The sequence below is a fragment of the Suncus etruscus genome, chromosome 11 (genome assembly GCF_024139225.1).
Source record: "Suncus etruscus isolate mSunEtr1 chromosome 11, mSunEtr1.pri.cur, whole genome shotgun sequence".
Classification (NCBI taxonomy): Eukaryota; Metazoa; Chordata; class Mammalia; order Eulipotyphla; family Soricidae; genus Suncus; species Suncus etruscus.
Window position 1 is genome coordinate 35,157,238 of NC_064858.1, and position 71,757 is coordinate 35,228,994.

Here is a 71,757-nt window from a genome sequence, read left to right on the forward strand (position 1 = left end):
GGCCTGTCTCTACATACCTGCCGCTAGGTATGTCCCTGCACCTGTCCCTACATCTGTCCCTGTTCCTGTCCCCACACCTGCCCCAGAAAGATACAACTTATGTGAACCAAAGTACCTGTCATGGGGAAGGGAGGAAAGACATCCCTAAGACTCTCCAGAGGCGCTTGAAGAAGACTCAGGGCACAGCTCCTGAGGACAGCCTTGTCCATTCATCCAGATAACTTCTAACAGACTCTTCTCTCAGTGCATGGGGGGAAGGGGTCTCCCATGGCCCATTGGGTAGACCTAGGTTCCTTCTCAGAGCCAACAGGCCCTCCAAGGTCCCAGGGGTCTCTCACAGCCCTTCAGGACACTTACCCCCAGCAGTTCCATTCCTGGCAGTGACAAAGGAGAGTAGCACATCCCGCAAGCCGTCTCCGTTCACGTCGGCAAGTTCTAGTGGAGATAGATCCCTTCCTGAGGGACAGACAGAGCCAATCAGCCCCAAGTGATACGTGCCCAGGGTACTCCCTGAGAAGCAGAGGTAGGGACCCTGTCTGCCTAGTCCTCTGCCCTTGGCCCCCACCCACAGCTAACCTGAAAGGCTCTGGTAAGTGCAGGGAAAAAAAGATAGAAGGTGACCAAGTCTCTGGAGAGTTCAAGGATCTGGAAAACACCAAGAGACAGACCCAGAAGTCCACAAAAGTGGCTCCCTCAGACTAAGGACTGAGACAGGCAAACAGACAGGAATCTTCTAGAGTGCAGTTGTTCCTTTCCAACCCAACAGCACCAAAAATCTGTGGCTTATTCCCAGAGCAAAAGCCATTTTAAAGAGGAGCCAGGACTGCACCCCTCCTCTCAGGCCTCTATACTGACTTAAGCTGATTTATCCCTGCAGAGCTGTAAAGGGGAGCTGATGGGTCAGTAACCCGAGCAAGGGAAGGCTGAAGGGGCTATTGAATATGAAGAGAACCATGCCAGGAGAGTAGAAAAGAGGTCAACACCTGCAGAAATGGGCCATGCACATAGCCTGGAACTCACTGCAAGGCTCAGCTCAGGGGAAACACAGAAAAGATTCTTCTTGGGAGACAAAGAGATGAGACCACAGGAATGTATTTGCCTTGCAAGCAGCCTACCTGGGTCTGTTTCGCTTTGATTTGTTTGGAGACCATGCCCAATGATACTCAGTAGTTATTCCTAGCTCTATGTTCAGCGGTCATTCCTTCTGGAGTTCAGGGAACTATATGGGGTGCTGGGATCAAACCTCAATTGGCTGCATGCAGGAAAATGCCCTACCCACCGTACCACCTCCAGGTCATAGCTAGGTTTGATCCCTGTCATCATATATGGTCCCCTGAGAAGAAACTCTCTATGAATGGACATCCTCCCAAAATGTTTTTTAAATAAATGAAAAGGCAAGCCATAGTAGATCAACTGATCACACTGAAACAAACTTGGAGAACAGGAGAGAGAGCTTAGAGAACAAGTGGTTTTAGGACCAAGCATCAACCCTATGTGGAATAAAAAAATGTAAAGAAAATGAAGTAACGATTGACAGAGTTGAGAATCAGGACAACAGGACCTATTGGGGGTAAGAAGAGGACTGGGCAGAGGGAACGGGGCTATCAGAGTCCTCTGTAACATCCTGTGCCTAATTTGGGTGCTAGGTATGCCCAGTCTGTCACCATCTTGACCCTGTGCATGCCGATTTTGGAGGGCTTGTCCAGGAGAATCAGAATGGAGGACAGGCAGGAAAGAGTCGATCTGGAAGAAGCATCTGCTACATCACAACCACCGGTTCTGCCTAAAGAGCGAGTAAAGTGAAAACACGGGACTCCTCAGAGGCTAAACTGGCAAGATTTGAGCAGGGCCAAGAGCTAACAGCACAAAAGCAAAGAACACTGGGATGGATATGTGGGTGAGAAGGTGGGTGGGTGTTGGGTGGGATCCTTCTGCAGTCTCCTAGGTCATATTCCAGGTTTGTGACTAGGATCTGCATGCACATGGGAAATGAACTAAAGAGGAAATGATCTAAAGTTCATGGCCAGAGAGATAGCATGGAGGTAAGGCAGACCTTCATGCAGAAGGTCATCGGTTCAAATCCCGGCATCCCATATGGTTCCCCGTGCTTGCCAGGAGTGATTTCTGGCATGGAGCCAGGAGTAACTCCTGAGCACTGCTGGGTGTGACCCAAAAAAACAAAAAAATAAAAAAATAAAAAACAATATAAAGTTCAGGGAAATGAACTAAAGAGTGGCCCAGACTCAGAGCTCAGGCAAAGGGGAGATGTGCTGCAGGCACCCCACTATCCCAGGAGTAAGTTACAGGGCATATTTGAGCAGTTGCCTCTTGGCCTCTGTCTCCTCCCACTGACATGACATTTCTTTACTCATGACGCAGGAGGGGTTCGTTTCACCCAAGAGTTCCAGGGAAGGCCTGAGAACACTCTTTGCCCCTGTGGGTATTCCAGTACCCAGTGTCTCAAGGTACACATTCACCAGGGGAAGGACTGCTCAACAAGAAACTTTGGATTCTGCCTGTGGATCCCAGGGCTGACACTTTTGAGATACCTGCTCCCAAATGACACAAAACTGCCAGCACTAACTAGGAGCAGTGCCTCTCACCACAACCAACCCTCAGGGATAAGAAATGACACTATATTAGGGGACAGATAGTACAGGAGGAAGGAAGGAAGGAAGGAAGGAAGGAAGGAAGGAAGGAAGGAAGGAAGGAAGGAAGGAAGGAAGGAAGGAAGGAAGGAAGGAAGGAAGGAAGGAAGGAAGGAAGGAAGGAAGGAAGGAAGGAAGGAAGGAAGGAAGGAAGGAAGGAAGGAAGGAATTATTTTAAAGTTCTGATCAGAAGGTCCAGGGATGTGGCTCAGGTAGACATCAAGCCCTGGATATAGCCCCTGTACTCCCACCCCCATGACCCAACTGATGAACTTTATTCCACTGAGATCAAACTCTTAGAATGAAGAAAAGCCTAGAGGGACTTCTGAGCTAACCAGTTGGTATCAACTGTTACCCTGAGTAACCCCTCTTACAGCTCCCCTAAACAAAGTGTCCAGCTTGGCAGGAATCCATTAAGCAAGACTGTCCTCTCCATCTGAATCAGACCAACACCAACAGAAATACAACAAAACCCTGGGGAAAAAGGGTTGCTAGATAAATCCATCTTTACCTTTTCTTTCCAATTTCAGACCAAAGCCTCCTTCCCAACACACATACACTCATTGGAGGAAACTTTCAGCCCCCAAAACTAACTCAGATTGTCCCAACTGGGGGCTGCATGCCACCCGGGACTCACCCTGCTGAGCGCCCAGCCGCCGGCTCCAAGTGCTGTGCAGGTCTCGAGGTGGGCAGGGGATGAGGAAGGCGCAGACCAACACCAGGACCATGGACACCAGCACGGTCAGCAGAAAGACGCACGTCCGCACATAAGCCACGAAGGACGAGGTGGCCTTCTGCTCCAACTCCCCCAGGTTCTCCGGAGGGTAGCCTTCTGGAACGGGCTCAGAAAGGTGGGGCTTGGCGGCGCCCGCAGCCTCAGCATCTGAGTCGGGCTCTGGAGCATCTCCCAGTGGGCTCTTTCCATTCTTGAGCCCGCCGTTCTTCTGCTGCACATTCAGCACTAGATCATCCTCACTCTCGTCACTGTCAGCCTGTGTGAGGGGGTCATACTCCCCGAGATCTGGGCTCTTCTTTCCTGGGGATCAGAAAACAGGATCAAGTGGGTGCAAGGCTCCTGGGCCCCCAGGGATCCAAGTAGGTCCTAGTGGCACCTGTAGGACCACAGCAATGTCCTGGGTATCCAGCATGCCAGGATACCAGAAAAGAAACCATCTTCAGGCACCTTTTCTAGTCTACAAAACTGCTGACCTGATCAGACTGTCCTTGAGAGGAACTTGCCACACACTCCAGGCACAGATGGCCTGAGATCTCTTAGACACTGACGCACACCCAACCCCAGAACCTCCCCAATTTCCCCAGCCATAATTCTACGGATGCTCATAGCTTCCCAGGGCCACTGAGGCTGTGTTGAATCTCGTGCAGAAATTAAGGCCTCTCCCATGACAAGATGCTATTATGAGGGCAGGCCACACACTCTCAGTCACCAGCAGCAAGAAGCAGGACAGTGACATGGAAAGGCTGCGTACACCCCTCTGCCAAGCCACCCCGGGCCTCTCTACCAACAACAAAGGGACCGTTTTTTGGGCAACTGCCTAACATTAAGAGAATTATAGCTGGGTTGGAGAGATAGCATGGAGGTAAGGCGTTTGCCTTGCATGCAGAAGGTCAGTGGTTCAAATCCCAGCGTCCCATATGGTCCCCTGAGCCTGCCAGGAGAGATTTCTGAACATAGAGCCAGGAGTAACCCCTGAGCGCTGCCGGGTATGACCCAAAAACAAAAAAAAAAACAAAACAAAAAAAAAAAAATTCTGGTTTCATAAAAGCGCCTGGTAAACTGTCACTAATATAAAGGCTATTTCAGAGGTCTTCATTTTGTCCCCATTAAAATTGGATTTTTTAACTCTTTCAATTAAGAAAAAAATGTTAATAGAGCCAGAGAGATAGTACTGTGAGTAAAGTGCTTGCCTTGCACACAACCAACCTTGGTTTGGTCTTATAGGTTCAAGCTAATTCCCTACAATTAAATTTACAAGGGATCAAACGATTTTATCCATTAGTACACAGCATTCCCAATGACTCCTTTTAATAATTTGCCAACAGAGTCACAGGCTGTTGTACTAATATTAATATTTTGGGGTGCACACTCTGTACTGATTGGGGACTATCCCCAACAGTGCTTGGACAACCATGCAGTGCTAGGCTCAAACTATGGCACCTACAGATAAAGCCCAAGCTCCATCCAGCTGTGCCATCATTCTAGCCTCTGAGCACTAGTACCTATCAAACAAACCTATCAACAACCTACCCTTGATATTGTTGTTGTTTTAAAACTAAAAGACTAGTTAACAGGTTACTTTCAAGATGGTATGTGCAGACATACATACAATGGGCTGTTATTCAGCTGTAGCAGGTATAGAAACTCCCACATGTGCTACAGCACGGATAGGCTAGAGAATCCAGTCATTCTAGTCCTACAGTCCAGCATCAGCCAGCCATAAAAGGGCTCTGCCCCTTTAAATAAGACACTATCCCTTTAAATTAGACCCTAATTGTGATTGGCTGCTGAATCTATCAAACTCTCCCCAGAGTTGGCTGTTGAAAGAGACAGTTGGAGGAAGAGGAAGAGAGTTGGTTGCCAGTTGGAAGAGACAGTTGGATAGTCCCAAACCCAGCACTCTCTCCCACTTTATCTCTCCTGGCCTAGGGGTTTGTCAGAGGTCCCTGGGCTTCTCAAATAAGACTGTATATTTGCCAGCAAGGCCCCATGGACTCCAGCAGCATGTATCCATCTCCAGCAACTCGGATCTGACAAGCCATCACAAGGGCATCTGCTCAAATGAAGTACAGGAGATTGTTGCCAGAGTCACAGACACAGAGAGCAAATGCTACTTTCCGGGAACTTAGAACAGGGGCTGAGGGGGTCTTACAAGTAATGGAAGCCAAGTATTGACTCTGCCAGACAGGAGTGTTCCAGAGACTGGTGCATGTCCACACTGGTCATTTGCACGCTGAAATGCAGGTTGAACAGTGACTCTGGGGCTAAGAAGATGGCTCTGCACTACAACACATGCCTCTTAATGTGCAAGGCCCTGGGTCTTGGCCAGACTTGGCACAAAATGTAAAATATTGTAAAAAAAAATTTTTTTTAAAGAAAATACATTTTGTTCTATTTTACCATCATTTAAAATGAAAATAAAATGACCCTTATAAAGAGGAAGTCACCAAAAATAGTTCCTGAGACTTCAGGTCTAGAGGGGAATGAGGAACACATCACCTACTCAGCCCCCTCTTTTTTTTTTCTTTTTTTTTTTTGGTTTTTGGGTCACACCCAGCAGCACTCGGGCTCTATGCACAGAAATCGCTCCTTGCAGGCTTGGGGACCATATGGGATGCCAGGATTTGAATTACTGTCCTTCAACATGCAAGGCAAATGCCCTACCTCCATGCTATCTCTCCAGCCCCTCAGCCCCCTCTTTCATATCAAACCTGCTGCCTCACCAAAACCCACAGCAGCCCCCGGCAAGTACCCGAACAGCAGCAGAGGGAACCATGGCCTCCCTCTGGTGCACAGATGCTTATGAGGGTCCCTGCTGCTACCTATGGGCAATCTGCCAGCTCTCTGCCCTTGTTTTGACTCTCTGCCACATGCAAGCCCTACAGAGCCTTAATGATACCAAGCCTAAGAATCATATGGTTCGGAATTTTGTAAGCAAACTCCAATCTAGACTTTGTGTTTTATTACCTCTTATTAACTTTTTTACTATGTGATCACAGGTAAATATCTTTAGTAAAAAAGCTTTCATTTCCATACCCAGAGAGATAGTACAGATGGTAGGGAAAGTGCCTTGCATTTGGATGACCTGGGTTCAACTTCCATCACTCCATAAGGTCCCCAAGCACCTCTAAGAGTGACCCTGAGCACAGAGCCAGGAGTAAGGCAAGATATGGATGTGACCCAGAAACAAACAAAAAGGTTCCATTTCCTTATACATAAAATGGATTCGCTATTATTGTTCCTGCGTCCTACGGCTATTAGTAGAACGAGATTAGACAACAGAGACAGAGTGTTCAGAGCCTCGAGCATAGTCACACTTGATCAATATTAGCTTTTATTATTATTGCCAGCATTTTTAGTTCCCTACTTCCCTCTCCCTGCCTTCTCTTCTTTACCTCTTACCACTCTGCCTCTTTCCCCCGACTTGAAAAAGTGCTGGCTCAGTTGTCATCATCATCCTGCTCATTCTCACAGAATACAGTGTGATAGACATGTCAGTGTTTGTTTGCTTTTTTTTTTTGTTTTTTTTTATTTGTTTTTGTTTTTGATTTTTGGGCCACACCCAGCGGTGCTCAGGGGTTACTCCTGGCTATTTGCTCAGAAATAGCTCCTGGCAGGCACGGGGGACCATATGGGACACTGGGATTCGAACCAACCACCTTTGGTCCTGGATCGGCTGCTTGCAAGGCAAATGCCGCTGTGTTATCTCTCCAGGCCCTTGTTTGCTTTTTTTAAAAGGATGGTTCCCAGATCTGAATACCATCCCAAGGCAGAACTGGGTCCTTCCTAGTTAGGTGGTCCACAACAACTCAGTTACTGTAACTTAAGATCTTGCCAGAGCCCCTGACAGTCAAATGGCACAAATTGACTCGCCTCCAGCATCTTCAACAACACTTGGCCCATCTCATAACTGTTCCACTGGATGGTTAGCACATCTTCAAAACTAGTTTCCACATTTACTGAACTCAGTCTTGATGATCAGTTTCCATTTTTCAGCACATAGATCAGCCTAAAATAGCACCTTTATCAACATGAATTTGTGACAGAAACACTGGAGGGCCAAACAGACTCCAGGAGATGCATTTCCCCTATAGCATGCAGCATTCCAGGCAGGAAGGAACAGAGCTGTACAGACTTCCAGAAACTGATAAAACCCTTCAAGCTATGAAAATATATGCAGGGTCCAGCATGATAGCATAGCAGGTAACACTCTTGCCTTGTACATGGTCAATCCAGGTTTGATCTCCAGCATCCCATATAGTCCCCCAGGAAAGATGCCTGAGTGCAGAGCTAGGAGTAAACCCTGAACACTGCCAGGTGTATCTCTACAAAATTAATAATAATGATGATAATAATAATGTTTAAACATTCTTTGAAAAATGAAGCTGCTGTGTCATGCATCCTTTTCAAATGATTTTTTTTTTTTGCAAAACAAAGTGCTGTAGGCTCTTCACTTCTTAAACTGTGGGTAGCAAGCCGATAAGAAGTTGCACAACTTTCTAAAACTTTGGTTGAAATAAAGTTCTTTATCATTGATTATCAGAAAATGTTTACTCTGTATACCTATTTTATATGCCCACATACCTAGGGTCACATAAATGTTATTGAGGCCAAAAGGGGTCAGAAATGGAAATTGTTTCAGAAGCCCTATTCCAGATTACAAAAGCAAAGAAAGCATTTCTCACCAGCTGTTCCCTAAAACAAGGTGAAAAGGGAGTAAGTAAAAACAGAAAAATATAGGCACCCACCATATTCAAACTCGCAAACTATGATTTACAATCACTGTGGCTTACTCAGTAAAAGCAGCATCACAGTAGGGACTCCTGTGTGAGTCAGTACAGCCATCCAGGCTCCAGCTGGGAACTCGAGTCACAGAGCCAGTGAGGAAGAAGTGACACTACCAAGCACAGTGTTACCTGCCTCGTTGCTTGGCTCCAGTCCCACCACTTGTATGGATGAATTCAAGTATCCTCTGAGTCACCATTGGAGGCAAGCCGTGCAATCATCATCCTATTTTATCCATACGAACAGAGACAACACAGAGACACAAGCTGCCTACAGTCACAGAAGAAGCACGAAGAGTCAGGATCCAAACAAGGGGGGAAAAATCACAGAGCTCACATTTCATCCATGAGCAGGCTCCCCGGGCACAGGTCTATGGTAGACCAGGCAGCACTTGCTAGAAAGATAGTCTGGTACCCAGAAGTACCAGTGAGCCCCAACTTATACCATAGTCTAAGATGACAAAAGACAGAAAGAGAAAAGATGTTGATGTCCACACTCATAACTATTCCTATGGCAGGTGAGAAAGAAGCCATGAGCAGTGTGTCTTAGAAAGCTGCAATTTCTGACAGGACCAACTGGGAGACAGAAACTTGACAATAATTCAAAAAGGCCAGATTTATGGGCAGGGCTGTGTAGTTCACTAGCAAAGCACTGGCCTATGTAAGACCCTGATTCCAATACTCTGCATGCAGGTGTGCTCATATTTACATGCCCCAGTTCACTTTTGAGTCCAAAGATGTGTGGGAGGAGGAAAGCCAGAATTTAGGGGCAGAGAGATAGTAAAGTAGGTCAGTGGCAAATAAGGCACTTGCCCTGAATGCAGCTGGCCTAGGTTCAATTTCTGGCACCAAATAGGATTCTTTGAGCACTTTCCAGAGAGAGCCCTGAGCACAGCCAGGCATAGTCCAAACTAAGGAGGGAGGGAGGGAGGGAGGGAGGGGGGAGGGAGGGAGGGAGGGAGGGAGGGAGGGGGGAGGGAGAGAGGGAGGGAGAAGAAAGAAGGAGGAAGAGAAGAAGGGGGAGGGAGAGAGGAGAGAGAGGAGAATTTAAAGCGACCTAAAGAAGACAAGTTTGATACCAAAAATTTTTTGAATAATCCTCTCTGAAATCAAAGGTCACAGGAAAACAATTAATAATCTTACAGTAAAATATGGGTCATCCATAAAAAAATAAAAACTAAACAAGCAAGTGGTTTAGAAAAATGACAGAAGGAAAAATTCAGACTTAAAAGTTTAGGATAAAGGACACAGAGAGCCCCAAGAAAATTAGATAGAATAATCAATACTGAAACCTAACCCAGTAGACAGAAATTCAAGGATTAAAAAAAAAACAACTGACAGTCAAGGTCAGGTAAAAGAATTAAGGGAACAAAAATCAGGCTGACTTCTTCCCAGCAACATGTATTTAAAAATAAATAAATAAAGGTTCCCAGAGCCCATCATACCACCTCTCAAGCTGAAAGGCAGTCAGGGGCCAAGTTTCCCTGAGGAGATCAGAAGGAGGAGACTGAGCTGTTCCTGATCAAATTTTGAGAAGAAAGAAATCTACATTTATACTAAGACAGACAAAGGTTCAGAGAGTTTAGATGACAAACCTGCTTGATTTTTTGTTTATTTGTTTTGTTTGGGGGCTATGCCCAGTTGTGCTCAGGGTCTTACTCTGGTTCTGTCCTCAAGGATCACTTTTGGCCATGCTTAGAGACCATATACACTGTCAGGAATTGAAGCAAGATTTTGCAATCAAAGCTGCCACTTTTAAGGCAAATACCCCCACCTCTTATACAATCTCTCCAGCCCAAACATCTATTTAATCATTACAAGGGACAAGTTTGGTTTAGTGAACTATAAATAAATATCCTTGTGGCTAGGCACAGAAAGACAATCAAGAGTGAGGTACAGAATAGGGCCCATCTGTCCAGAGTAAGTGGGGACAGGAGCTTCTACACTCAATGCTTAAGCAGGTTTTTCTGCTGAGTTCAGCAACCACCAACTTTTTAATCTATAAAAAAAATGCAAAAGACAAGCAAACAGGCATCGATGGCATAACACATTGAGATAAACTAGCTCTTTCTCTGATTCTCTGTTCCTTTAGAAACAACTGGGGATTCTAGCTAAACAGCATTCCCCAAATGGCACAGAGTGCATTACAATACAGAAGTGATGCGACTGTACCATCTTCACATGTCTGGGGAGATTCCATAATACAGTAATTCTTTGACAGACTCCAGGCTTAACTGCAAATAAAGGGGAATCATACACGCTAGGGACTGAGATCTACTGGGGTATGCCATCATTGCAAAATACAACAATAGAGTCACAGCTCAGGATGGGATATTCCCTGTACTTGACCTTCGAAGTATCAAATGAAATAAAGGGGAAAATACATATGTGTATAGCCAGGTATATAAACATATATATGCATGTATATATATTGAGACACTATGTCTGTATGCATATAGATATATAGATATAGATGCTGCTGGAAGTTAATCTCTCTGATTAACCATATTCTCTGCAGGGCAGCCAAACACCTATCCCTGTTGTGCATGTAAGGGCAGGCACCATGAAGACACTTTCAGACACTATTCTTTCTTCACAAAGTACATCTAGTACATCATACCATCCTTCAGGTTTCAAAAGGACATTAAAGATCACTGTGCTAATACTGACAATAGTAAGAGAGAAATACATATAGAATAACCAACATATGGCAAACCATAACAATGGGAATGAATTTACTATGCCCTCCGAGGCCAGTGAGTATAAGACAAATGTAAGAGATAACCACATGGTATTATAAATGACAGGTTTGAACTCCAGTCTGCTTGATGCTCTGAGTCCCTGTCTAAATATGTCCTTATACAGAAGGAGGAGAAGATCAACCCAGGGAACAGGACACAGCTGCCCAAAGAGAACGGTGGCCACACAGGTCCAAATTACAGGGTGTCCAAAAAGAGCAACAGGAAAGCAACTTCCACCTAATAGGAAACTCTGAAAACGCTATTTTGATTGGCAGGAGAGAAAAAGGCAAAGCGAGAAAGAACAGTGAAGGGAAAGAGAGGCCCACCTCACATCAAAGAAAATAGAACAGCTGTTTCTGGAATCAAATAGTCCTAAGGACAGACAACTGGCCCTTTCCTGTCAGCCGACCCAGGGGACCACCACCCATCACTCCAGGGACTAAATGTCACTGCTCCCAGATGCATAAGGGCTCAAGAGTCTCAAAAGTAAGAGCAGTGAAGCTTCTATATGTAAAGAGAAATTCAGGAAGCCTCTGTAAATAAAAAGAAATGCAGTATGAGAGCTATCATTAGTCACTAGGAATACTCAACACCACTTTCTTCAAGTTAAGTAATCCTACTGGTAAATGAACAAGTACCCCATTCCATTCCAGCATTATATAACCACGACCAGATAAGATATTATCAGTGTTCCTGCTAATGTTCTAAGGATCCCATGTGGAACAAACAAAATCCAAAGTTCCGCAGTGTCCTGGTTGAGAGGCACAGAAAGCCCTTTCCCATTCACATGCAAGGCTGGAGGTCTGGCCTGCTGCAGCTCTCTTCCTGGGAAGGCACTCACCCCTAATTTCCCGCCGCCGCCCTCCCCCGCCATGCCTCCTGCTAGCCCTTGTTCCAACACCAGTGAAAACAATTGCTTAGCTTTGCCTGGTATTACCTTGACTTCTCAGCATACAAACCTACAGAGTGAGGGAAGAGGTGGTAGAGTCTGAGCTTTTAAATTTTATTTTAGACAGAATAATAATATTGTTTTAAAAATAGCAAGTTTCTGGCAGTACAAACTCATTCAGGAAGCTTAAGAGGGCAAATAAACATTTTATTTTAAAACCCAGAAAACTTAAGAGCTGCTGCCCAACGTACTGAATTGGACCTAGAAGTTGTGGTCCCCAAGCCTACCTCCTCCTAGAAGATCCCAACTATAGGACACCTTCAGGGGGCCTAAATCATCTCCTTACTAAGGGTCTGGCCTGGGCCAGGACTCCCCCCTACCAAGGAAAACCAAAAAGTTCAAGATCTAGAATTAAAATTCAAATGCCAGTGTTGCCAACAGCTCTTGGGATCCCTTGCACCTATCAACCTACCAGGTAACTCCTCCTAAGGGGCTGTCAGCGGGCCCTGGAAGACTGGTCTGATCTCCTAACCTGCCCAAGGCCAGGTCTAGGCCAGAGCCAAGGCAAAGGCACTACCTGGGGGAGTCGGCGTCCCTGCACCCCATCCTGCCCAAAACCAAGGTGGCTGCTGGGGAGGTGAGGGAGGAAGATGCTCCCGCACCCGCATTCCAGTCGCCCCGCCACCCACCCCGCATGCCTCCAGCAGCTGTCCCTGAGCCCCGATCTCCACCAGATTGTCCCTTGGCTCCTTGGGGGGGCTCGTGGAACCCCAATGAGCAGGAGGGGGCTACCCGGGAGCCCAGGATTGGAATCAACACACGCACACTCACAAACACACACACACAGCTGTGCTCCCCAATGCATTTCCTCCCCCGCGTCTTGGGGTCCGGCGGGGGGACGCGGCGGGGTCCGGCGCTGCCTCCTTACCCGGGAGCTTGAGTGCCCTGGACAGCACGGTCGCCATGGCGGAGGCCCCGGTGCGCGTGCGCGCGCGCCGCCGTGCAGTGTAGACCAAGCGGCGCGGCCCTGCGCGGGGCAGGAACCGTACAGTGGGAGGTGCATTCGGCTCCCGGTGCACGCTCCACCCGGCCCTGCGGCCACCCACGCGGAGTGTCTCCCCGTCAAAGTCTCTCGGGGCATGCCGCAAGGATGGGACAGGTGACAGGTACTACACTGGACTGTGCATTGCTCCTGGGCCTGGCTGCCAGGCTCTAGGACCGTGGCCCTCCCTCCTTTCTGCAGCCTGAGCTCGCTGCACCCTCCTGGGCACCTCTCTTGGCAGGATTAAACTTCGCTAGAGATGCGGTCAGGGTTTAGAAATAAGATAGCTTGGCCGCTTTAGCAGGCTCTGCCATTTAAATGACATCACTGGTGGACTGCAAGCTCTCGGCCTCTTTAGGCCCCTAGTGAATGTGTTTCTTGCCTTATCCTGAGTTAAAGGCTAGCAGGTTTCCCCCAGTTCCAACTCAGGTCTTGTTATCACTTTGGTCCAGGTTTCTCCTAGGCTGGTTTCTCCTGGCCTGGCAGCTTCCTCCTTGAGAGTCTCCCTGAAGCCAGCATACTTGGTTCTTGCTCAGAGGTGCTGAGATAAAAGCACTTAGTTGCATGGTTACTGAAGATGTTCTTTGAGCTTAGGGGGGCATGCATCTTCCTGGGGCCATCTCAAGAACTACCCTGCTGATTTTATTCATGTTGTGTCTCTCACTGGGACAACACATCATTCCCCACCCCCAAAGACATGCCAGGCTATGCCTGTGAGTATAGTTCCAGAAATCTTAACAGCGTCTCCACACCCCAATCCCTGGGAGAATATGTCACTGACTTGGAGTCAGACCACCCGAATCCAAATCTCTAGCTGCCAGATCATTAACCCAGTGTTTGATGTCTCTCTGTCTTGCTTTCCTGAGCTGTAAAATGGAACTGAACTCACTGCTGTTCCATGGAATTACCTTAAGAACTGCATGAACAAGAGAAACATTCAGAACTGTGTGCCTGGCCCCTACTATATGTTTTGTAAGTGTTAATTAACTATTTTATTAATAATAGACCCATATATTTAATTTAATACTTTCATTTAAATAATAAGGTTAATGATTTGATATATTCATTTTTTTTTTTTTTTTTTTGGTTTTTGGGCCACACCCGGTAACGCTCAGGGGTTACTCCTGGCTATGCGTTCAGAAGTCGCTCCTGGCTTGGGGGACCATATGGGACGCCGGGGGATCGAACCGCGGTCCGTCTCCTAGGCTAGCGCAGGTAAGGCAGGCACCTTACCTCCAGCGCCACCGCCTGGCCCCTGATATATTCATTTTTATTAATTATTTTCGAGCTCTACAATCCTTAAAGTTCCCCTTCAATTCTTGAAACCACTTCTCAGGCAGCTTGATTAAGAGCCAAATGTTACAGCTGGGGAAATTGCTCTCAGTAGTTAGGGCAGTTCAGGTTGCAAAAGTTGAGACCTGAATTCCAACCTTGGCACCACATCACCCCCAAACACAGCTAGATGTAGCCCTGATGGTCCCCAGAACTGCAGGTTCTAAGAAGTTCTATGTCCTCATGCTCTAGCATTGAAATGCCTGGTTGGTATCACTGATAAAACACACACACACACACACACACACACACACACACACACACACACACACACACACCGCCCCATACCAGAGCACTGCTTGGGAGGTATCCCAAGTTTTTTAATAAAATGGAAATGTTATATCTGTGTAGGTCATCAGGAACAAGTCACAACATCTCAGTAGTCAGTTGCCTGATACCAGATTAGCTAATTGCAACACATTCTTGAAATGAGAAAACAAGAAAAATCATCTTTACTGATCTTTCTGTTTGGGAGCTGGACACTGAGGCTCCCAGGGGCTACTTATTTCTGGCTCTGTGCTGGGGATTGCTTCCAGCAGTTTTCAGGGATCAAACACAGGCTTCCCACATTGTTAAGGTCCTTGTCAAGACTCCCTTGGTTGGATGAGACTTGGACCTTGACTAGTAGAATAAACTCCCTTTTGTATCTTGCATTATCGGAGGTGGTCTCTGACTCTCAGTGCTGACTCAGGTGGTCAACTCAGACCCTAACAACATGCATTTAGAACAGTGCCTGGTACCTAGGATACATCTTATAATTGTTAGTGAGTTCTTTCATTAATAATGTATTTGTATATCTAGTAATTTCGCTAAATAGATCATAAGTTTAATTCCAAAGCACTCACAAAGGAACTAGGACCCTGTTTGTTCATACTTGCAGTGACCTGCAAGTCCTGCTCTAGTTGCTGTGGCAGATGAGTGTCTTGGCTGCCCAAAGCCTGCTGAGGTCACTCTGGGAAATGCACCTGCCTGGGGCTTCTTACCTTGAACTTGGCTCACTGCACCCCAGAAATAAAGTCGAAGGTGCCTGCCTGATGCATGCCTGCTCCAATTGGAAGAAAAAGAGACTAGAAAAGTCCCTTTGTCCCCCCACACAATAATCTGAGTGGAGCTTCTTCCCTCCCTCCTGCTCATACCAATCACAAGGAAGCCATACTTGCTACTTCTAACAGCCTTTATGAAATTTCAGATGTTGATTAAAATCTCTGAGCATCTTGTATGGGCTCACAGTCACATCTGGCCATCCACTACTCACCTGAACCCTGTGGTCTCTTCAACTGAGCCACTTCCTGCCCCCAGCTTTCCTGCTTCCTCCTGCTATACTTGCAACTTCTGAGCATCCAGTCCCCACAGCCATTTCTGCCACTTGGTCTTTTTCCAGGGCTGAGACTTGAACATCAGGGCTTCACCCTGGCGAGAAGGCAACTAGTCTACCACTGGGCCACATTCCCACATCTCCATATAGGCCTTTCTTTCCTATGTAGTATATACTCACTGTGGAACACCACTATGCTACAGGAAACAATTTCTTGCCTTCTGCAATGACAGAGATGGAACTGTAGATAGTTGTGGTAAGAAAAAGAAGCCAGGGGCCAGAGAGATAGCATGGTAGTAAGGTGTTTGCCTTTCATGCAGAAGGTCATCTGTTCGAATCCCGGCGCCCCATATGGTCCCCTGTGCCTGCCAGGAGCAATTTCTGAGCCTGGAGCCAGAAATAACCTCTGAGCACTGCCTGGTGTGACCCCCCCCCAAAAAAAAAAAAAGAAAGAAAAGAAGCCAGGGGCCGGAGAGATAGCATGGAAGTAAGGCATTTGTCTTTCATGCAGAAGGTCATCTGTTCGAATCCCGGCGTCCCATATGGTCCCCTGAGCCTGCCAGGAGTGATTTCTGAGCGTGGAGTCAGGAGTAACCCCTGAGCACTGCTGGGTGAGACCCAAAAACCAAAAAAAAGAAAGAAAGAAAAAGAAGCCAGCAGGCAAAAATGCCAAATGATCTCACAATGTGGTATATAAAGAAACAAAGCAAGAGACAGAGGAACCTGAACAAATCCTTAGGCCCTGCAGAACTGAGATTATGTAGGGTGGGAGATTGAGATCAATGTGGGGAAGGACCCAGTTGATATTGGGGGAGGGGGGTACAGGACTCTAATGGTGGGTATGGCCAGGTACTATGCATCTGAGAGATGTGAAACTGGCCCAGATATACTTTCTTTTAAGCTAGTGTTGCCTCATTTTCTGAAAAGTTGACTTCAATAGTCACATCTACTTCAGGTTTTAATGTTGGTAAAATGTCAAAGCTGGGGCCGGAGAGATAACATGGAGGTAAGGCGTTTGCCTTTCATGCAGGAGGTCATCGGTTTGAATCCCGGCATCCCATATGGTCCCCTGTGCCTGCCAGGAGCAATTTCTGAGCCTGGAGCCAGGAATAACCCCTGAGCACTGCCGGGTGTGACCCAAAAACCACACACACACAAGAATAAATAAATAAATAAATAAATAAATAAATAAATAAATAAATAAATAAAATAAAAAATCAAACAAAAAAAAAGTCAAAGCTAGCATTTATATATACATATATATATGGCCCTGGGGTCAATCCTTGGCACCCCAAATCCCCACCCACGCATTGGTGAGTGTGGCCCCCACACAATGAAAAAGGAATCAAAAATGGGACTGGAGAGATAGAGCAGGGGTTATAGTTGCTTTTTACCCAGCTGACCCTGGTTCATTACCCAACTTCATAAGGTCCCCAACCACCTTCAGGAGAGATCTCTGAGCAGAAAGCCCAAAAATGAAAGAATAGAAAAATAAGCCAAAATATTTTAGATGGCAGAGCTGTTGGATGCATCAGCAGCTAGGAAGGCTGCCACTGGTATTCTTTGATCTGTCATGTTGTTAGAAAAATGCCAGAGTTGCTCTGTCTATCCTGCAGGGCCAAATGCAGTATCACCAATAAACAGAACCTTTTATGTTCACTAACATGTCAGTCAGGGCCAGGTTATTGCTAGAACAGCAAACTTGAACTTACTTTCAGTGACTTTGGAATATAAGTGTATTTACTTTTTGCTCACAGCCCAGTCAGGAGGGAGCAGAAGCAGGCAGCCAGGGTCCTCTATGTCATTTGAGGCCTCAAACTCTTTATTTTCCAATTAATAAATTTCTTAATTGAATCATCATGAGATACACAGTTACAGAGTTGTTCATGGTTGAGTTTCAGTCTACAATCTCCAACACTCATTCCTTCATCAGTGCACATTTCCTGCTACCAGTACCCCAGTTTCCCACCCACCCACACCTGTCAAATGTAGACACTTTTCCTCTCTCTCTGTCTCTCTTTCTCTCTTCCTTTTTTCCTTTTAGACACACTGTTGTCTGCAATATTGTTATTGAAGGACTATCATGCATATCACTTTATCTCCTTTTAGCACCAATTCTCAGAGTGATCATTTCCAACTGTCATTGTCCTGATTCCTTTTATCTGGTGCTTCTCTGTTCTTGGGCACCCCTGCATTCTCTCCCAGGTCTCTGGAATCTGTGGTATGTGGAAGTCTGGAAGTTAATAGTCTATCTCTGTAAAGTGGATGGAGATGGTATGGAGACTTCTGCCCACATGTCTTGCATCAGAGCTTAAACTCATGAGTGCCGGGAAGGTATAGGCCCAGGAAAAAAAGAAATAAATCAGGGAGTACCAGTTTTTGCTACATGAGTCACCCCATGTCTTGACAGCATGAAGACAGACAGGCTTTCTCTGTGGTGGGAAGGGATTCAAGAACAGTTTGACTCAGAACCACCCGTCTCCAAACTTTGGTTCCTGTCCTACACCTGGTGTGACTCTGGGCCTCCTAGTCTGTGTAAAATACTATTCCCCCATGGACTGTTCTTACACAAAGAAACTCTGGAAGCTGCTCTTTCACCATCAGTGGGATCCCAGGCCAGTCTGAATTTGCTGCAAGCCAATCTCTGACTCACTCTCTGCCCCCAGGGTACTCCAGATAGGCAATCAGGTAGCCAGGATAAAAGACAAGAAAATACTGGAGCCATCAGCACTGAGAGCAGTGGACTTGTGAAAAGTAGAGGTGATCAGCAAAGAACAATATGGGGTAAAATACAAAGGTCCTAGACAAGGCTGTGGAAGGAAGCTAGGCCAGGTTTTGAGAAGCCTGCCCCTCCAACTTGGAGAATATGCCCTGAAATTGAGCAACTTCTCCTGAAGACAAACAGGTTTATGTGCTCATTGTGTCCTATAATAATGTCCCAGGCCTCACCCAGCTCAGCATCACACAGACTTCTAATCTGTAGAACTTTTAGAAGCTCTGCTGCCAAATGTTTTTTTGCACCCTGAGTGTCCAACAAGGCTGGAAATAAGTTTAACAGTACTAGAACTATTCACCCACCACAACAGGCTCAAAATCCCTATCATGGCTGGTCCACTTGTGCACTACTTTCTGTGAAGAAGCTGACTCTGATAGTGACCAGCCACGCCTCTTATCACCACAGGAGACACTGTCAGGGAACCTTGCCAACCTGGCCCCACACAGCCTTTTCTGGGTTATGACCAACAGCAGAGCCGTACCATGTGACTCAGTGTGAAGGCTTCAACCCTGGCACCCCCCCCAGACTGACCCCTATTATGATCCCTGTACCACAGCAAAGTGCTGAATATCCACTGTAGCACAGACAAGTATATAACCTCAGGTCACCACCACCACAATAACAAAGAGTAGGTTAAATTATAAATTCAGGGTTTGGGTTGTTTAGGGGGTGGTTGTGGGTTGTTTGTTTGTTTGTTTGTTTGTTTGTTTTGGTGTCACACCCGGCAGTGCTCAAGGTTACTCAACTTGCTCTGTGCTCAGAAATTGCTACTGGCAGGCTCCAGGAACCATATAGGATGCCAGGATTCGAACCACCTTTGGTCCTGGGTTGGCTGCTTGCAAGGCAAATGCCCTACCGCTGTGCTATCTCTCCAGCCCCCAGGTTTTTTTTTAAGTTATCTAAAAATAAAAAGGTAAAACTTCAGAGACCAACTATACTGAAACTTGGGCTGTCTTCTTAAGATTCTTGAGAACAGGGGCCGGCGAGGTGGCGCTAGAGGTAAGGTCTGCCTTGCAAGTGTTAGCCAAGGAAAGGACCATGGTTCGATCCCCCGGCGACTCATATGGTCTCCCCAAGCCAGGGGCAATTTCTGAGCACGTAACCAGGAATGACCCCTGAGCATCAAACGGTGTGGCCCGAAAAAATAAAAAAAATAAAAAAATAAAAAAAAGATTCTTGAGATCAAAGGGAAGAAGTCAGAGGGCAGGGCATTTTACAAACCATCTACCAGACAGATCCCTTCTCCCAGGTCTCTAGAGGTTCCCCTGTTGATCTTACTCCTCAAAACAATAGAGACTGTGTATATTTAATCTGCAGTGTAATAGGTCAAACCTGGAATCTCGCACTCTGCTGAGTTATGTGCATAGCCCATGTCTTCCTCCTCAGAGTGCTCCTTAGTCTATCCTACGTGGAAGTTCTCTCCCCTTCTGGTCTGCCTCCTACACTGTACAGAACCTTTCCACAGGCCCTTACTAAATCCCATGATATCCTCACATAAGCTTGTTCAGTCCCTGGACAGCCCTACAAGGTAGCTAAGGTAACTGCTTCTCTTGCAATCTACTGTTACATGAACTAGGCTATCCAAGGCAGGACCATACCCATCCAAAGTCCTACACTTTCTAATTGCTTACAGGAAAGTTTGAATTATGCTTTGTTGTCTTTCTTTTTTTTTTTTTAATTAAATCCCATGAGCTAGAGAGTTAAAAAGTTGTTGATAGTTGAGTTTCAGTTATTCAATGTTCCAATGTCCAGCCCTTCACAATATTCATTTCCTGCCATGAATTTCCCTAGTTTCTATCCTGTTTCTCACCCTCCAGTCTGCCTCTATGAAAGATACCCTACTGCTCTCTCTGTTTCTCTCTCTGTCTCCCTCTCTCCCTCTTTATCTTTTTTCGTTTGAGGTACAGTGGTTTGCAACTGTTATTGAAGTGGTATCATGCATATCACTTTACTTCTTTTCAGCACCCAGTTCTTGCCCAGAGTGATCATTTTTAGCTATTATTGTTATAGTGTTCCCTTCTCTGTCCAAACTTGCCAACCCCATCATCATTTCTATTGTCTTTGGGTATTATTCTCATACTATTTTTAATATCCCATGGATAAGTAAAATCTTTCTATGGCTGTCAATCTTCCTCTGACTCATTTCACTCAGCTTGATACTCTCTATGTCTATCTATATATAAGCAAATTCCATCACTTCATTATTCCTAACAACTGCATAGTATTTCATGGTGTAGATGTACCAAAATTTTTTATCTATTCACCTGTTCTCAGGCAATTAGGTTGTTTCTAGACTCTAGATTTACTTTGTTGGCTTTGAATCACAAATGCAGTAAATGCCTGGACCAGATTACAGTTTGTCCCTTCCTCATTCTCCTGTGCCCACATAACCCACTGCCATGACTCCCAGAAAGGAAGTCTCAGACCAATCCAGGTAGTCCCTTAGATAAAAGATGAGCTCAGGCCAATCCTGAGAAGAAAGTAATCTCCAATAACCAGCACAACCCACTTGACTTTTGGATTTCCTGGCCTGCTGCTCACTTGTGCCTACAACAGCCTCCTCTTTCACACAGCACTTTAGAGTTTCTTTCTGTTCACTAGACAGGAGGATGCCTGACTGGGAATAATGATTTAAACAAAGCCAAGAAGCTCTTTAAGATGTACTCTTCAAAATCTGTTTTTGAAGAATGAGAGTGTACAAAAAGCAAAAAGTCTTTCCTCTAGAAGAGTCTGAGAAGAAGTGATTACCTTTCTCCCTTGCCTACAGTATGTAAAGGAGAAAACGATTTCTTCGGGAGACCCAGAGTAGATTTTTTGAAATAGAGGTTTTGGGAATTAGAACATTTCTTCACAAAATATCTTATGTTTTTCTAATAGTAGGCAATTCTTGTTTTCTCATACAAGACTTCTGTTTTCAGCTATGTTAAATCTATTTCCTTTCACTTTACTTGAATGGTTTCAATCTCTTTGGGATGTTTCCATCCAGTATTTGAGAGACATAAGCCATTTTCCCATCCAATATTCTCTTCTTAAATAAATAAATATTCCTTTCCCTTAGTTAATTTCCTAGGTTTAAAAATAAAATAGTTCTGGTTCCTGCATACATGGAAAATTGGCACTGACTTCTGGCAAGCTTCCTCCCAAATCAAACAAGGAAAAAGCTTCAAGGGAACTAGCAGTTCTAGGAACCAAAGACAAACAGTAGTAACCTCTGGGAAGGTGGAGGTAGAACACCTAGAGGATGGGGGTGGGGGTAAAAGGTTTGGCCAATGCCTGAGGCATAGAACTGTCATGAAGAAATCAGTTAGAGAGACAAATTTACACTTCCTTGTGCCTCCTCCCTGTTCTGGTTTGATACCAAGATCACTTTCCTGGTCTTGAATATCAGAGAAAATGAGATCTGAGGGTGTCAAATCAAGCCCCTAATTTTTAAATTTAAGCCAAGAGAAGATAATTGGCCAACCAAAGTATTTCCTTGTCTTTAACTTCTAAATTATACATCCGACCTAAGGTTCAGCCTTGAACTCCAGACTCTTGTGTCCCAAACTGTCTACTCTCCTTTGATATCTTAACAGGCATCTTAAACAAAACATGTCATCACCCAAATGCTTGGTCTTCCTCCCAAACCCTGTTTTTCACAGTTTTTCTATTGTAATAAAGAATCATCTTATCCTTTCTTCTTTTTCTTTTTTATAAAAAGCCAAATTTATTTTTTTAATTTCTTAATATCTTTATTTAAACACCTTGATTACAAATATGATTGTAGTTGGGTTTTAGTCATGTAAAGAACACCCCCCTTCACCGGTGCAACATTCCCACCACCAATGTCCCAAATCTCCCTCCTCCCCACCCCACCCCCACCTGTACTCTAGACAGGCTTTCCACTTCTCTCATTCATTCACACTGTTATGATAGTTCTCAGTGTAGTTATTTCTCTCTTATCCTTCCAATTACTGATTCAATTGCTGTTGTTCTTGATTTATTCCTGAAAAAAAATTCACCCAGTAAAGAACTATGCAACTGCAGAAAGGAATAAATTTGCTGTGGAGTAGGGGACTCAAAAAAACAGTATTGAAGTTAAGGCACTTGCCTTGCATTTGGCTGCAGATGCAACAATGGTTCAAATACCAGCCCCATATAGAGTCCCCTGACTCTGCGTTCAGGAGAGAACAGGTGTGGATTCTGAACACAGAGCCAGGGAGAAAAAAATAAAAAGAAAGAAAGTTATCTATGAATTTTTCTGGGTACCATGATTTATGGTTAAGTGAAGGGAAAAATAAAAACATTGTGAAGGAGTGTTCAGTATTCTTTTACCTAGAAAAGAGAAATTTAAAAAAGGCATGTACTTTTCAAAATGAAAAGAATGATCAAAAATTTTGGAGGAAGAAGCAGATCAGAGGAAAATGGGCTATAAGCTAAAGTAGCTCTTAATTTAGAAAATGTAAATTGTTGAGATTATCAAAAATAAATCAAGATGGAAAAGTATCAGTCCTGAAACTCAGAAACAAAACTTCAAATACCTAGGTTGATAATTATATAGAGAAGAATTATTTCAAAAACCTTAAATATAGTTACTAAGTCCCATCTCCTAGTGGGAAATAATCTAAAGGAAAAATTGAACTGCAAAGAAATCATAAATAGTATTCAGAGATCATAATAGTAATAACAAAATTACAAAACTAATATACATATATATTAAGGCAAAGAAAAGTAATGTGCTTGTGACATTTTAAATTATTCTACATATGCAGAAAATTTAAGGTAAAAATAAGCATCAAAATATATCTGGGAAAATTTCTGAAATAATATAACCTATTTTAGAAGGAAAAAGTGGGTATATGGGAAGTTAGAAATTCTTAACTACAATCCTGAAGTTTTGAAGTCTATTTTTCTTCTCCAAAATATCGACAACGTAATGGTCTGCCTCTTGCACCCTTCTGAGTAATTCTTAGTTAGGACCAAGGAATCTTCATTATTTGCAGGCTCTCCATGATACAAAGGAGACATAGATCCCTCTGAGCAACATGGCAACACATCACAGGGGCCTTGATTTATTCTTCAGTCCAAGTGTGGACAGAAGAATGAATGCAAAGAGAAGAGAATGGAGAAAGCAGGAATGACACCCTGCTTTTGTCCCCACCACAGTGGGAAGCAGACCATTGTTCAAACAGGGAGAGACAGAGGGGAAATTTCAAAACATAAAGTCAACTTGTAAATATGGAGATAGCTTAGAAACAGGGTTTTTAATTACATTCAATCTGAAACTTTAATATGACCATGTCACCAAAAAGCAAGAGCTAATATTACCCGTGACTTACAGAGATGCCAACAAAGTTCTCTTTAGATTCCTCTTTTTCTTCAAATTGTTGATGATCAACTTTGAAATGTCAAATAAGCACTTTTTACTCAATGTTTCCCTTCTCGGGGCCGGAGAGGTGGCGCTAGAGGTAAGACATCTGCCTTGCAAGCACTAGCCTAGGATGGACTGCGGTTCAATCCCCCGGCGTCCCATATGGTTCCCCCAAGCCAGAGGGGATTTATGAGCGCATAGCCAGGAGTAACCCCTGAACATCAAACAGGTATGGCCCCCAAAATTAATGTTTTCCTTCTCCCCCCCCACTTTCTTGTTTTGGGTTTTTGCTGTTCTTTGTTGAGGCCATCAGTGGCAGTGCTCAGGGCTTACTCCTGGTGAGGATTGGAGTACCATAAGTGATGCCAAAATCAAACCCAAGGCAGGGGCCTGAAAGATAGTGCAGCAGAGAGGACATTTGCCTTGCATGCGCCTGACTTGGGTTCCTTCCCTGGCACCCCATAAGGACCCCTGGGCCTGTCAGGAGTAATTCCTGAAAGTAGAGCCAGAAGTAACTTCTGAGCACCACAGTCCCCACCACCACCACCACCACCAAGGCAGCCACATGCAAAGCAAATGCCCAACTCATATATTGTCTCTCTGGCTCCTTTTTGCCTTTTTGTTCTTTGTTTTGGAGGACACTCCTGGGTTGTGCTACTCTTGACTCAGTGCTTAGGGTTTTCTTCCAGCAGAGCTTGGTAGGCCTTTCAGTACCAGGAATTAAACCACCATGTAAAGCATGAATTCAGCCCCTTAATTTACCTTCCATCCTCCCTTATCCATTGTAAATTATCTCCATGATGTAGAATGGAATGTGTTCTACCATTGAGACCCCTCCTTGGCCAGAAACTACTGTGCTTTTAAGGTTCTTCATATTCCTTGTAGGTCAAACCAAACACCTGAAGTCCCCCCCCCCCCAATACTACACCCATGTCACCAGCAACACTTTCTAAGTTGTAACTTCCTGCAGAGCTTAGTCACTGTCCTGTCTCACAGCTTCTCCTGGGTTGAGCCTTCCCAGTGTCACCACCTTGCTCCACTCCTGCCCAGGTAGTCTCCCTGCCTCTGCACTGCCCTCTACTGTCCAGAATGCCACAGCAGCTAGCAGCACACTCCCATCTTAACTCCGAATGAATCCAAAGTCCTAAGAGTGAATGACCTCCAAGGCTGTTCACGGTCTTCCCTCTGCCACCTCATCCATTCAGGACCTTCAGAGGAATAAAATACAAACAATATGCATACGTTCTCCATTCACATGGACACTTACTCCAGGAGATTTGATCATGGGGTTGTGGAGGTGGACCAGCCCCCCACAATCTGCAAACTGTAGACCAACAGGCTGGTTCCGGTCAGATCCACAGGGCTAGAAACTGGAGAACCAATGGCAGGTGATGCTTTGGGCAACTCTATGGGAACTATCACTGCTACCTCCTTGCTTCATTCACAGAAGAATCCACAATGGAATCTCCCTCTGTCCAGCTCCATACTTGGAGCTGTAGATACGCAGGCCTGCCTCCTGCTATCATCTCTTTTTCAAGGTATCATCTCCAGGTGATAACTACCAGCAGTTGTGTTGCTATACAGATTAACTATGAAGTCCTCTGGACCTGCTTTCCCACCTTCTTCAGCACTGGGGGGCTTGGGGCTACCCTGCCTTCACTACTTAGTGATATGTTAAGAGCCACATGGCCTTAACCCCAATGAGTCTACCTTTGAACTCTATTATCACCAAACCTTAATATTCAGGAGATGACCTTAATCCTCCCCCCATCTTCCAATCTGCAACATCAAGGAAGTAATAACTCCCAGAGATAATGTAAAAGTTAAATGAGATAAACCTAATAGAGCCCATCGGATTTTTACTGACTCCCATAGCCAGTGCTCAATAGATATGTTACTATTATTTTTCTTTTGCCGTATTTTGCTTCATCAAAATATTTATTCTAGGGCCCAGAGAGATAGCACAGCAGTGTTTACCTTGCAAGCAGCCGATCCAGGACCAAAGGTGGTTGGTTCAAATCCCGGTGTCCCACGTGGTCCCCCGTGCCTGCCAGGAGCTATTTCTGAGCAGACAGCCAGAAGTAACCCCTGAGCATCGCCGGGTGTGGCCCAAAAACAAAACAAAAAAAAAAAGTATTCTTCCAGCCACAACATAAACAGGACACATGATATCTTTTGTGTATAATAGACACACATCCAATATTATTCAGTATCTTACCTAACACAATACAAAAAAATAAAAGTGTCTCACAATGTGTTAAAAAAATCTTCAAATAAAGGAAAACACCTATTGGGCAGGGGAGATAGTAGAGCAAGTATAGTGTTTTCCTTGCACATGGCCAACCCAGATTTGATTTCCAGCACCAAATATGATTCCCTGAACCCTGCCAGGAGTAAGCCCTGAACATCACTAGGTATGATCCCCAAACCGTTTTTATTTTAAAAAGAAAAACACATATTAGTATAAATTTTCAAATGATGCCTCTAAAAGCAAAAAGAAGAAAACATGGAGATTATAGGACAGAGGCATTTAATTTAAGCTCCTGCTATTTAAGTCTTCCTAGAATTTCTCTCTATGCTTCATTGGCTCCAGTTGTTTTCTACTGCCCTTCTGCAAACCTGGACTGGCACAGAGGAGTCTACAGTTTGAAAACCATGGATAGGATTTCATCATAGTGAAGCAGGAAAATTAGAGGCAGAAACTAGAGATAGGAAAGACCTCTGAGTGACCTATTCCAGGAGCAGAGCAAAGATGAATAGGTTTTAAATCACTAAGGTCCAACAAGAACAGAACAAGTAAACAAAATCGATCTGGTTGCTTGAGCAAGAACAGAACAGAGTCAAGAAACTATTAGTAAATGCCTATATAAAATTTGAAACTAATTGTATTGATCACTGATTGTACCAGCCATGCAAATTTATCAATCATTGTATATTAAATGAAATATGTCAATGAGGGGCCGGAGAGATAGCGTGGAGGTAAGGCATTTGCCTTGCATGCAGGACAGTTGTTCAAATCCTGGCATCCCATACGGTCCCCCGAGCCTGCCAGGAGTGATTTCTGAGCTTAGAGCCAGAAGTAACCCCTGAGAGCCCCAGGTGTGACCCAAAAACCAAAAAAAAAAAAAAAAAAAAAGAAAGAAAAATGTCAATGATATCACCTGGGTGCAGAGATAGTAAGGTACATAGTAAGGCACTTGCTTTGCATGCAGTTGACAAGGATTAGCCTCATATACAATTCCCTAAGCCCCTCCAGGAGTAATTCCTGAATGCAGAGCCAGGAGTAATCATTGAACCTTGTCAAATGTGTCCCCTCCAAAAAATAAACCCAAACAAACAAAATCAGAAATGATGTCACCTTATAAAAGCTCCTTGCGAACTGAGTTCCAGGCAGGGCCTATTTCGGCAGTATGCAGTGGAGTCCACCTTCATAATTAAACCTGGCTCTTCCTCTGATCTCTCATGTGTTTGCACCTGTTTCTTGGTGGTCAGATGTCTGTAATAATAAGACCAAACTGAAAGAAAACATCTTTTAAAGCACAGGCAGTGGTTAAGAAAACTTGGGGGAATCCTTTCATGCTGGCTTCATGAGCACTAGTGAAAGCATTTCCAATGAACCATGGGCACTTTGGTAAAGCCACAATCATAGGAGCTATGATCAGCCCTTATTCTTTCAAAGTAGGTGTGAAAAGCTGTTCAAACTGGTGGTTAAATTATGTTGTATTATATGGTGGAAAAAATCAGTTCCAGTGTGATTAGTGTATCCAATCCCATTACCAAACAGAGCTTTGGGTAGAATGTTGTTATATATATTGTGCATCTTGATGAAAAAGTCTCAATGCATTTGTTAACTTCTTAAAAATTAATAAATCAATAACATGATGCCTTATGTAAATGCTCTTAGTAATTGGCTTCAATTCTTAAGGCAGAATGGACTTGGCACTGGTGTGTGGAGATGGAAAATAAAGAGTACACTGTATACAATTTTTCTGTTTGTTTGGAATCAAAACCCAAGCAATACTCTAGAGCTACTCCCAGCTTTGTGCTCAAGGATCACTTCCAGCAACACTGGGGGAACCAGTGCTGATGGATATCACACCCAGGCTTTCTGCTGGCAAAGCCTGTGCTCCAGCCCATTTGTCTATCTCTCCAGCTCTATCCTAATTGAACTCCTTTAATTTCCCTTTCTCTCCAGAGAACTGGAAGGTGACTTCATTACCTTAACAATTCATATGTAGAAACAATGATCTAGGTTAGGACCATTCCAGAAGACATGAGTCCATATAAGACTGAGCCGCTGGGAATCCGATCTTCTGACCCCTGGTTTCCTGATTCCCAAATGCTCATGCTACTTGATAACACTGAGTGAGAGGGCCCAGGCCACTGTACTAAATTAAAATAGATAATTTAATCAAACATCCAACTCAGTTTTGTTAATCACTGGACGAACTGTTAGGAATAGTGAAGGAAAGAAGAGCAAAAGCAAAATAGTGCGTGCCACTTAAAAGGGTTATTATAAAGAAGAGGGGCTTTGGCAAGGACAAACACTCAGAACTGTGACAAAGCAACTAAGGGCCAGTCTCCTGTGAACTGCAGGCTTCACATTCTTGTAAACTCATGCTTCTAAGGACTTTAAGGTCTACTGAATGTCAGCCTTTCCTTGCAAACATTTGTTTCCTTAATGGCACTTAAAATAAACAATATAATTAATGATATCTTAAAGTCAAGAAAATATAAAAGCATTAAGTGGCCATTAGTCATGGGAAGAGAAATCTTTCTGTATAGAGTTAATAAACTTTCCCTGTTACTACAAACCACTGGCCATTATTTTTTTAAATCAAAACACTGTGAGATAAAGAGTTAAAAAGTTGTTGGTTGTTAAATTTCAATGGTGTAATATTCCAAAACCCTTTCCTTCACCAATGTTCATTTCTGGCCACTAATTTCTCAGTTATCCCTCCTGTAGTTCCACCTCCTCCCCCAACCGTATCCCCAGCCTATATCTGTGGCAGACCAGTGGCAATTTTGATGGTCACTGGGTGGGTCAGGTTCAGTGTCCCTTAGCTCAACATACAAGCTGCACAAATCAGGCTAATAATTAAATTAACAACTCCAGGTAAGTGTAACACATAGGTCAAACATGCATGGAGACTCTTCCTTCCTACTGGTCGAACAGAAACACAAGTGTGTGTGTGTTCAGTTGTGGTCCTGCAGATACGGTAAATGTAGCTAGGCAGAAGAAAAATACCCAGGCTTTAAGTGGGGTAGTAGGAATGATACTCCCCACTGAAGGCCCTTTTCTGAAGGACTCCAAAGTGGCACCAAGACAGATGGAAGGTAACACCTATGTCAGGTCACTGGGCTCAGTAACACCTAACAGATATTGACACCACAAACATGAATTCAGAGTGTGGCCAAGCTTCACACTGGGCTTTGTTTTGGTTTGGGATTTTATATTTTGGCTATACACATACCTGGTGATGCAGGAGGTGGGGTGGGGGCTAGTCTTGAGTAGGTTCTGGGGAGCTATACACAAAGGTGGAAGTGGGAAAGATGAGAACCACATGCAGTTCAGGATCAAACCAGGCCAAGGATCAATGCCCATAACTTTGAGTCGTCTCCTCTGCCTTTTGCTCTTGGAAAAATAACTTCAATATTTGAGGTGAATTTGTTTGTTTATTTGTTTGTTTGAGTCACACCCAGTGATGTTCTGGAGTTACTCCTGGCTCTGGTGCTTGTGGGTACCCTACGGTTTGCTGGGGATGGAACCCAACTCAATAGTGAACAAGGCAAGAGCCCTACCCACTATACTATCCTCCAGACCTCTAGTAGTATTTTGAGACTCAGAGTACTTCCTTGCAAAAAATAAAAGTTTAAACTATTATTACCTATTCCAGGAGTTACTAGCTATTCTATTCAGACTTGTAAGGAGTGGATATAATACTTGTGGTACAGCCCAGCATTAAACGGTGGAAAGAGAGGCTAGTGACAAGGTTGGGAATGGGTACAAAGAGCAAAGCCATGATTTGGGAATAGTTGCCTGTGATCTGTGACTACAGTGGGCTTGAGGAAAGAAGTGCAAACAGGGAAGATTAGTTCAGATCTTTTATAACTTATACCAATGAGAAGTAAAGAGTTGCCGCCTGGGGGCCAGTCAGGGTAGGCTACTAAGCTGCTTTCAGCCCTTCAGAGCCTGCAAAGCACAAAGCTTGTGGGTAGGGGCCTGGAAAAGGTGACCCAGTGTCTCTGTGATCTCTGTTTCCAGAGGACGGTGCAGTGCACAGAAAACAGCAGGATAAAATGGGAGTACAGAGATCTCCAGGAGTGCCCTCTAAATCCCAAGCACAGACTTGTCTGAATGCCTAAACTATTATATTATTATTGTTGTTGTTAAGATCTCCAGGAGTGCCCTCTAAATCCCAAGCACAGACTTGTCTGAATGCCTAAACTATTATATTATTATTATTGTTGTTGTTGTTGTTGTTATTATTATTATTATTATTAGCAGCTTTTTGGGCCACACCCGGTGACGCTCAGGAGTTACTCCTGGCTACACGCTCAGAAATCGCTCCTGGCTTGGGGGGGGTATCATATGGGACGCCGGGGGATCGAACCGTGGACCAGCCTAGGTAGTGCGGGCAAAGCAGACGCTCTATCGCTTGCACCACCGCTCTGGCCCCATATGTGAACTATAGAGGGCGCTGCGAGGTCCAAAAGGCTACAGGACCAGAGTCCCTCCTTAGCCACGCCCCTACCCCGCCTCTTCCCCTCCCCACGCCCAATCCGCCCTTCACGTCCTTCCCAGCCCCTCCCACAGCCCACTCGGACCGCCCCTTACGCAGGCCACGCCCCTTTGATACCACACCCCCTTTGGGCCACACCCCAGGCCCGCCCTAGAGCGGCTTTTTCAGCGGGGCGGGGTCTCACGTCCTGCTCGCTCCTCCCTCCGGTCTCGGGGCCTGCCCGAAGATTCACTCACTGGTTTCCGTCGGTGCCAATTGAACCCTGCAGCGACATCATGTTGGGCATGATCAAGAACTCGCTGTTCGGGAGCGTCGAGACGTGGCCTTGGCAGGTCCTGAACACGGGGAGCAAGGTAAGGTGGCAGGGCTATTAAGGACTTTAGGGGGGTGCTGAGGGGCTGCAAAGCATCTTCTGAGCTGCAGCGATCAGAAATGCGCCTCCTGGTTTTTGTCGCAGCTTGTCTCCCCCCAATTGCTCAGCCCTTGGAGGGTAGTAAGCAGCCAGGGCAAGCATTCAATCTGGAGGAGGAACTGGGCAAAGAGGAGAAGCTGATCCCGGAAGATTCCCTTTAGGGAAACAGCGCCTGTTGCATGCTTGGGTTCACTTCACATTGGGTTCACAACATTGCAAACATGCCCAAATGTCTGCTGAGACCCTCCCAGCTGCAGAGAAGACTGGCTAAGCACAGTTTGACCTTTCACTTGTAAGCTACAGAGTACAGGAGTTAAGGCACTTTCTTGCAGGCAGCTGACCCTAGTTTGAACCTAAGTAAACTGTGATGGAATGACCCCAGGACACAGATTCAGGAGAAGCCTCAGGACGTCCCTGAGTGTGGCTGCAAAACTCCCAACAAAAAAAAGAGAGAGAGAGAGAGAGAGAGAGAGAGAGAGAGAGAGAGAGAGAGAGAGAGAGAGAGAGAGAGAGAGAGAGAGAGAGAGAGAGAGAGAGAGAGAGAGAGAGAGAGAGAGAGAGAGAGAGAGAGAGAGAGAGAGAGAGAGAAAGAGAAATACACACAGGTGGAGGATTGCATTTGAAAGATTCCAGATGAGAGCACAGAAATAATTGCAAGGCAGGCTGCTGGATGTGATTGAAGATGGGGCCTTTCCCCTAGGAAACATCTTCAGGGGGTAGTGGGGCCTCTGGGAGTGTTAAGTGGTTGACAAAGAGAAGAGCATAATCAAAGGTCCAAAGGTCTAAAGGGGGAACGCTGGGTACAAGGGGTCTAGCACAGCAGGGAGCAAGGAGAGCTGAAACACTATCCTCCCCCAAATTCATATCAGTACTAACACCATCCAATTGGTTGCAGCCTGTAAGAGGCCTGGCACCAGATGATAAAATCCTGAGATCAGGCCCTTAGAGCTGGGGTAGCTGAGCTCCCTGCCCCCACTGGCTCTCCTGATCATGGATCATGGGATCACACTTCTGGTATGAGGGACAAAAGTTATCACACCACGTCCCCAGCTATATTTTGGTGTAAACACTTCCATGCCCTAGAGCCCTGTACCTGTCGACTCTCATCTCACCAGCATGGACTGCACTTGTACAGGCCAGGCCATAAGGTGTGTGTGTGGGGGGGGGGGGGGGAGACACAGACGACCAGTTCAAAAACCTCCAGTTAGCTAGACCAGGGATAGAAATGAGGGACACCGACTGATGAGATCCAAGATGGGCTGAGAGAGCCCTGCTCTCTGTCCCCAACAGGTACTATCAACCTTGGGAACCAATCAATATTGCCCCGAAATTCAGATTCTTGTGACCTCACCCAATTCAGTTCTTCCCCAAAGTGTGTGTCAGTCGCTCATCTGGGATCAAGTCATGAACTGAACCCACATAAACAGCCTTGTTCGGGGCTGGAGTCTAGTACAGCAGATGCCGCTGAGCTGGGTTCAACCCAAGGCAACTCCAGGAGTGACCCCTGACCACAAAGCCAGGAGTAAGCCCTGGACAACACTGAGTGTGGCTCCCAAAAAATTTTTTTTAAAAATAAACAGCCTTATCCTTGGGGCTGCTGTTTTGGAGGTCCACAGAAACGGTTGATTTCAGGCTGAAAAACTTCAAGCCATTTCTCCAACTAAATGAGTCCAGTCAGCACAACAGAGAAGTTTGTTCAGCAGTTTGGAAAGTGCAAAGTCATGGTAAGACCACATGCACTAGGCCTGATTCAACACTCACCTCCGGTGGAACTTGTGGAAAACATGTGCCTGGGCTGGAGGCAGAAACTGTATCATTTCCAATTGGAGGTGCAAGGCCTTTGGACCCTGTACTGATTAGTTTGGGCCTGAGAAGCAGTACAGTGGAACTTAATACCCTAAACAGACTGCGGAGATTCATTGTTAAGGTTAGACATGAATGATCATAATATAAAATGACTGTCATGTTTTAAAAATCAAATGTTTAGGGCTGAATCAATAGCACAATGGTAGGACATTTTTGCCTTGCATGCAGCTGACCCAGGAGGGACCTGGGTTCGATTCCCAGCATCCCTTATGCCACCACCCCCCCAGCCTGCCAAGAGTGATTTCTGAGTGCAGAGCCAGGAGTATCCCCTGAGCACTACTGAATGTGGCCCCAAAACAAAAAAAATGATAAATATTATCAAAAAAATAAAAACAAATGTTTGGGGCTGAAGAGATAGTACAATGGGAAGAGCATGTTCCTTGATGCAGCCAACCTACATTCAATCCCAATATCCCATATGGTCCCCCTCAACCACCCCTGAGAACTTCCAGGAGTGATATCTGAGTGGTGAGCCAGGAGAAAGTCCTGGCACTGCTGGGGATGGCCCAAACAAAACAAAAGCATTGTTATAGATTGGAGCTAAGTGATTTATTTGAGTATTAGATCGCAGTTTTGTTTTTTATTTGTCAAATTATATTTTTATTTCATTTGATTTAATTGTAGTTGAAGTAACATGGTTAAGTACTCTTTTTTTTTTTGTTTTTTTTTGTTTTGTTTTGTTTTTGGGTCACACCCGGCGGTGCTCAGGGGTTACTCTGGCTGTCTGCTCAGAAATAGTTCCTGGCAGGCACAGGGGACCATATAGGACACCAGGATTTGAACCAACCACCTTTGGTCCTGGATTGGCTACTTGCAAGGCAAATGCCGCTGTGCTATCTCTCCGGGCCCGGTTAAGTACTCTTAAGGTATATCCTTTTTATGTACAAGTTACTGTACCTTTTTTTTTTTTTTTTTTTTTTTTGGTTTTTGGGTCACACCCGGCGGTGCTCAGGGGTTACTCCTGGCTGTCTGCTCAGAAATAGTTCCTGGCAGGCACGGGGGACCATATGGGACACCGGGATTCGAACCAACCACCTTTGGTCCTGGATTGGCTGCTTGCAAGGCAAACGCTGCTGTGCTATCTCTCCGGGCCCTACTGTACCTTTAATTACAGTTTTATGTTGACATGAATGCTACAACTTCTGAGGTGTGTTGCCCCATATTTATGTTAGAGAAAATAAATACATTTGGGATAGCTGTTTAAACCCGGGTCAATAGTACGCTGCATAGGGCACTTTCCCTAAACATTTCAACCTGGTTTCTATCTCCATCTCGACCTCAGATGGTCTACTGAACCCCACTACGAGTGATCCCTGAGTACATAGCCAGGAGTACGGCCTGAGCATTACCAGTGTGGTCCCAAAACAAAAAATAGCGTTTGAAGAATCTTCCTTTATCAAAGCTCCCAGAGAGTATTTCTGGAGAGGAATGGCTAACCTTTCAACTTTTGGGGTAAAGATACTTTTACCTTACAAGACTAAGGGTCCCAGGACCTTTGGCAAGTCTACCCTACCATCCTCTCTTTAATGGTCTCTCCCATCCACTCATGGACAGTCTGCTTCTCCCTGCTGAGTAACAGAAGGCAAAACGAAGCAGAGACTTCACAGGCTTTCTCCAGCAAGAGCTGTCATTGCTTTTTCCATTTGCAAGTAAAGCAGTGACATCATGTGACATTATATAACTATTCTAGGGTTTGACAAGTATATAGGAAGGATCATCAGGGCTGGAGATGAGGCACAGTGGAAGAGTACATGTCTCACAAGCAGTCGTTGGGGTCTCAGGGCTGATCCCCAGCATTGAAAAAGAAAATCTAACCCCCCTATTTCTGAGTAACCAAAGATTAAAAATTAAAAAAAAAAAAGTACTCAATGAAATGGCTAAAGAATGTCATTCCTGATGCTTACTCTGAAAATAAATAAAACTCTCACACTGTATCCCATCATCATGGGTTTGCAACCTGTACTAGAATGTGAGGGCCTGAATTCTGGTTCCAGACTCCCCAGTTAGTGGCCATGTTGTGGAGTACAACCTCATCTCTTTAGATGAGGCCAACTTAGAATGCTGAACCTCCATGGCTCCAGCAGTCTAGAGGATCTCAAACATAGCACATGCAAAGGAGTTGCAGCTACAGGCGCAGGTGAGTTCTCAGAAAGAGTAAGTGACCCAAGGCTGGTGTGCCCTCAAGGTTCTATGGAAGCGATCGATAACTGAAGGCCACAGCATCCCATTGTTCTTCCTGTATCCTACAAGAAGGAAGTTTCTGGAACACTAGTTCTGGGTTTGCTTCCAGATTTCTCCCTTTTCCTGCTACCCTCTTGGAATTTTGTATTACTGAAAAAAAAGAAATCACTCTTTTTATATTCCAAGTAGAAAATATTTTATTCTGTGTGCTTTTATTTTAATTTTGTTTTGCTTTTGTGTCACATCTAGTGGTGCTAGGAATCAATTCCTGTGAGTTCATGGGACCATATAGGATGCCAGGAATTGAACCCCAGTTGACCACTTGCAAAGAAAGTGCTCTACCTACTGTACTATAGATCCAGCTCCAAGTGTGTATGCATTGTAAGATTCCACAGATCGCTCGCTATCCTCCACTCTTAGCTTCCTGCAGAGATTCCTCTCATTCCCTTGAGAGCTAATTTCAGCCACAACAGGAAGTCTGTTGGACCAGCCACAGTGCCTTGTTTATTGATCATATGTCTTTTTGTCACAGCCATTAGGAAGACAGGCAGCTCCTTGGTTGATTTATATCTATTGAGCACATGGTTGTGGGCATGTCCACAAGATTTGATTACAGATATTCTCTATTGTATTAGCATTCCATTACCAGATAGTTCAGTCCTCTCGGAGCAATGAGTTCTTGTAGGGACTAGAAGGAGTTGAACTCAGGCCAAGTAGAAGGAAACTGGATAGAAAGAAGGAGGGGGAGGGCAAGCATCAGACATCATGATGCCCAGTAGTGAAGTATTATTGTGAGAAAGTCTGGGTGTGTTCACAGTAGAACACCACATCATTTGCAACACAAAGGGGATGTATCTAGTGAAATCAGCCTGAAAATGGCCAACACATTATGTTTCCACTCATTTGTGTCATCCAGAGAAACCAATGGGTCAACTAAGGGAATCAAAAATCAATTCATGGGCCCGGAGAGATAGCACAGCGGTGTTTGCCTTGCAAGCAGCCAATCCAGGACCAAAGGTGGTTGGTTCGAATTCCGGTGTCCCATATGGTCCCCCGTGCCTGCCAGGAGCTATTTCTGAGCAGACAGCCAGGAGTAACCCCTGAGCACCGCCGGGTGTGGCCCAAAAACTAAAAAAAAAATAATAATAATAAATTCATGGGGCCGGAGAGATAGCATGGAGGTAAGGCGTTTGCCTTTTATGCAGATGTCATAGGTTCGAATCCCGGCGTCCCATATGGTCCCCCGTGCCTGCCAGGAGCAATTTCTGAGCCTGGAGCCAGGAATGACCCCTGAGCACTGCTGGGTGTGACCCAAAAACCAAAACAAACAAACAAACAAACAAATAAATAAATAAATAAATAAATAAATAAATAAAATTTCTAAAAAAATAAATTCATAAAGTTTTGGGGTTTTTTTGGTTTTGGGGACACCCGGTGTTGCTCAGGGGTTACTCTTGAATCAGCACTCAGAAATCTCTCCTTACAGTCTCAGAGAACCATATGGGATGCTGGGGATCGAACCCTGGTTCGTCAGAGTTGGCTGCATGCAAGGCAAACGCCCTAACCCTGTGCTATTGCTCCGGCCTTCAAATTCAGTTTTTCAAATGAACTGTTCAATGGTTATCAGAAGGGAAAGGGGAAGGAGGTGGGTGAGTCAAGACAAAGGGAATAATGGATGGTGCTGGATGGAACTGGGCTTAGAGAGGTTACTTCTTGTGTAGTAAACACATTGATCTTCCATGAACCAAGGTCAGCATTGAAGGTCATCTCAATTCAAAGTGCTAAACATATATGTTTTTAAATGTATTTCTTGTTATGGAATGTGTGTTATTATTGTTATTTTTTTACTATGTCTGGAAAACACTGCCTTATGGAATTTTCTGGAATATAAATGTGCCCTATGATTCATTCTGGTGGATTTATATAGGAAGGAAGAAGACAGAGACTTCAGAATTGTTGGATGGGTGAACTCTACCCATTTAGGGAGTGAATATGGGGAAGGGACAGATGGCTGAGCATTAAGGGGCATGAGGCAGAATTGGTCCACAACTGTGTGAAATGGATTGAAGGAAAAAACCCTATTTGGGGAGTGGGGTTTGATGGGCTGCATTCTAGTCCTCCTTTCCCCCTTTCCCAATTATTTGTTCCTGGTATCCTATTGACCTGATGCTGGACTTCAGGTTTAATCAATCCTCCAGTGATTTTCTTTTCTTTGCTCTTTTTTCTCTGGTGGCCCTTTTTCTTGCCTTTTGGGAAGATTTTCCTCAGCAGTCCCACTGAAGCTTTCGTTTCTCTTTTATTTCTCATTTCCAAAAACTCCAAAAATCTCCGCATTTTGTTCTGATATCCCCCTGAGAATGATGTACGGAGTGGGGGGGGGGAGGCAGCATCTTTTATCAGAGACTATGAGCTCGGTAGGTTTTCCACCATCTCTGCATTAGTGACAAAACACAGAGTCTTTTTCTTCTATCCAATCAGTATAAGCAGTGACAGTTTCCGGCTCCTCTCATTTATTTATTTGGTTAGTTGGATAGTTGGTTTTTGCTTCACACCCAGCAGTGCTCGGGCTACTCCCACCTCAGTGCTCAGTCAATCCATGGGTACTTAGGACAGGTGTCAGGGATGGAACCTAGTGCTCCCGCATGTGAAGCCTCATCCCTGGCCTTCTTCAGCGTGTGTCTTCTCTGTGTTTAGGAAGAAGTTTCCTATGAAGAGAGGGAGTGTGAAGGTGGGAGGTTTGCCACAGTGGAAGTGACTGACAAGCCTGTGGACGAGGCTCTGCGGGAAGCGATGCCAAAGATCATGAAATATGTGGGGGGCACCAACGATCAGGGTGAGTGTTTCCCCCAGCCCCCAGAACTCACTTCACTGGGGAAAGCACATGGAGAGGCCCCAGGTCTGACCCCACCTAGGGATGCTAAGCTGAGGTTTCTCCACTGAATGGTATTGACCTCAGGCTTCATTCCAGGCCTGAATCACAGACCTCAATGTGTGCTTTAAACCCTGCTTTTAACCACTGGAGTCTTTGGAATGGTGAGCTGGGTTAAGTCTATCCAGGGTGCCAGACCAGCCCCTGCCTGGTCACTCCTGCTGCAGGATGGAAAAATCTGATGAGCAGTGGCTGAGAGTTCCTCAGCTGTGACTGGCTGCAGGGACCCTTCTCCTGCACAAATGACAGATCTGAAGATTCAGAGTGACACCCCTGCTCCAGGTAAGTAGCTGTAGCTGATGCAAGAAAGCGGAGCAATGGTGGATGGCATCATGCCTGCACACAGAATCTTCCACCCCATCAGAGGCTGAGAGACAGTTCCAGACAGGAATTGAACTATAAACCAGACACAGGATTGGGGGAGGGGGAGCCCTGAAGGCTGGACACCTGGACTAATGGCAATTTCAGCCTCTCCTCAAAGTGGGACTTCAAACCTGCCACTTGGTGTCCCCAATCAGAAAATCTGCAGCGTCAGCTCCACCACCACTGGATGGATCTGAAATTATGTCTTTCTTTGATTGCTTTGTTCTTTTGGGGTTTTGTTTTTGGGTTTTTTTGGGGGGAAGGGGTGCCACCCATTTGACACTCAGGGATTACTCCTGGCTATGTGCTTAGAAATCGCCCCTGGCTTGGGGGGACTATATGGGACGCTGGGGGATTGAACCAAGGTCCGTCGTAGGCTAGTGCTTGCAAGGCAGACGCCTTACCTCTAGTACCACTTCTCCAGCCCTGGTTGCTTTGCTTTGTTTCACTTTGGTTTTTAGTCATACCCAGTGATGCTCACACTCCTGACTCTGCACTTAGGAGTCACCCTTGGTGATGCTCAGGAAACCATACAGGATGCCAGGGATTGAACATGGGTCAGCCTCATACAAGGCAAATGTCCCACTGTACTATCACTCTTGCCCTAAATGATGTCTTTTGTTTTTATTTGGGGGCCACACTCAGCTGTGCTCAGGACTTACTCCTGGCTCTGTATTTAGGGGAATGCTCAGGAAACCATATGGGGTGCTAGAATTGAACCAGGATCAGATGTGTGTAAGACAAGCACCTGACCCATTGTACTGTCCCTCTGAGAAATGTTTCTCCTTCAGATTCCTCTGGCCCAGCCTCTTTCTGACTCTGCAGTGTCCCCGTATATATCCTTTCTATATGCTAGAGCTAAGCAGATGATGCCTGCTCCAGAAATCACTTCATAGAACCAATCAGATCTCAGCCCAGCAAATAAATAAGACTACTTTTAAGAAGCTCCCTAAGTCCAATAGCACTTAAGACTCACAGCAAACCCAGTAGAATAAAACATTTCCTTCCTCAGACTGGCCTCTCACTTTTTAAAAAGGTGTAAATTCTCATACCCATGAAAGAATAGACATCCCCCCCCACAAAATCCTTCTTTCTTTTATTTTATATTTATATTTTGTATTTGTTGCGAGAGGGGCACACCCAGCTCTCCTCGGGACAGGCTGGCTCTGTGAACAGGGACTGCTCCTGGCCAGCTCAGAGAACCATATGGCATGGTGGGGATCAAATCTACATTGGCCTCATGAAATGCATGTACCCCACCTGATGTTATATTGCTCCAGCACCCCAATTCCTTTGTCTAATGTTGTCTTCTCAGTGTATTTCTTCGGGTTTATTTTTAAAGAGGCATTTAAAGTGTCCCAGATTTGAACACATATAGGCTCTCAGCTTTCATAATGTTCATCCTATAACCTTTTGATATTTTGGCTGTTTTCTTAAAATTTATATTTAGATAGGAAATAGATTCTAGATAATTTTTGTTTGTCTGGGGACACACACACAGGGGTTCTCCTGAATGCTCCATGACAATGCCCTAGTTTAAAAATAGACACCTCACATGCTAAGCATGCACCCCAACCTGTGAGCCATCTCACCTTTCTGTCACAGTTGTATCTTGAATCCTGACTCTCCTGCCTCACAGGGTATACCGTGGGTGCTTCATGCATGTCTGTGTATTTGTAATATCTTATGCCTTGCTGGCTTGGGCATCCATCAGGATGTGAGGCACAGGGACAGTGCCTCCCACGGGAGAGCGTCTCTGGTCCCAGTCCCACTGTCTGGGTTCCCCACGCAGGAATCGGCATGGGCATGACAGTGCCCATTTCTTTCGCTGTCTTCCCTGCTGGAGACGACTCCCTGCAGAAGAAATTGAAAGTCTGGTTCAGGATCCCAAACCAGTTCCAAGACAACCCACCAGTACCCAGCGATGACCAGGTCAAGATCGAAGAAAGGGGCGGCATCACCGTTTATTCCAGGTGAGGAACCCGAGGAGTTCCTGTACCCCTCACCCACTTCTGGGAGTACATGCATGCACACTACTGATGGGTTTGGCTAAAGAAATCCTGAGTTGTGTCTGTCTCTCTGAGTTTTAGCCAATAGCCTGCAAACCTTTGCACAACATCTGCACAGAAGCACCACCATTTGGCAGAATGACTATGGTTACAGAAGGAGATCCCTTCTGGCCCAGCAGAGCCCCGCATATTAGCTGGTTTAGGGAGGTTCAGATACCAGCTTGGTCTAATGTAGGGCTTCTCAATTATTTTCTGTCATGCCCCCCTAGGAAGAAGAAAACATTTTTCGTGCCTCCCCTGCGCGACTATAAATAGTATCATGATTAAAAAAAAAAGAAACTTTAACCTGCAAAACAAAAATATATAAAATAATTTGAGCTGATTTTTTAATTAGAGGTGATGTCTGGATTAATGGCTACAATGCGCTCGTTTTGCAATGCATAGCTTTCCCAAGCGGATTTGAAGCAGGACACAGCAACTCTCAGCTCCAGAGACATACAAAGACATCAACACGGGGCTTAGCTTGTTATGACAGTGTTTGCCGAGGTCAAAAGTGTCCCTCTTTACAGAGCCTCTCGCCCCCCCCCCCCCCCGCCCTGGGAGGCATGCCCCACTGTTTTGAGAACCAGTGGTAATGAGACCAATGAATTTGTGGCAACAAATATCCTGGGAAGGATCAGGGTTGCCTCTGTGGGGGCCAGACTAGAATGCTCTTCATTGCTCTCGGCTTGTGTTACTTTGAGCAGAATGCTCTGTACACCCCACTGTCCTTCCGACCCCATTTCCAGGACTTCATGTTGGGGACTAGGGACATCATTTTCAGAGAGCAGATGCTAACTGTTGCCTGTTTATAGTCTTTGGATTCCACCCTCTCCTGAGGGTCTCCTAAATTATCAGTGACCCGGTTTATTAAAATCTTACTGGGGCACAATCCACGCACACCTGAGAATGGATTTCCCAGTAGTAACTTTGGTGGGGGAACAAATTCATAAAAAATAAATCCACAAATAAAATATATAAAATATTATAAAATAAAAAATAAAAGAGTGTCCCCACCCAGGGGCCTCTAAACTTATCTCCTTGGCTGCCCTGAAACATTTCTGCACTTTTGAAGGTACAGCTTTCCCTGGAAGTAACTCATGGGAATGAGGTGGGAAGTTTGTCTGCCTGGTAAACGCAGACCTGGTGCTGTAGTGCCCCCGAGAGGACAGAGCATGTACTACACCCTGGCCATTCACCTGGAGCTCAGGGTCCTTCCATATGTTAGAGCTTGCGCTGCAGAGCGCTTATTAAAGAATGTATTTTCCCAAGCCAGAACTACTGTGGGTTAGCGAGGCACCTTGGTCAGTATGTAAAGGGGCCCTCTAGGGGCTTTGTATGAGATCTAAAAGGTCCTGATCTCACCTTTGTCTGATATTGAGCTCCACTGTGTATGCCTGCTGGTTCACCTTCTGGTCTCCAGCTTTCTCACTCTCCCAGAATCTGGAAGGCAGGGAGGCAGAAAGGTAAGGGAAGTGGCTTGGGGTTTGCATATCAGCTGTGCAGCTTAGTAGCAAGATGTTTTATGGAAAGTCACTGTCTTTTTTTATAACTTACTTTCTCCAACTACTAAGTGCTGGCGACAGATCTGCCCCTTGGATGACCATGTTTATTAAGATACTGTTTGTCAATTGCTTGACCCATGGTAGATTTCATTTAAGATTTCCTCCCTTTGCCATTTCTACAGAAATAAAGTTGATATAATTAAGTCAGTTCACATAAAATCACAAACAGACAGAGCTCAACTTTCATCCTCTTGTTCAAGATCCAGATGAATGCATCAGCACATTTCTTGCCTTTGTTTCTACCATATTTTCTGGCATATACGATGACCCAGCATATAAGACGACCCCCTAATTTTACAGTTAAAACATAGGTTTAGGCCTATATTTGCTGTGTAAGACAGAACAGTTCCTGTGCTGCAACTGTTTGTACCACAGTGAGCCAATCACAACAAGCAAAGGGTCAAAGGTTATACTGTAATAGACTTCCTCTCTGACCCTGGCCAATCTGAGCAGACTTTTTACAGTGTAGATTCGGGTCCAGAACATTGTCTAATTTGCCTGCATAAAAAGCCTGCTTGGGTTGGCTGAGTTAGAGAGGCAGTCCAAGCAGTCTGGCAGTGATTGGTGCAGGATTGAGTTGGAAATTTTGTTTTGTGGCAATATCCAGACGATTTTCATTTAGCAACATATCGAAATGTTTTTTCTGGATATACTCGGTGTATAAGATGACCCCTGATTTTTGGTTGGCTTTTTTTGTTTCAAAAGTCGTCTTATACGCCAGAAAATACCGTAACTTTGTAGTCGGGGGTATGTTCAGGGGTTACTCCTGGCTCTATACTTAGGGATCACTTCTACAATGTCCACTGCTGCCTACCCCCATGCTACATTTAGGTGGATTCCAGACAGTGTATTCTTTCACTGATTAATATTTTAGTGTAAGGCCACAAAGATAGCACAGGGATTAAGCCACATGCCTTTCACGTAGCCAACCCTGGTTCAATCTCCCTAACTTCCTGGTCTCCCAAATACTAGTCTCTCTATACTGGATATAGCCCTAGAGACACCCCTGAGCACTGCTGAGCTGACTTAGAATATCTCTGTCTCTGCAGGACCTGAGAATGTATTATCCTCTGATCCTTGAGTTGAACCACTGACCTAGTTGACTGAGAATAGCCAAAAGGGCCCCTAAGAGCTGCTCAGGAACCTCCCAAAATAATTTCAGTGGGACTGCCAAAGACTTTTTTAAAATGTATGTAGTTGCAATTTCTTTAGTTCTTTAGACATGATTTCTTCCTTCTTGAAAAGATGTTTCAAGTACATCTTGACATTTTCTTGCACTAAAGCCAGAATCAGGCATTTCTCTAAGGAACCTGATTCTCTTATCATAGGAATGGGCACCTCCCAATGGGTACCAGTAAGGCCAGGTGAGTGACACTTTCTTTTCAGTCCCAGAAATCTACTTTTTTTGGTGGGTGGGTGAGAGGTCCACACCTGGAGGTGCTCAGGGTCCTGATTCTGTAGCACTTGGGGATCCCTCCTGGTGGTGCTCTGAGGACTATATGTGATGCCTAGAAGCAAACCCAGGCTGATTTTGTTCAAGGCAAATGCCTTACCTGGTCCTATGACTACAGCTCCTCTGTCCCTAAAATCTAAATCCACAACTGTGACTCTCAGCTAGTATTTTTTGTTTTTGTTTTTACATTTTCAATGGATGCCTATATGTGGCCATTCCTCAGTTAAACACTTGGTGTCGCTGCAAGTCAAAGGTGCCTTTCAGTACCTCTGAATTAAGAACAGCTATGGGAAATTTGAAAGCCAGAGCCCCATTTCTACCTTGGGGGAATAAGGGTGTTGAGCCTTTCAAGAGAACTTGTTGCTCTTAAGACATGTCTGAGCAGAGTGATCAGTGGCCTACTTCCCAAGCCCATTCCTTCCCAATGCCTGTTTCCCCATCTAAGAGTGTTGAGCCCCTGGTTATCACCAAGGAAAAATGTGGCATGGTAAACAGCCTGGCACAGACAGGGCAAACACTGGGCACTGTCAGTGTACCATCTCCAAACCTTTACCCCAATCAGGCTCACTTTTATACTGTTGGCCCCAGTGTCCATGTAAATCTGTAAATCTGTGCTTGCCAAGGCCTGGAGAACTGGAGAACCTAAGTCTGCAACAGAGCTGCCATCTGCTGGGCTGATGCTGCGTTCTCGTTCTCATTCTCGTTCTCTCTCTCTCTCTCTTCTTCTCTCCCTCTCTTCTCTATCTCCTCTCTCTCCTCTCTTCTCTCTCCCCTCTCCACTCCCCACTTCCTCTCCCCTCCCCCTTCTCTCCTCTCTTCTCTCTCTCTCTCTCTCTCTCTCTCTCTCTCTATCTCTTTTTCTCTCAGCAGTGCAACCTCTGTGGCTTTGCTGAACAGTCTGTCAAAGCAGCACCCTGCTCTTTTCTATTCCCATCACATCTCCTTTGTTCTGCATTTCACCTACCAGCAACATGTCCACTCACTCGTGTATTCATGATTGTCTCCCTCCAAAGGATTCATGTGCCATTTTCCCATTTCTGAGCCTGTGTTCAATTAAAGTCATGATGGAGTGAATTGAGTGAGTGGTGCATGGTCTGAGGTCTGACCTTCCCTGTACTTCTCTCTGCTTAAAGTCCTAAAGAGCCTGGTCTCCTCCCATAGTTTTATATCAATTTCTGACCTGATTCCATCTAGCTCTTGAAAGCCTTTTAGCAGTGGAATGAGGAGACCCACTGACAGATCCATTCGTTCACTTGAATGAATTCAATTCCTGTGTGCTGATCACTTACTCGTGCGGATTGTTTAGGGGAGAGAGAGCAGTGGCAAGGCACCTCTGCTCTTGGGAGATATTCTGGAACTGTTGTTCCACAGCTCAGTAGTGGCATTTCCAATCATTTCTATTCCTGCATCAGGCATCTTACTGGGGAAACAGATGTCAGGTGGTAAGAGACTCACCTCGATCTCCTCATTGTTTCTAGCACTTCTGCCCCTTCAGACTTAGCTTTTATTCCCACCAGCCCTCAACATGGCCCCTCGGGTCACCCAAACTGTAAACTCCATGGGACTTGGACCAAAGCTCTAGTCAGTCATCACCTGAGAAGGGCCTGGGGACTTGGTTTGGGGCCTCCAGGTATCACTTGTCAGCAAAGCTTAATAAAATCATTTTGTCCTCACCTTTCTATCCATTGTTGCAAGTTCCCCCTGGTCTGGAAGTAATCAGTGACACCCCCTCACACACATATACATACATAAATACACACATTTCATATATACACAGAGATACATTACATGAAAGCACTCAGATGCATGCACATCCATATACATATCCATTCATCCTTTCATCCCTCACTGTACCTTTTTCCGCTTTCCAGAGCTCTCTGTGGACAGGACCTGGGGCCTGTTGTTGGCTGCAGACTGCTGGAGACCCAGTAATGAATCATTCCCAGCACCTCCTGCTCTGTCAGGCTCCTCACATTCTCTCTGGGTTGCTCCTAGTGCTTCATTACCCCACAAAGTTACTCAAAGTGTCCTGCCCCCTCCAGTCCTACGGGATAGAGGAGCCAGTGTCCTGGGGCTGGGGGTGTCCTATTCTCTGGCATCTTTACTTTACCTCCCATGAGCCTTCAGTCAAGTTACTCTGCCCAATGGACTTTCCAGAATGTTCTGGAAAGTCCACTGAGTAGAGGAACCTCCCATTCCCCACTCCCTGACTGCATGCCCACAGCCCCTACCCCCTTTGACACATTCTGGCACTATGACCCCTGCATGCTCACATCACCTTCCTCACCCCCTTTGTAGATGCTTTCTTCTGCATTTCTAAAATCCTGAGCCTATGGCCCTAGTTGCCATGGTAATAGGTCTTGTGAGCCATTAACTTGCAGGGCCTGGAGGGGGCATCTCATGCGGGGCCCAGAACTGCCATGTGGCACTTGGGGGTACTGCCTTTGAGGAGCTCAAGGCCCTTGACTCAGCCTGAAGGATACATTCCTGTGCTGGGGACTTCAGGGAGCGAGAGGAGTGGGGGCATCCTATGAGGCCTACTGGGAAACTGAGGCACCAGACACCACTTCCTGTGTCAGGGCTGTGCAGCAGTTGGAATGTATGGGACCATGTTGGTTTGTGCTGTGCATGGGATTGTCAGGATGTGTGTGTGTGTGTGTGTGGTTGTTCAGGATGCACATGTGTGCAGTCACATCAGTGTGTATGTTTGTGATATCAGCATTTAAGTTTGTGATTCTGTTGGGGGTGTGTGTGTAAAGTCAGAATGTGTGTTGGAGAGTCTGGTCATGTCTGGTTGTGTGATGAATGGTGTCAGGGTGTGTGGTGTCAGTTTTAGTGTTTATGACACTTCCTCGGTTTCCTCTTAGGGGCTCTGAATGTCTGGTGCTCAGTCCTCGCTGCATTGTGCCATGAACTGAGTCATAACACACACCTAGCTGAGTGCTTTACATGTTCCTTTCTCTAGGGATCTGGATAATCCTTCCCAGTCACAGAGAAAGGACCCCCTCTCCTGCTATCCCAGCTAAGAATAATCAGTTGCCCCAGACTGTCAGCCAGGTGTGCTCATGTCTTCTCTCTCTCTTTTGCTGGTGAATAAAGACATGTAAGAGCTATTCCTTTGGGCCGGAGAGATAGCATGGAGGTAGGGCATTTGCCTTACATGCAAAAGGATGGTGGTTCGAACCCCAGCATCCTATATGGATGAGCCTGCCAGGGGCAATTTCTGAGCATAGAGCCAGGAGTAACCCCTGAGCACTGCCAGGTATGACCCCTCCCCCCCCCAAAAAAGAGCCACTCCTTTGGGGGAATCCCAATACTGCAGAGCCAACCTCCCCCCAATATCCCACCTCTTGCACAAGGAGCAACTCCATGCCACAGCCTGGGAGGACCAGTGAGAGCACCTACACTCACCCCAGTTCTGGTATTTGAGTCATTTTCCCCTGTTGGAAGGATCTTCAGAAATAATTCCAGGACTGGAGAGAGGCAACACCTCAAAGCACATGGGCATATGCAGAGGAGCGTAAGTCCTGGGTTCACTGGCCCCAAGACTACCCTTGAGTCCAATATCTTACAGGCTTTTCTTGCTGGAAAAATCACTTCCTTAGTAATATTCATTCTCTGCTAATCCAAGACCTCTCTTTGGACCTCAGTAAACCTCAAACTCACCTTTCTGCATCTGCCCTCTAATACATCTTCTGAGCGTTTGAAGATTCAAACGCTTTCTTCCAAATGGACCCCAGCTTTTACGTTCTGTAGCTACTGTCTACTCTAGACATTAAAACGAGCAATCCCTTCAAGATGAAATCCCGGGTGTTTTTACATCAATAACCCTGTAATCAACACACAGGATGCTTAGTGAGCGTGACTAACCAGTTATAAAAGAGCAAAGCGTGAGTCAGAGAACCCCACCAAAAATAATGCATTTGGACCTAATCTTGGCCTGGTGTGGGTTTAGATTTTTGAGTCATAAGGCTCATTAGGAATTGGGCTGCATTTGACTCTAATAAAGATTTTGCATATAGCCCAGATTTTGAGTGGGCTATTTAGGGATAGGCCACAGGATGAAGTTTGGCATGTAGGCAGATGAAGTAAGAAGAGAATATTCTTGGGAAGACAGGCTTCAGTGCTTCTCTCTCCCACTTTCTGCCACCAGAAGAAAAGCCTGCTGTAGGAAAAGTCTCTCTCCTGATGAGAAAAAAGAAAGCTTCTGTGACTGGAGAGAGAGAAGGGGTGGGTTAAAAAAGCTTCTTTATCTGGGGCAGGCTACTCCAGACAATAGACTTCCCTTCCACAGCTCAGTGTCTTTGTTTGGTTTTTCAGTACATTATCTATTTTACATATATAAGGTTGCAGCATTTTCATTCAGCACTAATATATACTATTATCATGAATTCATCAAAATTCTAGCTTTGTTTCTTTCTTTGTTTATTTGTTTGAGAGGTCATATCCAGTGGTGCTTAGGGCTTTCTCCTGGTTCAGCACTCAGAAATTATACCTGGCAGGCTCAGGGAACCATATGGGATGCCAGGGATAGAAACAGAACCCAGGTTGGCTTCATGCAAGACAAGTGCCTTAGCTTCTATGCTATTGCTCTAGCCCCTAGTTTTGTATTTCTTTGTTGGTCTTTAGGTGTTTTGTGTGTGGGTTTTGGGCCACACTCAACAGTGCTCAGGAGTTACTGCCTGCTCAGTGCTTGCGAGTTGCAACACATACTCAATAGACCATGTGGTGCTAAGAACTGGACGTAGGCCTCATGCATATGAAACACACAATGCCCATTTTTTTTTATCTCTCTGCAGCCATAGTTCCGGGGTTTTCAATTTTGGGGGTTTTGGTTTTCGTTTTTTTTTTTTTATTTTGGTTTTGGTTACTCAGTATTGCTCAGGATTTACTCCTCGCTCTGTGCTCATTTCTGGTGGGGTTCAGGGAGATACCAGGGATTGAACCCAGATCATTCATGTACATGGCAAGTACCCTACATACTGTTCTACCTCTCCAGTCTCCAGTTCCATGGTTGTTGGTTTTTGTTTTGTTTTGTTTTTTTAACCAAACTGCTCTCCTATCCCTGTTGCTTAGCTGTGGCAGAATAAGTAGTGCCAGCCCCAGCCAAACTCAGCCTGATGCTTATCCCCAACCAAAGACAGGGCAGAGAAGCTGCACAAGCCACAGAGGGCAGAGAGCAGGCTGGCACTGCCTGCCACCTCCTGTTGGAATTTCTGAAGGAAGGGGAAGCCTCTAACTTGTGGCCACCTTAGTATTTTCCCTGTCTCTTGCTACCTGCTCAGAGCAACATCTGGTGAGGAGGGAACTGAACTTCAGTTAACAGATGAGCTTCACAGGCTCCCAGGGACCAGACCCCGCTCCCCACCTTCAGAAGTGAAAGGTCTAAAACTATTAGCAGGAACACAAGAGAAGTGGCTCACCTCTTAAGGAGCTTATGCCCTTTCTTTTTTCTGACTTTTTAATTGTTTTGTTTTTTTTTTTTTACAAAGTTGTCCATGATTGAGTTTCAGTCATATAGTATCCAACACCCATCCCTTCACCTGTGGACATTTCCTGCCACCAGTGTCCTCAGTTTCCCTCTCCATCTTCCCCCTATGTTCCCACTGCCTGCCTGCTTCTGTGGCAGATATTTTATTCTCTCTCTCTCTCTCTTTCTCTCTCTCTCTCTCTTTCCCTCTCCCCCAACCCTCCCTCCCCCTTTTAAGCACCCAATTCTTGTCCAGAGTGATGATTTCCAACTATCATTGTCCTAGTGGACTCTTATCTTTGAATATTATTACCATACTATCTTTTTTTTTTTTAATATCCCACAAATGAGTTCAATGTTAACCAGCCTCTTGTTCTTGTGCCTCAGGCAGTTCGGTGGCTATGCCAAGGAGGCTGACTATATAGCCCAGGCTGCTCAGCTACGTGCGGCGCTGGAGGGCTCTGCCACCTTCCGCAGTGACATGTACTTCTGCACTGGGTACGACCCGCCCATGAAGCCCTACGGACGGCGCAATGAGGTCTGGCTGGTAAAGCTGTGAGTAGTTCCTACACCAGTGCTCTGGACACAGGTGCTGTATCCCCTAAGCTCGGAGGCAGGACCATCTCCTCCAACTGCAAGTTCAGCACAGCCAGTCACTGCCAGAGGCCATTGGCAAGCAACAACCAACAAAGGCCGCTCCTTCCAGCTGTTTCAGAGAACCCTCAGCAATGTGTTCCCAGTTCTCTGGGTCACAAAAATAAATAAAAAAAAATTTTAAGCAACCTTGTGTTTTATTATGAAGGGGAGGATGTGTTTTGTACATGATCTTTCAACTATGATTCTTACAAGAGCTTTGTCTAAAAAAGAAACAGGAAATAAAAATCTTGACTTAAACCCTGAGACGTCGTTATTTCCAAGGTTTAGCTGTCTTTGAGTAATGAGTACAATTGAGTTTCATGTATGCAGGAATCTTTCCTCTGTGCAGAGTTCCAAAGACCTTCACGATATAAACCTAAAGACCCTGTGAGACAGGGGGAAGAGACACTACGGGCTTGAAAAAACAATCTCCCAAGTCAAAGCAGGGAAGAGGACTCAGAGGGCTGGAACAGTGGTTTTGCATGCAGGAATCTCTAGTTTCTGGGATCTCTAGAGACCTTCTAGAGAAGTTGGAGACATAATTTAGAGGCTAAGGCACTTGCCCTATATGCTGACCCCAGTTCAATCCTTAGCATCTCATAGTTCTGTAAGCACTGCTGGGAGCACCCCTCAGGCACAGAGCCAGAAGCAGCCCTGGAGACCACCAGGTGTGGCCCAAACCCCCCAAAATGAAGAAATACCTGGAATTATATATGTAAACAATGTGGCTACATGAAGTGGTGAGTGATGACAAATATTTAGACCTGAGAGATAATAAAAGGGAGAGAGAGTACAGTAGGCAAGGTACTTGCTTTGCATGCAGCCAACTTCAGTTTAATCCTGGCACTTAATATGTTCTACCAATTTCCACCAAAGGATCCTTGAGTGCAGAACCAGACCCTGAGCATTGTGGGTCTGACCCAAAAGCCTCACTCTGTCCTTTGACCCAAGGCTGGCTCCATGTGCAAGCTTGTTCCAACACTGCTCCAGCTTCCTTTCCAATCTTGTGCTCTGTCCGATCTATTATGAGCTTTCTGCCTTTCCTTCTGCAACATGCCCACCCCACTGGACTAAGGCCTTTTTACCTGTTTTATGTATTGCTGGATCTTCTCATCTCATGGTCCTAACTGAACCCTCCTCCTCAAAGAGGCCTGCTGTTAACCCTCTACCTAAAGTTGGGGCCCTTCTCTAGATCTTTATCATGGCAAAACCTCTTGCCTTCCCTCATCAGGCAAAGAAGCATTTGGAATTTGGTGATTTATTTGTTTTGGTTTTTAAGTGGGGTGACAATTTGAGATCTTACCCAGCAGTACTCAGGGATTATTCCTAGTTCTGTGTGCTCAGGGATCCCTCCCTGATGAGACATGTGATGCCAGGGATTAAACTGGGATTTTCCTGTCTTCTTCTTCTTCTTCTTCTTCTTCTTCTTCTTCTTCTTCTTCTTCTTCTTCTTCTTCTTCTTCTTCTTCTTCTTCTTCTTCTCTCTCTTTCTCTCTCTCTCTTTCTCTCTCTCTCAATATGTATATGTGTGTGTGTCCTTTTCCTCTATATTCTTTTCCTCCTCTTCCTCTTCCTTCTCTTCCTCTTCCTCCTCTCTTTCTCTCACCTTTCCCTACTTCTTTTTTTTTTTGTTTTTGTTTTTGTTTTTTTTTTTGGACCACACCCGGCGATGCTCAGGGGTTACTCCTGGCTGTCTGCTCAGAAATAGCTCCTGGCAGGCACAGGGGACCATATGGGACACCGGGATTCGAACCAACCACCTTTGGTCCTGGATCGGCTGCTTGCAAGGCAAACACCGCTGTGCTCTCTCTCCGGGCCGTTTCCCACCTTTCCCTACTTCTATCTATCTCTCTGTTTCTCTCTCTCTCTCTCTCAATTTTGTAATGGATTTGTTTTTGTCTCCCCCTGGGCTTTCTGAGGAAGGAGTTTCACGAAAGCGCCGTCTCCATCACATCCCATCACTTAGTTCAGGGTCATAAGTCATTTAGGAATATGATAAGCAATAAATGACAGAAAAATAATTCAACAGGAGCTTAAACTAAAAAGGTCCTATTTTTTCACAAGAATCTAGATAGTTAGGTGCAGTGGTTTGATGCTTAGATCTCTGTGCTTTCCACATCCTCCCTCATGGTCACAAAATGGCTAATTAAGCTCCTGCCCTCTCAAGCACATTCTGAGCAGGAAAGGGGCAAGGGAGGAAAGCCTGTATTTGTAGCATCTGTATCATTATATGAATAAATGAATGTTCTTTCAGACATTCCTTAACCACTAGTAGGCCAGAACCGACCAATAGTCACTTACTTGCCCTGAAAATATGTGAAGTACACATGCATGAAGTCCTGTTCCCATGTATGACTTGACAAGAACCAAAAACCTCTAAAAGGGAAGCAGAAAGGAGAAAGAGATTCTGAATGGCCTTGGGGTAACTAAGCTACAAGACTTGTTCAGGGCCACCGAGCAAATGTGCACAACTGGGCTCAAGAGGGGCTCCTGGCAGGTAGCTGGAGAACCACATGGAGCGGCTTCCTGGGCTAAATCTGGCTCTCCCTGCTGATGAGCCATGCAGACTCCTTAGAAAGATCACCTGCAGGGCCCGGAGAGATAGCACAGCGGCGTTTGCCTCGCAAGCAGCCGATCCAGGACCAAAGGTGGTTGGTTCGAATCCCCGTGTCCCATATGGTCCTCTGTGCCTGCCAGGAGCTATTTCTGAGCAGACAGCCAGGAGTAACCCCTGAGCACAGACCGATGTGGCCCAAAAACCAAAAACCAAAAAAAAAAAAAAAAAAAGAAAGAAAGATCACCTCCAGACCCAGGGGCCTCTGTCTCTCCTCTCTCATCCTTTGAAAGTCCCACACTGCAGAACATTGTCAAGATGGCAGAAAGAGGAAAGATTTTATTTCATCCTACCACCCCAAGAGGAGGGCTTGAGATCCAAGGGTGGGTGTGGGTGATAGAGTGAACTAGGTTCAAGTAAAGAGGATGGGTCAGAGTGATAAGACAGCAGGCAGGACACTTGCCTTGCACACAGTCAACCTGGGTTCAACCCTGACATCCATATGGTCCTCTGAGCTCTTCCAGGAATGATCGAAGAACCAGGAGTTAGCTCTGAACACTGCCAAGTATGGCCCAAAGGGAAAAAAAACAGGAGCTGTGGACAACAGTGCTGGTCCCTGTCAAGTCATACATGAGACCAGAACATCAGAACTTTATGCTAGCATACAGTTGAGAACTCTTTGGACTCCAACCCATTCCTCTGTCAGCTGCATTCCCAGGCCCCAAGTGGATACAAAGGTCCTCTGTGGCTCTCCGCACCTTCACTCCCTGGGTCCAGAGCTGAGCATGTGGCCATCCTAAGACTATGTTGGAAAAGAGGATCACGGATACAGATCTAACCTCTGCTTTGGATCTAAGTCTCAAGTTTCGTGCCTTCAACTGCAGGCTCTCTGGAGCAGAGGCACAAGCAGGCTTGTCTTCCACTAGAACTTTCTGTCCCCTGGCTCTGTCAGGTAATGCGGGAGCCCAGCTTGGTCCTCCAAGGATTCAAGACTCCTGATCTCCTGTTGACCTGAGTATGCAAAGGTCATCGGGTGATAGTGGGTTAAAGCCAGTGGGTGCGGGGCTGCGTTGGGAGTTGCTCGATGCTGGTTGAAGGAAACCTCCTTCATTTACTCTTGGCTTCTCCACTCTTGACTAATAGGACTTTGATCTTGAGGACAGTCATTAAAGATTCATAGCATGCCACATTCCATGGGTGTTTTTCTGGTAGAATGCCCATGGCTTTTGCCTTTCAGTCTGTATTCTGGCATGATTCTAGGTTTTTCTCTTGAGAGACACTTTGGTTATATACAGCACAGAAAGAGGAAACAGACCCCTCCTACGTGCAGAATGCAGCATCCATATGCAATCTTGGTGAGGGACAACAGCATGGAGGGGCAGCAGGAGAGGGACTGTGCAGAGCCATCACTAGGTCGAGCTTGGCCTAAGTTCTCCTCAGCAATGAATCACAGCTGGCCTCAGGACAACAGACAGTATTCAGTCTTTATATTGCAGAAAAAGCCAAAGTTTTTCCAAACAAGAGCCATCATATGCTATCACTGAAGGAGCATTCACGTGCCAGCTCTATGCACGCTTGTTCCACCAGTGGTGTAATGGACTGATCAAATCAACCCTGTGAGAGGGCCTGGCCCTGACTCCCTAGATGAGTGGGAACTAGCCCAGACAAGCTATAATCAGGGTCCCAGATGTGTAGGTACCTGGCACAGCTAGAATTTGAACCACCTAACCAGAAGTGATCCCCAAGTGCAGAGCCAGGAATCAGACACACAGCCAGGTGTGTGTGTGCCAAAGACCAAAGCCAGTGCCAAAGACCAAAATACATAGATAGATTTGAATTTGAATCCACTGTGATACCCCAAATTCAACTATATCTGTTTTCCTGGCCAGGCAGGAAAAGAGATGAGGAAGATGATGATAGTCCCCCTGTCCCTCCCTGTCACTCCCCCATATGTGTTAATGTGTTAGGGGCTCAGCAGGTGAACCTGTTTCATGAACCTGCAAGCCCCCAGCAGTGGCCAGCCTCTCAGACCACGAGCCCCGCCTGACTTCGTTCCTTCCCTATGTCACAGCTGCATTGAAAACAGACCTGGGGCCCCTGTTCTGGCCCCCTTCAAATTCTATTTTGACCATGAGTCTCCTTTGTGTCTTTGTGTCTGTTCTCTCTCTCTCTCTCTCTCTCTCTCTCTCTCTCTCTCTCTCTCTCTCTCTCTCTCTCTCTCTCTCTCTCTCTCTCTCTCTCTCTCTCCCTCCCTCTCTGTCATTCACTCACTTGCTGTAGCTAAGGCAATATGTTTATATAACATGTTTACAGTAGCACTAATGCTTATAATCTTGAGGTAGTTATTGCACTAAAGGTGCTTCTCCTGTCCATGCTGAGCTTCAGTTGGGTTTTGTTTGTTTGTTTGTTTGTTTGGTTGGTTGTTTGGTTGGTTTTTGGGCCACACCCAGCATTGCTCAGGGGTTACTCCTGGCTGTCTGCTCAAGAAATAGCTCCTGGCAGGCATGGGGGACCATATGGGACACCGGGAATTCGAACCAACCACCTTTGGTACTGGATCGGCTGCTTGCAAGGCAAACGCCACTGAGCTATCTCTCTGGGCCCTTCAGTTGGGTTTTTTCTTTATTCCGGACAGTGAACCAGGACAGGCCAGAGCTCTGTGTCTGACACCCACTTGAGAAAATGCACACAGGTGTGCTTCCCAACATGTGCAGAAATGAGTGGATTGCAATCTGACTGTAGCTCTCCAGAGGAACATCACCCCAGCAGAATAAGAAACTCAGAAACAGAGAAAAATCTACCACCATGTCCTCTCAGGGGCCAGATTCATAAACTTCTACTATTCTTGAGAGATGTAAACCAAGCAACAAAATAATTATGGGTACACTGGTCTTGTAGTTGAAAACTGGGATACTCTTGGGAGGAGGTGTGGGTCCCTGCCTTGCCAAAGCCCCAGTAGCTACACTTAAAATCCGCAATCATCACTATTGCCAGTGGTCCAATATCACAGATTTATCACTGATCTCTGCAGTGACACCTGAATGCTCAAAATTCCCAAGTATGCTGGTATTGGGACTGAGATCATCAGGACTTTGTTGGAGTAAGTATAGGCTTCCTCCCCACCTTTATACTTTCAGAAGGCCTGGCAGCCATAAAAACCACAGAACTCAGAATTTCTGGATCTCACTGCTCCATGTACAGCTGTGTGACACCTCTAAATCTTCTTATACTGTCGACCTAGAAGGAACACAGCAACTTAGATGTCAAAGTAGCATAAAAGCCACCTAAGGTTAATAAACAAAACCAATAGCACAATGATTACTGCAACAAATAGCTTACTAAGTCTTCAGAGAATAGTGACTTAATGATCCCTTTTATATATATATATATATATATATAAAATGTTCACAAGTTTTCTCTTTCTGTAGTTTTTAAATAATTTTATCACCACCTAGCTGTATACAAGCAAAGTAAACTATTGTTTGTCTGCCAAGAGGCAGACTTGAGGGTGGGTAGGAATTCAGGGCCAATGGTGAGGACAATTTTACACTGTTGGTTGTATTGGTGTTGGGATACAAAATGACAGAAACAAATGCATTGTGGACAAGGATGTAAATCATGGTGTGTAAGTAAAATAGGGGAAAATGCAGGAATAAATCTATAAGCTTCAAATATGCAATGATATTCAAGAGCAATAAACCTCCTGGACTTAGGTAAAACGAAATGCTTACACAGATACTTTCACACTCACCCCCAAACTTTTTCCTCTCTCCATCTCCTTGTCTCTCAACAGCATTTCCAATCACAGCTTGCTCCAGTCAAAAGCCTGAAAGCATCACAGGAAGGAGAGATGAACTCACCATGGCTGGCAGGACCCAGCAGCCTCCATCCTCCACACTCTCACCAGACACCAGTGCAATCCCACTGTCCCCACAGCACCCCACTTTATCTTTAACCAATCAGCCACTTGTTTCCTGTCTTCTCTACATTTCTCTCACATTATGAGGGAGAGAGAGGAGAGTACGACCTTAGCCGAGAGTGCAGCCCACTACATCCAAATTGGAGTGGAATTGGGGAACCATGTTTATGTACTACCATTGTTTCTACACCTCCCCCATAACCAGCCTTTGGCCTCTGCTTGTTTCTTGGAGTTTTAGACTCTATTCTCAGGCTTTTCTTCACTGATTTCAGAAACCTGTACAATATTCTACTCTGTGCAGGTGTGTAGGGTCACAGGTGTGTGGGTGTAAATGTGCACAGAGGCATAGACATGTAGGTGTGCAGTTGTTCTGGGTCACAGGTGTACAGATATAAAGGATGCTTAGATATGTGGGTGTCCAGATGTGCAGGATCACAGATTTACAGGTGTGTGTGCATAGTGTGAGTGTAAGGATGCATGGATATGCGAGTGTACAGATATGCCGGAGCACAGGTTTGCACACACCCATCAATGCTCAAGGTCACCTTAGGGATTCTTACCTGGAGTTGGGGTATGGCAGCAGCCACCTCTTCCTGTGCTCTAGTTCATTGGTCTCATCCTCAATTCTACTTCTCCCCATCTAGTCATCTCCAGCCTGGGCCTGCTTCACCTGCAAACTGGGGTCAGCTGGGGGTCAGCTGGGGGAGGTCTGGCCCACTGCATTCAGGTTGGTCCTAGATATTATTCTGTGGCTTGAGCTGGGGTTGTTCTCCTTTGTAGCTGAAGGACCTGCCCTGGATCCCACTGGGAGGCCCTCAGGCCACTAATAATCCACAGGGGAGCCGGGGTCCTCTGCCAGAAGAGGTGCCTGACTGAGGGTCACTGTCCATTGGGGAGCCTAAGTGTAGACTTCATGCTGATGTAGATATAAGCCAGATTGTTCACCTAGATCTAAAAGTTCTGGGAACCTGAGGGAATTGGCAGTGTTACCAGTGCCACCCACAGATCCTCCTAGGGGGCACCCCACCTTGGATTCTCTACAGCAGTGCTAGTGGCCCTGTCCCCAGTTAGATCTTTTCTTTAAATGTTTCTTCTCCCATGCTCCAGATTCTCCTTTAGTAAGCAATGACGTGACTTTGAAAAGAAAGACACAGAACACTGCTTGCATTCTTCATTTAAATAGATTTGTGGTGGTTGACACAATGATCTGTGCTTAGGACTTACTCTTGCTTCTGTGCTCAGGGGTCATTCCCAGTGGTAGGGAGGTCTCATGCAAGTCCCAGGGAACAAACCTGGGTCGCACACATGCACTCCTGCCTTTGAGCCACCCTCTGGCTCCAAACCAGTTTGACATTGTTCCCTTCTGTTTTCTAACTATGTTGAAAACATACAGCTGAGAATAAGAACGTTTAAGAAGAAAACTGGATGGTTTGGGAAAGAAATCTTGCAAAGAAAGACTGAATCCCCTACCCCTTATGGGATGCATTCCTTTACTTTGATTGGGCTATTTTAGAATTCTGGAGAAATAAACACTGCCTGTTGGAAACTCCCAGCAATGCTCGCCTGCTGTCCCTGGGCTTGAATCTGCATCAGTAAAGTTTCTGTCAAATAACTGGAACAAGAGGCTGAGCCTCCCAGCTGACTTTCCCCACCCCCATGTCTGGGCTAAAGCCAGGATGGCTGGAAGGTGAGCTCAGCAGTGCTGTGGACCACAGAACTGACACATTGGTCTCCACGTGACTGGCATTCTAAAGCATGGCAAATGCATCTGGAGAAGATGCTTCCCAAAGGACCAAAGTAGAAACACCAGGGTTCATTCTGACCGGGTTCATCAGCTCACAACATCATCACTTCCTCCACATTTTATGTGTTACAAGAGCCACAAAGGCCAGCTTAGATCAAGTGGAGGGGGGCCAGACCCACCTTTTAATGGGAAGAGTCAGGTAATTACAGCATCTTTTAAAACTGTCATGTCTTTGGAATTCCACAGAGTATCTGACTTGTTCAAACATGTCCCAGTTTTCTCCCAAAATTATAATTTAAGAATGTTCCCAAATCAGCTAAATGTGCATTTTTTACTATCCAAAATCACATGTGAAAAATATTTGCCCAACTGAGGTCACTTCTAACTCAAGACATCCAAATTGCTCATTTGAATTTTACCTAAAACAACACAGAATTGAACCAGAATGGAAAGCAAGTGGATATACTCAAACTTCAACATCTGAACAGAATATTTCTAGTTTGTTCACTGGCATCTCATTTGCTTTTAATAACTCCACAAGGCTTCATTTCTCTTTGGTGCCAGTGTTTCATGATGAAGTTGTTAGATATTTTTTAACAATGCTTTAATAACTATGTCATGTTTTTGTCTCATGTTTGCTCTTCATGCCTGTAATTCCTAAATCATCTTTTCAACTTTAAATAATATTTTAGTCAATAATAGACTTTCTTAACTCAGAGAAGGTTAGAGCTATTCACTTGTAAGTACAATTAAAGTTGTACAACACCAAAAATACCTACATAAAAAAAATCACCTCATTCTTTATGTCTGATCTAAATAAAAGGATAAACCACTTAACCAGTACTTTTATCAGGTAAAATCATGAGACCTGACTCAGAATTTAATTGTATTAAAACTTTGATGCCCTATGACATGTCGTACAGCGTTGGTGAGATATAAAGGTGAACTAAGAGACCAGATTTTTAATTTGTCAACTATTCCACATTTATCATCAAAAATCCAGGCCACACATCCTAGAAGAGTAATTATAGTCACTGTGTGATTGTTCACACCAATGCTTCTAAAACCCTAGCAATAAAGAAGAGAGTAGAGAGCTTTCCCACCTAATATTAACCACAGAGAAATCATTGACTCATGCTGGTTTTTGGTAATAAAAAATTATTTTAAATTTTTTTAATTATGAAAAATTTCCAGTTTTTCTATGTAAAAAAATTGTGTTCTAGTCTGGTGTTTTGGCAAGTTTGCATATATTAAATCACCTTCTCATATTAACCCTCCCTTGTAACAAAAAATCAATCTAAGTAAAAGCTCTTGAGCACTAGTTCCAAAACTAGACCAAAAACTGTAATGTGACTTCCAGAAAAATCCCCCCACAACAACCATCTTGTAAGAGTCATTCACAACTGATGAGTTTGTTGATCCAGATAACAACACTGTGTTACTTCATAAGTAACTGCACATTATATTAATGACTATTATATCTGAACCTCCTGAGGAAAAAAAATCACCAAATTTATCATCATAGACTAGAACTTTGAACAGGATGCCCAAAGCCGTGACAGAGTCTGCAGGGCCTAATGTAAGATACAAATGTAGGTCCCACAGTGGCACAGTGGTAGAGTGAATGCCTTGCATGAGGCTGACCCAGGAATGACCCAGGTTCAATTATCCACATTCCATGTCGTCCCCTGAGCCTGTCAGGAGCTATTTCTAAGAACAAAGCCAGGAGTAGTCCCTGACCACCGCTGGGTGTGGTCCAAAAGCCAAATAAATAAATAAAGTTTAGATTGTTAAAAATATAATATAGGCCCCAGCACTATGGTGTTTTACTCCTCAGAAAGGTGCTCATCATGGGCTGACTGACTGAAGGACACCAGACTAGCGGGAGCAGAGAACCTATGAGAAGAGCCTTCTCTTGAGGAAAGACATGCATGCTGGTGAGAATGTGGAGATAAGGAACCAGCATTCACTGGTGGCCAAAATGTCAGCAGTTGAGATTCTGCAGGTAAAAAGTATGGAGACTTCAAACTCAACTACTCAGAAAATAGATTTATCTGATACTACAGCATCTTACTGTTGCATTAAATAATTAACGATGGTGGCTGGATGGAGGTGGATGGTGAAGGATGGATCTTTCTCTGCCATCCCAGGCCACGTGGCTCCGCAATCCCCATTCAGCTGGCGGGGTCCAGGTTTTAGGAGAACGGCGGAATCAGACTCATCCAGAGACAGGCATCAGGAAGTATCAGCTTTATTCATGCCTTATCCACCACATGTGTGGCCTCTATCATAACCTTATAAGCATTCAGTCATTCTTAGCTAGACCTGCATCTTAACTCCTTTCAGCCATCTTCCATTTGACCTCCATGCTGGCCCAAAGACCAAAACAGTTTAGAGCCCTGGGTCAAAGGCTCTTTCTTCCTTTTCCAAGACCCCTCCAGGAATGGGCGGGGTCTTGCAGATAAGGTCAAGTTACTAGGAGAATGGAGGGATGAGGCTTATCTTACCACTTTAGGATCTATCTAAAACACCAAGTCATGAGAGCCAGAGCAGTACAGCAGGTTGGGTGTTTGCCTTACATGCAACTAACATAGATTTTGCTCTCAGCACCCTGTATGACCCAAAACCTGCCAGGAATGATCCTCGAGCACTGAGCCAGGATTAAGCCTTGAGCACTGCCAGGTGTCATCCAAACCCAAAAAAAGAACGCCAAATTGTAATTCAAAAAGTCAATGTACTACCAAGATTCACTGTAGCACTGTTTACAGTAGCTGAGGTGGGCAAACAACCTGGCAAGCAACTCAACAACAGAGGAGCAGTTCAGGACTGACATCCGCAGTGGAATTTTATAAAGTTTACAGTGACATACCCAGTTGCCTTTTGCAACAATCTAGATGAAAGTGAAGAGTTTGTGTGAATTGAAATAAGTTGAAAGAGAAAGACAGATTCGCGTTCATCCATAGGCAATAAAAAAACCAAGTCAAGAGAATATACATCACCAACTCCAAAACAATCCTAGGGCTCAGACAACAGAGCTGACATTGCCAAATGGGGTCAGAGGACAGGGACAAAAGGGAGTCAGGACCCCATGGCCACTGAGGAAGAGAGGTAGGTCTTTGGCAGAAAACATAACATGACAGCATGTTATGTCTACATTCTAGACAGTATTTTTTAAATTCTATTTAGTCACCTTGAATTACAAAGTGATTCATGATTGGGTTTCAGGCTACAATGTTCCAACACCAATCCTTTCACCAGTGTTCATTTTCCTCCACCAATGTCCCCAGTTTTCTCCTGCACTACAGCCTTTCTCTATGACAGGCATTTTTTAAAAAACAATAATAAATTATTAGCACTGTGGTTTACATTACTGTTACCGATAGGGATTCATGTGGAACACTTAACCACTTTCAGCACCCCACCCCAACCCTGGTCCACCATGTCCTCCTACCATTGTCTAGTGTTCTCATCCCTGTCCTATCTCCCCAGCCCACCAGTTGCAAGCTTCCTACTGAAGACCAGCTCTCATGTTCCTCATTCAGGAACAGGCTTACAAACCAAATGAACCTCAACCCAGGGGCCCTGACTAAAAGTAGGTTCTTCAATCCTCATTGTTCTTGGATCTAACTCCTAACCGGTGATGGGCAGAATACTATCTATCCAGGCAGAGAAGGAAACAGTCTTTGGGAAAGGCAAAAAAGGAGGCACCAAGAGATGCAGAAGTGGCCTTGGGAGCTCTTCAGATCTGGATTCCTATTAGCCAGCCCCCAGCCCTTTCCAGTCCTTTCAAGCTCACTTCCCAAACATACATTCCAAGATCAAATTCTAAAGCCAGTCACAGAGGTGGCTTCTGAGTGTCGAAAGGAGACCAGCGCCCTTCTGAGTGAGATGCCCTATACAGCCACCTGTTTGCACCCCAACGAGCTAGGGAAGGAGCAAATAGCACTGGGGATCCCACCCAGCCCATGCGGCCAGTCCTAGAAGAGTGTAGGGTAGAGAACAGTGGTGCTCCGTCATCTGCTCTTGGTCCTCCCCACCCTAAGGACGCTTTTGATCTGGTGAGAGGGAAAAATCAGGAAGGGCACTGGGGAGTCAGACCACCCTGCTGTCTGCCAGCCCTCCCCGACACACCCCTTCCTCTCTCTGGGCCCCATCTCTAGCTCAGTTTTCCGGAGAAGAAAACCCCCAAGTAGTGTGGAGCAAAACACGTTTGTCCTCTTGACTGTTTTATCTCCATGTTTAATGCCTCGTTATAATCAATACGCTTTGATTCATCAAAGGTTGAGTTGAGCCCTTGGGTATAATGTTGGTGCCACATAAAAGCAGGCAGGAATGAGATGTAAATAATCCAGCCAAGGGGGGCCCTAGTCTCCTCCAGACCCAGCAGCAGATGGGTTCACGCGCCAACCTCTGAGTTTAAAATAACAATAATTAACACCTGAGAGAGCTCTTTTATCTAAAGTGCTCAAAGGACTTTGCGGTCATGAACCTATTCATTCAGCAGCCTGGGGTCAGGAGGAATCAGCCTTAGAAGACAAAGCAGGTCAGAAAATTTCCTCTCAAGAAGGTGTGTTTGTGACTAACCAGCTGGAGGTGCTGGGGGAAGAGGTCACCCAGAATCTCTTGCTGGAGAAGGAAATAAGGCAAAAGAAGGGAATTAGAGAACCTCACTAAAGTTCTTCTGGAGACCCGTGTAGTGAATACCTGTGTAGTCTTCCTTCTGTGAGCCCAGAACACCCTCAGTGTAAACTGAAGTGAGCCCTATCAACCACCATGTGCTTAAATAAAGATATTAATTTAAAAAAATTGGATAAACTATCATCAGGTCCAAGAGAAATTAAAATGGCTATATTTTTAAATATCTTTATTTAAGCACCATGATTATACACATTTTTGTAGTTGGGTTTTAGTTATTTAAAAAAAATACTTTCAGCAATGCAACATTCCCATCACCGATGCCGCTCAACTCCCTCCTCCCCCACCCCTACCTATATTCAAGACAGGCATTCTATTTCTCTCTCAGTACCATTCTCATGATAGTTGTCATTGTCGTTTTTTTCTCTAACTGGACTCACCACTCTTTGTGGTAAGCTTCATATTGTGGACCAGTTCTTCCAGCCCTCATCTCTATTATCTCTGGGTGTTATTACAATAATGTCTTTTATTTTTCTTAAAACCCATAGATAAGTGAGACTAATCTGTGTCTATCTCTCTCCCTCTGACTTATTTCACTCAACATAATAGTTTTCATGTCCATCCATGTATAGGAAAATGGCATGACTTCATCCATTGTGTAAAAATGTACCACAGTATTTTTAGTCTCTCATATGTTGTCGAGATCTGGGTTGTTTCCAGATTCTAACTATTTAAATAATGTTGCAATGAATATAGGTGTGCAGAAGGCACCTTTGTGCTGTGTTTTGGTGTGCTAGATTTTTTTAAATGGTATTCTAGCAACAGAGTTTGATAACAGAAAATGACGGACTTCTTACTTTTTAATCTACATTTAGTTTTCAAATAGAAAAGTAAATAAATAGGGGCCAAAGAGATATCACAGTGGTAGGGCATTTGCCTTGCACACAGCAAAACCAGGACAAACAGTGGTTCGAATCCCGGCATCCCATATGGTCCCTCATGCCTGCCAGGAGCAATCTCTGAGCACAGAGCCAGAAGTAACCTTAGCTCTGCCAGGTGTGTTCCCCCAAAACATTTTTTAAAAAAAGAAAAGTAAATAAATAAAATGAAAGCAGCTCTAAAGAGAACGCAATTTAGGGTTTAGTAAGATTTTTGATTTATTTGTAGGTTGAGTGTTTTTTGTTTTTTGCTTGTTTGGTTGTCTTTTGTTTTTATTTAATTTTTGGTTTGTTTGGGGTTTTTTGCTTTCTTTTTTTTTTTTTTTTTTTTTTTTTTTTGGTTTTTGGGCCACACCCAGTGGTGCTCAGAGGTTACTCCTGGCTGTCTGCTCAGAAATAGCTCCTGGCAGGCACGGGGGACCATATGGGACACTGGGATTCGAACCAACCACCTTTGGTCCTGGATCGGCTGCTTGCAAGGCAAACACCGCTGTGCTATCTCTCCGGGCCCTCGTTTTAGTTTAACTTAAAAAAATATCTGGGTGCCAGAGAGATAGATATCTCAAAAGGCTGGAGCATAGACTTTGTAAATGGGAGCCCTAGGTTCAACCTCCAACACCACATGGTCCTCAAGTTGCTAGGAACACCACACAAATAAGTAAAGAGGCATCTGTTGGAAGCCACAGTGCCAAGAATACTTATCTTCACAAGGAAGGTCCTGTGATTCTATTATGAGAATATTCAACACATCAGTTCATCCCTCATCTGGGACATGTTCCATTCAGGGCAAGGAATGGGGGGTAAGCCACAAAGAGTGGAACCTAATTGACCACCAATTTTTAGAGCTATAAAAATTTTAGCAGGTAAGACTAAGACGAAGGAAAGTCTTTTTACTAATTTGTCATGTATTCACTCTGTGACCTGTTAATGAATAAATTAATAAATGCTTGAATTATGCAGGAAATCAGATTTTCAAACATTTTGCCTGCATCCCCTCCTTGCTTCATGTTAGTTCATGGGGCAAAGTAATCATAGGGCGGCTGGGAAGGGGTGGTGTTTGAATGACCCGAATGGACAAGCATGCTCTCACAGATGGAGGGGAAATATCTGAGTAAAAAGCAGGACTGATGGGGAAGTAAAACACAGAGAAGCAGCTTTATAAACAACCAATAAGCAAGGCAATCCACAGAAGGAAGGGGCACTTGTTTCTATGGAGCTCAGGTAAAACATCTGGTGTAAATCTTGCCAAAAGTGCAGTAGGACCAGATCAGAGATTCAGAATCAGGCTACCAGGTGTGGTGGTGTATTCTTCATCATCATATGCAAATATACAGAAAAGAACCAATGAATTAACAAGAAAGACATATGGGGATGGTACTGTTAGTGTAGATGGTCACTGTGCAAGATGGACAATGATCTGCCCTGCAAGAGAAGGAAAGATTATTCCAATATCCACAGGGTGCCCTTGATGATGCATTTTCCTCACTGGGGTTCTGGGGTGCTCCCACAAAATCATACTCAGAGCATGTTCCTTCTGATAGAGCCAGGAAGATGAAAGCAGCTGGTCCAGGGAAGATTCCAGAGAAGGGGACCCCAAGGTGACAGATACCCCCAGTTTGTACTTCTCTGGGTCACTGGCTCTTTATCAAACAGCTTCTTCTTCGTGGCCCTGGAAAATTCATTCTTCTGATGAATTATTACCCTTTGGGGCTTAAAGATGGGGAGACCGAGAGGGACTATGAAGGTCACTATTTAGGGTGTAGGTCAAAAGAAAGAAGTGTTCATGACTCTCCAGTGCACAGGGCTAAGAAGTACATAAGATCTCACCCCACCCCCTAAAGGTCAGTGTGCCTCTGAGCATCTAGATCAGTAGCAGCCTCTGCAGAAAGACTGCCATAGGTGTGTCTCTTTGACCTTAGGATGCTTTTTATTGGTGCTATAGGAAACCAGTGAGGGCTCACAAACCTTCCGCCCATTTGGGGAGAGATTAAAGAAGCTGAGTTTGTGTCCTTCTTACTCACTGGCTGTTACAACTTCACAGCCACTACAGTCTCAGATGCCAACCTGGACACAGAGCAGCAGGTAAGTGAGAATGGAGCAGCCAGGCCCTGGGCCGGAACCTGGATCACTCCAGTCATTGAGCTTGAAAATAACTGAGAGCTCACCTGTTCTCTTGCTAGGGGTTCTTGCTATAGGAGTAGGTGAGGCTACTTTTTAAAGTGTTTCTAGTAACTTCTGTCAAGATGTAAATCTTGGTGCAAAACTGCTGCAAAAAGCTATTTAAAACCAGAGACTTTTGTATGTCTTTGATGAATAGGGAGTAGGTATTTTATAATAACCAGTTGCATTATGTTGACTTGAGCTAAAAGAGAAATCATTTTGCATTAATCTTTAATGAACAGGTAGTAGGTACTTAATAATAACAAGTTGTATTGGATTCACTTGATCTAGAACTACTAAACTACTGGGAAAAGTCCTCAAGCAGAACTTCAGTATCTTAGAAATCATAATGCTGATGAGTCTGTTTGGAGCCTTGTTCCATGCACCCCGTTTTATGGAAAATTGGTGGTTTAGACTTTTGGAAGCAGGGTGAAAAGAACCATTCTGCTCTCCCCCCAGTGTGCAGCTCAAACAGTAGTGGAGGTGGTGGAGTTTTGAGTTCTTTCCTTCATAGTGTCCTATCTGCATCTGGGAAGTATAGAAATTAGGTGCCTTGCCCTGGGCTCCTCACCAGATGTTTTTGTGGGACAAGTCTAAAGGTGTCTCTTCTCTTTTCTACAGAGGAATAGAAAACTATCCTTGTGATAGCATGTATGAAGACGACTGCATCAAGTCTCCTGGGGACTATTATTTTGTCTGTGACAATGAAGGGCCTTGGACAATCATTCTTGAGGCCCTGGCAGCCATTGGCATAGTGGTCACCATCTTGCTTCTCTTGGCCTATCTCTTTCTCATGCGGAGGGTTCAAGACTGTAGTCAGTGGAATGTCCTCCCTACCCAGTTCCTCTTCCTTCTGGGTGTGCTGGGTCTCTTCTGCCTGGCTTTTGCCTTCATTATCCAGCTCAATCAGCAAACTGCCCCTGTCCGCTTCTTTCTCTTTGGGGTGCTCTTTGCTCTTTGTTTCTCATGCCTCTTGGCTCATGCATCCAATCTAGTGAAGCTAGTCCGTGGCCGTGTCTCCTTCTGTTGGACCACGATTCTGTGCATTGCCATCGGCACCAGCCTGCTGCAGACCATCATCGCCATTGAATATGTGACACTCATGACAACAAGATGCAACATGCTTATGCATCTGAGTCCCTACCAACTCAACGTGGACTTCGTGGTCCTCCTGGTCTATGTCCTCTTCCTGATGGCTCTCACATTCTTCGTCTCCAAGGCCAGCTTCTGCGGTCCCTGCGAGAACTGGAAGCGCCATGGCAGGCTCATCTTCATTACCGTGCTGATGTCCATCATCATTTGGGCTGTGTGGATCTCCATGCTCATGCGCGGCAACCCACAGCTCCAGCGTCAGCCACAGTGGGACGACCCAGTCATCTGCATTGGCCTGGTCACCAATGCCTGGGTGTTCCTACTGTTCTACATCATCCCTGAGCTCTGCATCCTCTACAGATGCAGCCAGCAGGAGTGCCCGGTTCAAGGCAACGCTTGTTCCATCCCCACCTACCAGCGCAGTTTCCGAGCTGAGACCCAGGAACTCTCAAGAGGTACTTTTCTTTAGTGGGAGAGAGGGAAGCTTGGGGAGCAGGGGGAAACCTGGTAAAAGGGGAGCAATAGAGAAGTAGGGATACAGGGTGATATAAGACTGAACAAAAAGGGGATGTCAAAACTCGTGAGGTTGACTGAATAGTTGGAATATGGAAAGAGATGCCCAGAGTCCAGATGAAAACAACTGTTTATGGGTAAAGATTGACTTCAACGAATCAAAGTACCAAACGCAGAAGATGTGACTAAATGGTCACATAGAGTGATGAAATCCCCAGATGTTTGAGCCCTTGAAAGCAGATTGGTGCTTCCAAGCAGAGACGACCATTGTTTAAACTTAGTCCTCAAAGCTAATTGGCCCAAACAGTGCCATTGACTGATTCATCCAAACCTCGGCCTCTCATTAGAGTCCCAAAGCCCAATAATGTTAGGATTTCTGCTTTTCTGACCAGTCATTGCTTGAAACTCTTCCAGCTTGACACAAAAGGACAGGAAGAGTCATTAACTCAGTTCTGAGTGAAGGCTCAAATGTAGGTTCAGTAAGAGAAATGAGGCAACTTGCTTACATAAGTATCACACCAAAAAGTTCCTGGATCAGAAATTTATTCTTTTCTAAGGACCGCCTCCTGTTAAAAAATAAAATGTGTTATCTATGACATTGAAGGCCTCAACAACCTGGAAGAAATAGAGGCTAATTTTAATTGTCTGGAGGCATCACAAAATTCATGGATTTGTTTCTGAAACATCTGGTTTATTATTAACAATTTGTTATCATACTTTTGCACCAATTTTGATGTCTTAATAGTCATCTGATTTCTCACAATTCACTTATAATATGCAAGGAAGATGTAATTGGTTATATTGTATAGCACACATAATGTTCACCAGGCTCAAAAAAAATTAATAGAAGCTTCCTTTTAAGTGACATTGACTTTTTTTTTGAGCCATAATCTATGACTAATTGCACATTCAGATGAAATCCTGTTCAGTGCTAGACTGTCATTAGTTTTTTTCAGTTCAGTTGACTGAGGAGAGGAAATTGATCATATACATCCTTCCTATACATTTTTCATTTCTTATTGGTGACATATAATCAGATTGCTGAGGCTGGTAGTTCATCTTTCTCAAAACTACTTCAAATCATCAAAGGAGAGGGAAGCTTTCTAGTTTTGATTTTTATGTTCCCAGGAAACAAAGGTTAAGAGGAAGGGGTCGGGGAGAAAATGACTAGAACTTCAAAATAATCTAAAATTCTTAGGGGCTTGCAATGATCAATATATCATAATCTCCATGGAAGCAAGTATAGAAAGTATTCTAGGGAATATATGAGTTGAAGAGCGAGAACTTGCAAAAGCACAACATTCCCTTATTACTCCAGTGAGATTTGAAAATCCACTTCTGCAGGGTAAATGATCTGCCAGTGATAACTCACTGTCTGAAGCTGATATTTAGACAAGGGAAATCAATAGTGTAACAAGGAACCTGTAAAATGCTTTCTGAAACTGAGCAGAACAATCAGAATCTTAATCCTTAAAGAATGGCATTCCAGGGGCTGGAGAGATAGTACGGAAGTTAAGGCACTTGCCTTGCATGCAGCAGATCCCAGTTTGAACCAAGCACCCCATATTATGCCCCCATCAGCATCAGGAGTGCCCAACAATAGAGACAATAGCAAGTCCTGAGCACAACTGGGTATAGCCAACCTCCCACATCCATCCCCCAAAATAAGAGCTTTCAAAACAAAACAGAATAATCAGAAATGTAAGCATCAGCGTTTAAGTAACCATAAATATAGCTATCAAGAATTAGCAGCCTCATTACAACTCAACAGAAAGCCCAGGATTGCACCCAACTGGGAACAATATATCAACTAAATACACAATAAGAGAAACCCATGCACCATTTTGAGACAACCTGGTCATCACTGTAGGTCCTGAAGTGTCATTGTAGGTCCTGAACTACAGTGGGCAAGCAGAAGGCCTCTGTGTATACTATGCAAACAGACCGTGGTTAGTGCTAATAATCAGGCCATGGTGCTCTGCTCGGTTAGTCCCAGAGAGTTCAGTGATAGACTTCCAGTCCAGTGCTGAGATTCACTAATGAGAAGAGGGGACTCTCAGTGGAAGCCTACCGAGATGAAAACATCAGAACACCAGACCCACATAGTTAGGAGTGAGGAGTGCCAACTGAGGTAGTTCTCATATTCTATGCCTGCCTCATCCAGAGGCACCTAAACTTATTTGTTGTCTGGCCTTCTTTCAGAGAAAAAAAAATAAAAGACTCCATGCCCTTTGGAGATCTACTTTCTTTAAGAAAACTATCAGAAAGTGTCTCCCAATTGCACCTGAGCCTTCTTCCTTCCCCCTAAATCCGTCCAATATTCCCTCATGGTCATGGGAGGAAGAGTATCACCCACTTTGGAAAACACTGTTCTCACTGCCCAAATTTTGTCTGCAAACCCCACATGCAAGCATTCTTTGTTGTGAAATCTTCTAATGAATTCCACTGGCAATTGCGACTCCACTCACATAATTTGTAGATTTACTGCTGGGTTGTGGAACCAGAATTATTTATTCAGCAGAAAAAAGAAATAGGCCTAAAGGGATTATCAGCAAATGCTACAAGTGTGAAGACCTCTGCCCAAGAAGCTATGGTTCTGTTGGCTACCATCTGCAATGGAAGGTCAGGGGTAGAAATGAATTCAACCGAGAGCAAAACAGATCAAATATGAAAATAAGATTTAATAGACACTGAAATTGGCCCACAAAAAGGATTAAGGGCTCCATTTCCCTGGAAGTGACTCAAAACAAGATTGGGTTTTATCTTTCTGAAGTGGTTTATTGAATTAATTTTAAGATATGAAAACATCTGGATGGAGGATAAAAATGTAATCAGTCCAGTTACTCCCTGACCCCAAACAGTTGGGCACAAATTCTCTTTGCCCTGGGTCATGAATGCATCCCTAAAATGCAATAAATCATTGAATAGCTAAAACCAGTTGCTCTTGTAACTGAGACTGTTTAATCTGCTATAACTTGCAGAGATCATAAATGTTTTAGATTATTTACAAGCCATGAACCTTTTTTTAATGAAAGGAACACTCCCAATCTAGCTACTGCCTTCTTTATCTGTGTTTAGATTAGATTATTATTATATCTAGTTTCCAAAAACATGACCCATTTGAGCTAGATTACAAGAAAGCCTCCCATTATCAGGGTCATTTTTCTCTCCAGTGCTGGAATAGCAAATCTAATTGAATTCTTTTGAAAGGCTTTCAAAATAAAGCAGTGAATGTATGGAATGGGAAAATGTGTCACTGACACTCAGCTGATGAGAAGCAAGAGAAAAAGGTGCCTGTACATGTAAACGCTTTGACTTTTGCTTTTCCTTAGAGCCAATTCCAACTTTTGCTAAATAGAACCTTTTGAAACTATTCTCAAAAAAATTTAAAGACATCCTGCATTTACCAGAAGAAACCCAGTTTTAGTACCTCTGGCTGACATAAGTTTTGCTCATTCTCTCATGGTAATAAATGATAAAACTGCCCTTTGGTTATGCCTGGGAAATCTGGGTCATAGTCTGGGAATAGGTCATGTGGTAGAACACCTGTTTTGCCTGCAGGAAAATTTGTTTTCCACCCCCTGTACCTTCCCCAAATATTGTTTTTGGTCAGAGAAAGAGAGACACTGGCACAACATGAAGAAGAGGGTAGCAAGATTTGCCAGGGTTTGCTTGGTCTGAGGACGATGAAGCAACAATGACGATGGTTTGTAGAGAATTGGGAGGCTCCTGGGCAGTATGGGTCAGAAAGAGGACAGTGGATAACCTCAGGAGTCCCAATTCTGAGCTCTCTTTCACCATCTTTGAGGCCAAACCCAGTGCACAGACCATATCTCTGGAAGTGGTGGCTGTCCTGCCTCCACCACATGGAGGCCACATGACATGGCCACTCTGCCCAGTCACACCAAGGTGGTGATGAAAGTAAGTCAGATCTATGATTTCAGGAGACATTGCAAACAATGATCAGAGCTGGAGGACGAAGCCTCTCTCATCTATGATCAGACCCCACATAAGGATATTGACTGGACCCTGACTGTAGAGGTGTTTTATTATGCCACAAGACACAGTGTTAAACCCAAGATCCAGTTCATTCTGCCATAAGAGAAAGAAGAGCATTTCATTCTTCATAGGATGGAGCAGTTCTTAGAACTTTCCACAGGTCAGAGGGTTAAATAAAGGATAGGAGGACATGTCTGGTATCTTCCAGGTCCTAAATTCAATCCCTGGCCCTGTGTGGCACCTTCCAACACCCCTGGGGATGGCCTTGAAAGCACCCACACACAAGCATCACACCTCCACAGCCAATATTGTAAAAATGGCACTTAGACCCCCCAATAATCACTGGGGAGGCCCCTATTTGAAATATAGCACCAGGGATGGCAAAGATAGTACAAGGGCAAGGTGCTTGCCTTGCACATGGCCAACCCTGGTTTTGATCTCTAGCACTACAGATGGTCCTCTAAATACTACCAGGAGTGAGATCTGAGAAAGAGTCAGAACACAGAGACATCCTAACAACAACAAAATAGTGCAAGCAGGAGGAAGATGCTGGTATTTCAGTTAAAACCACATCTCTAGTATCACCACCAAAACTGCTAAGCATAAGATAGTACCATCAGGTTCTCTAATGTAGGCCCTTGTTCAAGAGCTCTACACATGTGTGTACATAGTCCTTGATTTCATATCAAAACATGTTTATGGAACAAGTTCACTTGTTGAAACTATAGGCTCTTGGTTTGATCAAGAAACAAAAGCCACACATTTCTTAATGTGGCCCTGGGCACAGGTCAGCAGTGAGCAAAGTGAGCAACCCCTCTGTCCCAGCTCACATACTCTATACAGCAGGCATCTATCTATGTACTGTCACATTCATAAATCTAATAAGAGTCCAGCACTGAAGACAAACACAAACTTGACATCAGG

General features: G+C 44.8%; 3 protein-coding genes across 4 annotated transcripts in view; 2 read left to right on the forward strand and 1 right to left on the reverse strand.

Moving 5' to 3' along the window:
* The window catches only part of FAM234B (family with sequence similarity 234 member B), a 26,570-nt gene extending 13,740 nt beyond the window's left edge, over positions 1–12,830 (reverse strand). For both annotated transcript variants that reach the window (XM_049783315.1, XM_049783314.1), the window contains exons 1-3: positions 12,727–12,830; positions 3,286–3,684; positions 358–456 (exon numbers count right to left, since the gene is read on the reverse strand). In XM_049783315.1, coding sequence (XP_049639272.1) covers positions 358–456; positions 3,286–3,684; positions 12,727–12,763 — 535 coding nt within the window. In that variant the 5' untranslated portion in view covers positions 12,764–12,830. The remainder of the gene's footprint in view (positions 1–357; positions 457–3,285; positions 3,685–12,726) is intronic.
* A 17,769-nt stretch (positions 12,831–30,599) lies between these two features.
* HEBP1 (heme binding protein 1) lies at positions 30,600–49,240 on the forward strand. The gene is made up of 4 exons (XM_049783333.1): positions 30,600–30,709; positions 37,510–37,648; positions 39,900–40,080; positions 49,031–49,240. The coding sequence occupies exons 1-4, from the start codon at positions 30,632–30,634 to the stop codon at positions 49,200–49,202; spliced, it is 570 nt and encodes a 189-aa protein (XP_049639290.1). The 5' UTR covers positions 30,600–30,631; the 3' UTR covers positions 49,203–49,240.
* Positions 49,241–65,878: 16,638 nt separating this feature from the next.
* GPRC5D (G protein-coupled receptor class C group 5 member D) overlaps positions 65,879–71,757 on the forward strand; it is a 7,860-nt gene continuing 1,981 nt past the window's right edge. Inside the window, exon 1 of the mRNA XM_049783327.1 lies at positions 65,879–66,776. Coding sequence (XP_049639284.1) covers positions 65,879–66,776 — 898 coding nt within the window. The remainder of the gene's footprint in view (positions 66,777–71,757) is intronic.

Bases quoted from the DNA above. Each gene is read 5' to 3' on its own strand.
- HEBP1 (XM_049783333.1), top strand. From the start codon at position 30,632: ATGTTGGGCATGATCAAGAACTCGCTGTTCGGGAGCGTCGAGACGTGG. The intron at 37,649-39,899 runs GTGAGTGTTTCC...TTCCCCACGCAG, and splicing joins GGGGGGCACCAACGATCAGG to GAATCGGCATGGGCATGACA. The intron at 40,081-49,030 runs GTGAGGAACCCG...CTTGTGCCTCAG, and splicing joins GGCATCACCGTTTATTCCAG to GCAGTTCGGTGGCTATGCCA.